General features: G+C 40.2%; 1 protein-coding gene across 1 annotated transcript; it reads left to right on the plus strand.

Moving 5' to 3' along the window:
• Positions 1–11,655: 11,655 nt before the first annotated feature.
• Positions 11,656–41,952, plus strand: meis2b (Meis homeobox 2b). The gene is made up of 13 exons (XM_051378585.1): positions 11,656–12,091; positions 12,408–12,640; positions 13,078–13,219; positions 13,443–13,493; positions 13,676–13,726; positions 13,816–13,962; positions 19,304–19,418; positions 27,530–27,669; positions 30,236–30,312; positions 32,142–32,200; positions 32,497–32,586; positions 33,611–33,707; positions 40,577–41,952. The coding sequence occupies exons 1-12, from the start codon at positions 12,080–12,082 to the stop codon at positions 33,667–33,669; spliced, it is 1,176 nt and encodes a 391-aa protein (XP_051234545.1). The 5' UTR covers positions 11,656–12,079; the 3' UTR covers positions 33,670–33,707; positions 40,577–41,952.
• Positions 41,953–72,089: the final 30,137 nt, after the last annotated feature.

Consider the following 72,089-nt stretch of genomic DNA (forward strand, 5'->3'; position numbering starts at 1 on the left):
TTTGAGTAAAATAATTAGGCCTGTCCCAAATAGAAGCCTGTTTCAAATAGTTCAGTGATTGAATTTTTATGGAATGAATATATTGATATACAAAAATAATTTCTAGGAGACAGGATTGTGTCTGGCTAGATGGTTGCATTTCCAGCAAATTTTTTGCAGTTGTATCATTTAAAAACACACTTGCTGTTACCCCTAGTGACCAGAGGTGTCGCCAAATGAACCCAGATGGAAATGTTACTTTCCAAGCAACAGGTAACATTGATAGATACTTTATTACTGCAATAAACATTAGCAGCATATCAGCCTCTCTTAAAAGACCTGTGATAGCGGGATTCATCAAAGAATGCCACACATTACTACTCTAAAGGGAGGCTCAACTACACATGTTTGTATGGAATCAGATCCGGCCATTATGCTGCCACTTCATGTAATCGGCATGCTTGTGAAGTTACTATTATTCCTTAGTTCTGTGAGTGTTTCTGTAGCTCCTGATAGGTAAGAAAGGTGAAAAGGCAGCGCTGCCTGTGATCTTTTGTTCAGGCGGCTCCGAGATCTCAGACCTCTGGCCCAGCATCAGGTGTGGTTAGTGATAGGTATCCCAGTGACTCATGGGGTTTTGTGGTCAGCGGTCCTGCTCCACCCTGTGTAAACCCTGTGGTTTTGTTGTGGTAACAGTGTTTATCCCTCCTCAGCTGATAGAGTGAAAAGGCAAACAGGCTGAGGTTTGTCCGAGTCTTTGAATGCAGTGGGTGTGTGTCTCTCTGTGTGTGTGTGTCTCTCATCCAATTTTTAGGATGTTAAATCATATTCAATTAGACAGGTCATTTTTTTCCTACCACCATGATAAGGCTTTTGAATGAATATGAGGTGATATTCTCTCTCGTCCAGTGATGCAGATTGGTTGGTGCTCCCCTGCTTTCTGAGTCTGACTGCTACAGGGTGATTAATGTGTTCATTTCCCATTATTAAAGACTAGAGCAGTGCTGCAGGCTACAGATATAGGGCCTCATCATAAATCTTAGCCAAATGAACAGTCAAATAATCGCTCATCGGAAATGAAATCTGGGCTCATTAATACTGACGCCCAGACTGGGGGAAGAGTACACACACACATGCACACGAGTCTCGGCACCTCATTCTCATGCAGCCACACACCCGCATGAATACACACACACAGAAGCACACAGAATGAGGACTTTAGGGGGCTCTGGTCTGGTCTGCCACCTTGGCGCACCACTCAACAATGACAGGCTAATCATTAGAGGAGAACATACACACACACACACACACACACACACACACACACACACAGGCTCATTGTGGGTCTTCTCTTGTGTCTTAGATCCCACACAGTGAGCAGTGACCCATAGGTGCAAGACAAAGCAATCACAGGCTCTGACTAGAGCAGTAAATAATAACCTCCGCACATGGTTTGACTTCTCACCTCTTATCACTCCCTTCACTGGTTTCAGCATGGATTCTTACTGATGGATTTATTGCTTATAATGTCCAAATAGGAGTTTATTTTTTCTGTTCACTGTCTGGTTTGAATATTAACATTGATTAATAGGTATTAATAATCACTTAATTGCATTTAAACTCATATACCATGCTAGGTGCTACAGTTTTGAAGACTGAACGTAAAAGAGATTTAAGGCGCTATACAAGTACAGGTCCATTTACCACTTACCATTTACCACTCTTCTTGGAAGGCTTTCCACAAGATTTTGGAATGTTTCTGTGGGAATTTGTGCCCATTCATTCTGTAGAGCATTTATGAGGTCAGGCACTGATGTTGGACGAGAAGGCCTGCCTTGCAATGTCCATTCCAGTTCATCGCAAAGGTGCTCGATGGGGTGGAGGTCAGGGCTCTGCGCCAGTCAAGTTCTTCTTCCACACCGAACTCATCAAACCATGTCTTTATGGACCTTGCTTTGTGCGCTTGGGCACAGTCATGTTGGAACAGAAAAGGGCATTCCTGCAAACTGTTGCCACAAAGTTGGAAGCATAACGTCCAAAATGTCTTGGTATGCTGAAGCATTAACATAGCCCTTCACTGGATGATAAGGGGCCTAGCCCAAACCCTGAAAGACAGCCCCATACCATTATCCCTCTTCCACCAAACTGCTCCACAGTCCAGTGACGGCGCGCTTTACACCCCTCCATCCGACGCTTGGCATTGGACTTAGGATGTAAGGCTTGCATGCAGCTGCTCAGCCATGGAAACCAATTCCTTGAAGCTCCCGCCGCACAGTTTTTGTGTTCACATTAATGCCAGTGGAAGTTCGGAACTCTTCAGCTATGGAATCAGCAGAGCGTTGGCGACTTTTAAGCACCATTTATACACCTGTGGCAAGGGGTCTGATTGGAAGAATTAACAGGTGTGTCCATATAGTGTAGGTTTGGTTGAAGTAAAACCAGTCTTAGTCAGCGGAGGTTGAAGGTACTGGGTGCTGTGCCCTTGTGGAGTCTGATGGTACAAACGAGCCTCCAAACCACTTTGAGGCTCGGAGCTGGGTCAGTCTGTGGCTGAGAGTGCTCCTGAGCTGCCTGAGCTCAGTGTAGAGAGGATGAGAAGGGTTGTCCATGATGGTTTTCAGCTTACCTCTCATCCTCTTCTCAGTCACAGCCTCCACACTGTCCAGCTCCATCCCCACCAACAGGTTGGCCTTCTTCACCAGCTTGCTCAGCTTGAGCTTGATGCCTCCTCCCCAGCACACTACAGCAAAGAAGATGACACTGGCCACTACACACTGGTAGAACATCCGTAGTAGCTGAGTGCACACGTTAGAGGACCTGAGCTTCCTCAGTGTCACCCCCAGGAACTTGTAGGTGTTCACCATCTCTACCTTCTCCCCCTAATAGCAACTGGGGAGGGGGACCTCTTGGTCGCTAGATGTCGCTAGATATCGCTAGATGTCGCTAGAAAAACACTACTTTATTTGACTAGCTTGCAAAATATCTTCACCATTATGTAATATGACTAATGGTGTTGATTTGAGCAAACAATAAATTATGTAACATTTACATGTATAAAGTTAAAGCTTTCTACTAGCCAAGAGCAATGCAAGGCAGGGGCATCCAACTAGCTAGGTTAACTGTAGCCTAAGCTGGGCCATCTGGCCATCTGGCTGTGTCCTGGTCGCGCTGTGTGGGTCTGGTTTTTGTTGCTTTGCGTTGGCTGACATGTAAGTGGAAAGCTAGTTGATATCATGGAGCAAATGGTAGGAACATTGCAGATAGTAACATTACTCTAAATATGACTTTTGTAATTTTTTTTCCAAGATTGCAGTGTATGTCATCTTTGGTTCCAGGATAATGCTTACTCACGCAGCAAAATGCAGTTCACTGTTGTCACTATTAACAATGGTTTTCTGAAAGTTACACATAGAACCCTTAATTGAATAAATGTACAGACAAACGTACATAGCAGGTTTATAGCTTGAAATCAAATTTTGTGTCAAAGCTTTGTTTAATGACAACAAAAACAACATAATAGACACATAGACTACACATACCTGTTAAGTTTTTAGGGGTGTAGACAGAATGTAGTCTAATGACTAATGACATACAGAGGACTGATTATCTGAAAGATTAATGGCATGTAGGGGCTGCATTAGCTGAGAGATTTATAAGTAAGCTTTGATTCATGGTTTATGGAAATGATGAAGACTACCTTTCTTCAAAGCTCAACGACTACTGCATTAAACTCTGTAAGAGGTGTGCACATGTACTGTAGGTGAAGGGTGTCAGGACCAGGGTACTGCTGCACATAGGGACCAGGGAGGACTGTCAGGTAGAGAGAGGCTACAGGGGGAGCATCAGAAAGATATGGTGCTGACTTTGATTTATCATGATCGAAGATACAGTGCCACATGTTCACAACTTTTCATGTAGATGGCAGGTTTAGTTATCCCTGTTTAGTATTAGTCATCATCCCAACTAGAGCAGAACAGACAATGGGGAAACCAATCTAACTAACCAACTTTATCCCAGTAGGATTCTCTTACATAACAGGACTGTCACCAAATGTGACAACCATGGCCAACACTACATCAGTGAAACAGCAAGGACCCTGGACAGGAGAAACAGACAACATCAGCTGTCTGTGAACACCACACCAAAACCACTCACAGAATCCACTGGGGAGAGTTCAAAGCCATCAACCAAGACTGATGTGGATGACCGGAGAAAGATCAAGGAAAACATTCACACGAAAGAAAACAGTGAACAGTAAAATTATTACCCGAACTCCCTGTCTGACTGGTCATGTTGTAAACATCTATCGCAGTTTACAGACCCACTTTCTGCCTTAACGTTATTATTAGTGACATTTCAGTTTTGCGAAGCAGCTAGGCTTACAAGATCTACTGGCAGGTACAGCATTAGCTACGGGCGTGGTGTGTGTGAAGTGACTGTTTGCTCAAAAACAACAATGGCTGCTGCCAAAGAGGTTAGTGTAGATGCTGATCAGAACTGGGGAGTATTTCTTTACTGAAAGAATAGCAATGAATGGCATTCAAGGCTTTTCTTTTGTTGCTGTTTTTATCTACAGAGGGAGTGGGTCCTCTTCTATGGAGTCCACCATGTTGAACCGTTGGCCTTTTGTGGGTTTGGTTTCACAGCCACCTTCTTCTACACACTTGGAAGGCTGAGCTGTATTTAAATGGTTGCAATCTGCAACTGCACCACTTGATGCCACTAAATTCTACACAGTGGCCCAACATTGGTTTGGCCTCAGTTGTTGGATATATTTGTTATAGTGATGTTACCATGTTCCCAGATGACTACAGTGTTGTCAGAGCTGAAGAAAATGATGACAAAAACTAGGAAAACATCCTTTATTATTGTCATTTAAAACAGTGGTGTTCAACGTCTTGGTTGTTAAAGACCCCCAAATAGATCTATACATCATGCCATGGACCCATATTTGATAAGATGTAGTTTCAGGGATCCTTGTCTTATAAGACTGAATTATTCCATAATGTCTATACTGTAGACTGGCAGATTAACAATGAAGAGTGTGAAACATATGAACAGAATAGTTATTCGTATACATTCTTTCACTGGGCTAACTTCTAGTCAATGAAATAACACTGAAATTAAAATATTCCCCATTTTTCTGGCATTTTTAGCAATGATACATTCTAGCCTTGACTTAAACATCCACGAGCTGTAGTTTGGAAATTTTACCCATACACCATTTCTGCACATTTCATCAACACAGCTCAGCTAACACAGCGGCTCCTTTCAGGCGAACACCAAGACCTGCCACATGCATACTGTTTATCATTGATCAGCCGCCCTCACCAAGCCTTCCTCTATATGCATACATCACCAGCTCGCTGCTATTGCTCTACATCTTACACACATGCACACAAACACACACACATACACACACACACACACACACACACACACACACACACACACACACACACACAGTAAAACTCACTGACATGAAAACCTACACAAGAAAACACACACATATGTGCATAAAACTCGCAGCAGCACCTGCATGTAAATACACATTTATGCATACTTGCATGCTACCACACACTCATACCCCCCTCCCATGCCCCCCACACCTCCACCCAGGTCTCTGCTGGCCTCCTTTCCGAGCCAGTTCTGACAATGCTAATGATTCTCACTGGGGCACAGGATGACGGGTGACAGAGCCAGACCAGGGCTGGCTGACGATGGAGGGGAAGGGTGTGTAGACGGGGAATTGGAGGGCGAGGAGTGTATGTCTGTGTGTGTGTGTGTGTGTGTGTGTGTGTGTGTGTGTGTCTATGTGGAGGGATGGGGGGGGGAAGAGGAGGTCAAGGATGGTGGTGCACAGACCCCTTCTCTGGTGATGTGTCGGGAGCGATGCACCGTTCCCCAGCCCGATGGTAATTTATTACATTTAAGACAGGGCCTGACACCCTGAATCAGCCTCCATTCAGATCACATTGGCTGGGCCGGGTGGTGGGAGGGTGTGCGCGGAGGAGGGGAGGGAGGTAAACACAAAGGAGGAGGGAGAGGACGAAACAGAGAGAGACTACATGGAAATGATATGCGATGAGGAGAGATGTAGCCCCGGGGCATGGTGCATGTTTTGCCTGTTTCCTTATAGTTAGTGTATTTATAATTCAAATATATGCCTTTAATAATTCACTGACGGGGCATATCAAAGGAAAGTGTGTAAGATATTTCTGATGAAAAAATGCCTGAAATATTCAACTTTTTAAGCTGATGCTTCATCAGTGTGCATAAGGAAGAATCAGAGACAGCTGATGAAGACACAGGACACAACAACTAGACTGTAATTTACATGATTACATATTTTCATTTTATTACATATTTATATTTTTTCTTTTAATTATTTTCAGTGTGTAGACAAAATACAGAAAATAATTTGACTGCATTTATTCTGGAATAGAGGACACATTTTCCCATAACATTCTGTTACATTTGTTTATGTAATGTCTGTCAGAACACAGCATGTGATTTGATTTTGATTTGTTGAACTGCACTTTGTTGTCTTTCTATAATTAGAATACTTGCAGTTAGAATATATGAAGAAGTCTGGTGTTTTTCAATATATTTTTTCTAATCTCTTGAAAAATTCTTAGGGGAAAAAGTGAACAAACTCATAGTGACTATAAATCTTTAAACTGGACTGAAGTACTGAAGTAAATCACTTGAATCAGCAGAGTGATTACCACCTCTAGTGGCTGTAATGACCACAGAATCAAAGCAGTTGAATGAATATTTGTCTAGTAGCATCAACCAGAGATGAAAATGCGATCAGTCTTAACAGAGCTGTTCACTGTTCATATCTGCACATTATTAGTGAAAGAAGCATTTAAGAGTTAAGTTGAAGAATTTGGATGGCAATCAAATCAAAAAAACTACCAAAAAGTAGAAAATCTTTTAGGTGGAAATGGGTTTGGCCTTTTCTTGTACTATTGCAATTGATTTTAATTATCACTGATGAAGCCACTTGTAAATGAAAGGGTGATGCAACATGTAAAGCTTAACTTTGGTGTTTCCCAGTATTTTCTTTCTTCTACGTCTCAAAGTTATAAAAAGCAGTGGGCAATCCTTTATTGATCCCCCAGAGTGGAAATCCAGGTGTTACAACAGCACAGATTAATAGAGAAACTAAAATAAATAATTAGAAAGTGTATAAAATAAGAAGAGAATAAAATAGAAACTACACAAAAGCAGACGGTACAATGTTAGGTATATATATACACACCATATTTTAAATATGTAGTTTTCAAACTAGGTCGCAGGGACCAACAGGGTTCCTTGAATGGGTTGAATAGGGTCTCCAGCCATTTTTTGGAAGTTGGAACAAGAAGCGAATAAATAAGGGTGGTTGTTTTGATTGATTGTAATTTATAGTGATTCCAGTTTGTTTAATGATTGACTGTGACTTTTATTCTCAAACCTAAAAACATAATAATAATACTGAGGGGATTGCTTAGGACAAATCCCCCATCTATTGTGGGGGACCTTGACATGAGAAAGTTTGGGAATCCCTTAAATGGTTTATACAAAACCAGTTTATACAAAAAGAGTTTGCCCCACCAGCCTAGTGTCACACAATAAAGAGATGCAAATAACAGGGTGAACTGTGGCACCTGCAGAGATGTTTTGAAGATATTTTATTTGTTTTTACTGAAACTATAGACGTGAAGGTTTTGGAATTCCATTGTGAAGAATTGTTTTTCAAATTTCTAAAGAAGCTCATACACAGGGTTTCCAACCTCAGTCTGTCGCTGAAGATCTTCCAACCCTGTGTTACTTTGTTTGGACATTTTAATAAGGCGAGGGCGATCCCAAACAGATGTTGTTTTATGAAGTGGAGTTTAAAGGAACACTTTGGCACAAATTAAGTGAGATGATGAAGGTGGGTGGAGAGTCTCTGAATTCATAAACAAAGAATTAAATCTGTGAGAGACAGCAGACATGTAGCCCTCTGGGATTTCACAGGTCCATGATGTCCATGCACAGAATCAATATGACCTGTTTGGCAATTCCATGGCACTCAACTGTGTGCACAAAGAAAAGAAAAGTGACCAAAATTGACAATGAATTATGAAGTCATCACAAGCGACAATTCAGTGGCATTAGAGCAACACACACCCCACCAGCTCCAGAAAATGACCTTTGACCTCTGAAATTCCTGAAGGCATAAAGACCATAGAAAAATATCAAATTATATCAAATCATTATAGTGAAAGGTGTGGTGAAAGTAATCCTGTATACAAATAAGTTTAAGCTATAAGACTGTTTATGGATTTATTCATCACATTCATGTATTCTGACAGCTCATCTGTCACCAACCGCCTCATCCAATAGGAACCAGGCTGAAAGTTCACATGGTGGAAGTTGTCTTCAAAATAAAAGCATCAAGATTGTGATTTGTGGAGAGAATTAACATTGTGATGGACAGATACACTTTTGATCATACTGGCATTTTCCTATAAATTACACATGATGGAGATCCTGTTCTGATCACATAAAGAAACTGTCTGTAACTCAATTAATTTATCAGTAATGATTTCCTGAAAACCATTTCCTATCAGGATCATCCATGTTTGCTTGTTGTATAGTCTGCTTACACTTACATCTCTGCTATTGTTTTGTTTTGTATTAATTAGGGAAGTCAGCACTGCGTTATTCATGCAACACTTAACCATAAAAGTGACATGATATTCACTGTGATAATTAGCAAGTTTCAGGTTGCTGCAAATTGATTTCCATATGTACTATAGACACTTCAAGTAAACTCAAACCACTGTAGGAATGAAAGAAAAATGTTGTGTTCATCTACAATTGTCAGCAGTAATGCAAAATGTTCTGTAAATGAGCTATTGTTTATGCTGGCATCAGACAAGGATAAATGCTGTCAAATGACGAAAAACACCAATTCCACAGAATGTAAATCCCACCTTTTGAATGCATGTTACACTGTTACGAACATACCTGGTACGTGGTAACCAAGCCGACCCTGAAACTAGAGGTTCCTGGTCTGAGCCTTGCAACTCACAGCTGCAGTAGGTAACTTTTATTGAAAGAAAAACTAATAGTTTCATTATATAATGATAGTAGTACATGAGACAGATAATCTGTGAAAAATCAGGTTCCTCTGGCTCCTCCCAGTGTTCCTAATGGCATTTGCAAGAATCTGGGCTGGACTGAAACAACCAATCAGAGCCAAAAAACATATAACAACACTTTGGGTTGGAGGCTTGATGATAGTTGATTGTTGGGGTCCCAAAGCCCTGGGAATGAGACTCAATAGTCAACTATCTTTCTTGGCTTTGACTGGTTGCTTTTGTTCAGGCCCAGTGGATTAATGCAAATTCCATTACAAGCAATAGGAGGAGTTAGATGAACCAGCTTTTTTTTTCACAGATGATCTGTCTCATGTTCTACTGTCAGGATATAGTTAAAGTTTAGCAAATACGACAAAAGGTTATTTTGAGAAAAGCTACCTACTGCAGCTTTAACCCTACATGTTTACTCATTTGACATAATGCTGAATAAGCATAATTCATAAAATCACACTGTAAATTAATTAAAGTGAACATGACATATTTATTTTATAGCTTACTTCCCCCACTATCAATCAGCTCACAGCTGGGGACTGTCACCCCCCAATCACTGCCACAACCAACCCGGTCATCACAAGAAGCCAGGTGAGACGGCAGCTCACCAGGACCCAGATAAAGAAGGCCAGAGGTCCCGACGACGTCAACCCGAGAGTCCTTAAGGTGTGCGCAGAGCAACTGGCAGGAGTGTTCCAGCATCTGTTTGACTGCTCACTAAGGTTGAAGAAGGTGCCAGAGATCTGGAATACTTCCTGCTTAGTTCCTGTTCCCAAAAAAGGAAGACCCAGCGATCTCAAAGACTTCAGGCCTGTAGCCTTAACGTCACATGTTATGAAGACCTTTAAGAGACATGGTGACGAGATGACTTTTGCACTATTTATATTTAATTTCCACTTGTACAGTTTAGTTTTAGTTTTTTAGTTTTAGTCAAGTTTAATTTTCTGCTCATAGTTTGCACTCAATGTCCTACTTGAACAATACATAGTGTATATACTTTACTTTATAGTTTTTATGTCTTCTATTATATTTTGTATTTTGTGATATTTTTATTGTGATATTCTTTGTTCTCTCTTTGGCACTACTTTGCCCTATTGCTGCTGTGTCAACCTGAATTTCTCATTAGGGGGATAAATAAAGGAATATCTTATCTTATCTTATCTTATATTTATACAGACAGTACCCATCTCATCTCAGCTCATCTTCTGAAATCATTCAAATCCTCTGCAGTCAGAAATCAGTGCTTCTTCTTGTTCCTACAGTGCGCTGTTTGAATGCCGTCTGTGCAGAGTTTGACACTAGAAGGATGTTTTCACATTCATCTGCTGAAAGTGGAAAGTTTCTCTGTGCTCACTGGAAATCAGATTTTAAGGAGCGGGGCCTACCAGCATGATTTGTAACATGACCAATAGTTTGGAAGTCAGTCCTGGTTCAGTATGTAACTTGCACAGTGTGATGTAGAAACATAAAGCAACCAGTGCACATCCACTGAGAATGGACTTTACAGTGAAGTAGGAGACATCTTGTGTCCAGCTGGAAAACTTTAGAAATCAACAACATTAGCATATTCAGAGATTCTGGAATGTTTAATGAGGTAGAAGGAGTAGATGACTTTTAAAGGATTTGTGGAAATTAAAATGTTTGTGTAAAAACAAACATGGCATTTAGTGGTGTAGTTGCAACACCTTCGCCTCACCCTCCTTGCTGTTCCTAGCATACAGGAGGCCCTATCTAGAGCCAGTTTTTGGTTAAAAAAATGCTGATTATACACTAATGAAAACATCACCCACACACCTATGAATATTATATTCCATTTCTGACAACAGATCCTCCTAAACATTACACACTGGAGCTTTAATACATGAGAGTGGGGGGGATATTTAATCTCAGTGACTGTTCAAAGAAATATGCAGTCTGCAGGGAGCCTCAAACAAGAATATAAGAATTCCAAGTGTAATTCTTTGTTTATGATTTTATTTCTTGTCCAAAGTCAAGTATTTATTGGAATCATATCATCTCCTATAGACAGGAAGACAACGCTGCATGTTCATTAAGTGTAGGAATACACTGAATTCAGACAGTGTCCTATTTAAAATGCAGTGTTAAAGTTAACTTAAAGATCAGTTTGTCTATTTATCTGCACATTTTCACATTGCACACTGCTCAAACATAAATGCACTTATCTACCTTGAATGTTAGAGGGGGTAGGGGTGTGCTTAGGGCCCCAAAACAACCCTGACACAAGCTTCCAACTGTAAAATAACAGTCTACATTATTTTGTCTCTCCTTTTTATTCTTTTTTCATATTTCACCACATTTTCTATTCTGCTATCGCCCTGTAAAATGTTTACACGTTAGATGTATAATATAATATATAGAATTTCAATTTTACGACCCCTTTTTACGGGATCAAAACAGGTTTAGTGGTCCGGGTTTATTTTGAAAGTAATGACCGGAAGACAGCGTTTAAAGACACAGCACCTTGTCAGTAGGCATGGGGTGGTCTCACCCTCCCCACTCCTCCACGTTCCGTCATCAGCGTGTCCCGCAGATCACAGATCTCCTATAAGCGGCTCCCCGGCCGACGTGCGGACAGTGAGCGTGTCGGCGCGCAGAGACATGGACAGGAGGGCACACTGAGAGCAGCAGAGGACTTAAAGCCGCGGAGCGCATTCCTGTGAAAGGAACAACTCGGAACTAACATCAAACACTCACATCTGACATATTATCACTAATCCCCTTTGCTGAAGACCCGCGGGAAGCCAGTTTGCCGGTTGCCAGTGCGCGTTTTGGCACTTTGGATACGCGAGGACAGATGCTGTTTTTGTTCACTTCGCATTGATTTTGATCATTATTGACTTGCTCCATGCCAAAGAACAGGCCAGGATTATAATTCCCTGTTGGATTTAAAAGTCATCGATTTTACATCAGCACCAAACTTCTCTTTACGCGTCTGAAGTTTGCGCACGGAGATGGCGCAAAGGGTACGTCTGATTTGACAGATCATTTTTGAATTTTCATAATTGAAATGGTTTGCACAGGATTATTCATTTTCAGCATAGATCATTTTACATCCTTAAGGCGGATTCAAGTGATTAACTTCAGGTAAATGCATGCAGGAAAATATGAGGGGGACTTGTGAGAATTCAGAAAGTGTTTCTATAGTCTTATATAAATGTCTACGCTCTTTACAGTAATGCCTGTATTACGAACACAATAAACACATTATAGGAATATAACGGTGCCGGGTAAAGTTTGTTTTTTCCCTGCCCTAAATGTCATCTCCAACTTTAACCCTAGTACGATGAGCTGGCTCATTACGGCGGCGCGATGGACGGAGTCGGAGTCCCCACCTCCATGTACGGAGACCCGCACGCCCCCCGGCCCTTGCCCCAGGTCCACCACCTGAACCACGGGCCGCCCCCGCACCCGACGCAGCACTACGGAGCCCACGCGCCGCACAACATCATGCCTACCAGCATGGGCAGCGCCGTCAACGACGCACTGAAAAGGGACAAGGACCAAATCTACGGGTGTGGATATAATAAGAATATTACTGTGCACACAAATATTTGGTTCCTATTTAATATGCACAAAGCTTATTTAAAAATGCAGATATTTCACATACAGATATGTCACATAATATATAACTAATCATATTTTCTGCTCATGAGATGTCATTTTCGATGCATTTCTGCTGCTTGAAACAAGAGAGAATTACGCACATTATTCATGAGGATTGCTACCATTCTCTGAACAAGTTGTTTGCATTGGAAACAAATGAAATAATATCACTGCAGCGGCGCATTTCCTCCATCGCATTAAAGAGGAATAAACAAATATTAGCTTTCCTTTGTTACGCACTGTTAATGTGAAATGTTATCTGCCGCTGCCGATAGTTCATACGGGCCTAAACAATGGCTGCAGAACCAACCGGGCCTCGCTCTGTGTGTGTGTGTGTGTGTTGCAGCCACCCTTTATTCCCGCTGCTGGCTCTGGTGTTCGAGAAGTGCGAGCTGGCAACCTGCACGCCCAGAGAGCCCGGGGTGGCGGGAGGGGACGTCTGCTCCTCCGACTCGTTCAATGAAGACATAGCCGTGTTTGCCAAGCAGGTAGGAGCGCACAGGGGGATGATGAATGAGAAGGAAAAGGATCTTCAGCCAGAACTCAAACGCTTAATTTTGTGGAAACAAATGAAATGAAATGACTGTTTGGGTAATAATTTAGTCAGTTTAATGAATTGTTGAAAACCGCCTAATTTACTGTCTTTATTCTATTTTTGTTTAAAAGAAATCCGCTTGCAGCTGACGCCTCTCTTTTTCTCTCCCTCTTTAGATCCGCGCAGAGAAACCTTTATTTTCTTCCAACCCGGAGCTAGATAACTTGGTGAGCACTTCCTTTCATGCTCCCAGCCTTTTTATTACATACAATGAAAGAGAAATAATATTGGTATTATGTTGGTAATTAGAAAATGCACACATGTAGCCATATTATGGCACTCTATAAAACCATGTCTTGTTCTCTTATTATTATAAATAATATCCCAATCCCCCAAAACTGTTTTTCAGATGATTCAAGCGATTCAAGTCCTTCGATTCCATCTCCTGGAATTAGAAAAGGTAACTTCTTTTCTCTGATTCACACCTTTGACGAAGTGTTTTATTATTCTGTGGGAGAATCATAATGCCAGACGCGTATTATTTCGCAGGTCCACGAGCTGTGTGACAATTTCTGCCACCGGTACATCAGCTGCCTGAAGGGGAAAATGCCCATCGACCTGGTCATAGAAGAGCGAGACGTCTGCAAGTCGGACTTCGATGACCTCTCGGGATCCTCCACCAACCTCGCGGATCATGTGAGTCTTTCTTTCATCCATTCTTTCTATTTTCAAATTCAACAAACTACTACCCCCTTATATCCCCATATCATTTTCTAAAAATAGGAAATAATAACAACACAATGCATAATAACGAATAATAATAATTAAGCAGGGTACAGTAAGGGAAGACAAATAATAGTGTGCAAAAAAAAAACAACAGTTCAATAATTATTTAATTATTTTTTTCACCAGCAGCAACTCGATCTGATCGTTTCAGGATTGTTTTTATTAAAGAACTGTGCGGGTTGCAGGGGCGGATCTAGAGAAATATTTATGTGAGAGGGTGGCATGGGGACTTAAAGGGGTGTCAGAAATATGTGAAGATTTAATCACAAACAATCACATACATCAATATTTGCTTGGAAAACGAATATATAATAATATATATTTGAGCTCAAAAACATTATTGTGGCACATTAATAAAGCATTGAATATAAATATCTAAAGGTGGCATTATAAATCAATACATTGTTTAATTACCAAATCTTCAGACTATTCTAAATATTTGTCTTTTTTCATTGAACTTCAGACTATGACTGAGTCTAAATGTGGTCATAATATAATTTTTTAACATGTTATTTTTTAATTTAGTATCAAATGTGTTAAATTTGACAGCAGTTGACACTGAATTGGAGTGGAAAGGCGATTTTAGGGGTAGCAATCACCCCATGTCATTCTTCTAGATCCGTTCCTGGTGGGTTGCTCACAGAGGCTGCTTCTAATTGTTTCTAACTGTTGTTATTCTTATTATTATTAGCATCGGGGCTAGGGCTGCACGATATGGGAAAAATGTCACATTATTTTGACAGATACTACAATTGCAATATTATTCACGATAACAGTGGGAATGATCATTTTTGTATCACAAATTAAATTTTCACTAGAAAATCGCAATGATGATTGTTGTGGTCTGTACGAATCAAACATGTTTTCTTACACCAGAAAAACAGAATTATAAACCAGGGCATCTCTGCAGAGCTACCGTACTTCATTCTAATGCTGTTTGTCACACATTTTACCTTTATTTGAATAATAATCCAATTAACTGTGCTGCCCTAATTAGAGCTGCACAGTAAATCAAAATATTATTGGCCTGCAAATCTTGTTCTCCAGATGTTAGAAAACATGTTTGTTTGGTAACATGTTTGGTTGTTTTAAGTTTAGGTTTTTTATAGTAAAAATTTGTGATGCAAATATGACCATTGCTAGTAATCACATTTCAGTTGCAATATCTGTCAAAATAATCATAATGATTTTGCAGCCCTTGTTAGCATCATTGAAAAGTGAGCATACAGCTGCTGTAGACAAGTGGTTACCAAACTGGGGGTTGGGGCTCATCCAAGGGGACACACAATAAACTAGAGGGGTCTTGAGGTGATTATAAGGAAATAAAATGCGATTTTAAAAATCTCACAGATCTCATAAAGTGGTAAGACGTTTGTTGTGTTGTGTTTTGGTGAATTGTGTTAGAGACTGACATTTTAGATCATATCTCGCCTGTAAATGAGACTGTAAAAAGTGGTCAGACATGATGATCTCCAGCTGCCGGTGTCATGTTTGCTGTTGGGCTTCGGCCCCTCACAGCCCGGTGTTGCTCGGCCAACAGGATTATTATAGCAGGAGTAGAGGGGGTCTTTGTCAGACATCCCCCCTGCTGTGTGCTTTACAGAGCCTCTTCCTATTTCTGGCACCTGTGTTCATTTAAAAATTCAGATGTGGGCGTGATTGAGAGTTACAGTAGCAGCAGCAGAGTGACTGTATGGGTTTATTGACACCCTGCTACAACTATTGATTGCTGGGCTGGCTGACTCCTCCATGGACAGCTGTATTTTTACAGTCACCTGCTCAGCAGTGTCCCATGGATGACCTCCACTTTACTTCTAGCCACGTAGGAGCTTGTGGTTATTACAGACGGGCTCAAGAAAGATTTGTGAAATAGATGAATAGATTTTGGAGACACTTTATAAAAATGCTTAACTAATGCATGAATGAATGCAGGATGTATGACAATTACGGTTTCCCACCATTAATGATAAAATAACTTTTTGTGATTAGCTCAAGTTACTTCATACTTTATTTGATATGAAACCAGAGGCGTTTCCAGAGGTAGGGCTTCAGGTGGCAATGGCCCCTCCTTAAATCTGATTGGCCACCGCATTATCTTTCAGGGGTTGTACCCAGTCCAATTTTAAAGGTATGAAACTAGATGACCTAACGCATCTATTGGTACCAACCATGTCATGATAGCATGTTGGGGTTAAATAACACTACAAAGTTAAGTTAAATTTTGGCTATGGAAAAACTGGCATGGTCACTTTCAAAGAGATTCCTTGACATCTGACCTCAAGAAAATTCCATGCAGTTTTGGGCAAAACCATGCAGTTTTTTGCATGTGGTAGAAATGTTTATTTTCACTTAGTGTATTTGAATATTTCTGCATACTGGGGTCCATAGACAGTGTTGGAATTGCATCAATTGAGAATGAATGTAAAGCTCAGACACGTACTTCGTGCCACCCCTGCAGAACGGAAATGCCCTATGCCACTAATTAGATGGATTCTTCTTAAATAAAAGTTTTATTTTTAAGGACCATGCACTTTCTTAGCCTTTCTGATTTAAAAATACCCTCATATTTTTATGAGAATATACCCAATGGTATTTCTGACTCATTTACAACATAGTGGGTGGAACATTAATTGTTTTTGAAATTATACTTAGTATCAAAGAGGCTGAGAAAATGCTGAAATAAACCTTTATGTAACAAGAATCGATTTAACTGGTTGCACACCAATTAATGCATGAAGTAACATGATGATCTATTTAGTGTAAACTAATCACAAAAAGTTATAGTGACTTTATCGTTTGTTAGTGGTGTTTAAATCATCATGAGCCATGCATTAGTTAAGCATTACTTATGATTTGTACCCTTGTTACATAGATTTGAAGTGCATTTTTATATGAATATAAAATATAGAGGATGAAAATAAACCTTAATTTTACATCTCCCTTCACTCTCTTGAAAATACAGTACAATGAATAGTGGCACAGAATATCACCTCGCTGCAGCTTCAGTGAAAAACAGTGTTGACTTCAGTGACTCCATCATTCTCTTTGTTCTTAAGAGTGCAATTCTTAATATGCCTCCTTCTGCATCAAGCAGCTAAACACAATTTCCGTGTGTGTGTGTGTGTGTGTGTGTGTGTGTGTGTGAGTGTGAGAGAGAGAGAGAGAGAGAGAGAGAGAGAGAGAGAGAGAGAGAGAGAGAGAGGCCACCAGTTGATGTGACAGGACATTCTCCTGCTGTAATGCCTTCCTCCTAACGGCTGCTGCATAATAGATGTGCAGCTCTCGTCTGGGCACAAAGACATGCACAGCTGTGTAACGTACACACACTAAGCACAGAGTGTACAGCGAACTGTTTATCATTCACATGGGTTAAAAAACAGCGTGTGAATTTACAGGTCAGGTTTGTGTGTAAAACAATCATTTGATTCTATGTTTGGTTTGTTGGACTGGTTGAGTTTCTGTAGTGATCACCACTGGGCCATAAGCTCATACTGATAGTTCAAACTGATCTTTTGTTCCCTGCAAAAATATCTTAACATTACACAAATTTAAGTAGTGGTCTATGGAGTATGGACTTTATTTTTTGAAAGTGAGTGAATACCTGACCGTACAGTTTTTCTTCATCAGATTCCAGTCCACATTGACCTATTTAAAGAATTTTATTGTCATTTTCGTCAAACCTGTGTGCAAGATAGTCACTCATTTCTAGAAAATTCCACAATCACAGGAAACTGCACAGTGAGCAAATAGGCCAACCTATCTTTATTGGCATCATTTTTGAAAATAAAAATAAATCACACCTTACAATTAGGAGATAATTTGACACCAATTTGTTTTATTTTTGACCATTTCCTGATTAAAAAACTAAATAAAAAATAATGAATTATCAGTTTTATTCTTAAAGGATGAAATAGCATTTAGACTGTCACATTTCATATACATTACAAGCATGCTTCATTGACCCATTGAGAGTGTAGATGGTTGACAGGTGATATGAGACAAAGATCTGAATCGGTTCTAAAGGTCTGGATCGAAATGGGGATGTTAAATTACACGATTAGTGCTTCAAACAAGGGGCGGGGGCCTAACAGCATGATTTGTGACATCACAAATAGTTTGGAAGTCAAACCTGGTCAAGTATGCAACTTTACAGAGCGATGTAGAATTCTCCTTAAACTGGGCCGCTCTCTGGAAAAAACCTCTGGATCAGTTCGATAAATTAGTATTCAAGCATGTGTTATCTCCTGGAAACTCAGCCTTCACTCACTCCTTCTTTGATCTATACCTTAACTCAAGCCTTGCAGTGTCCCATGAGTCTGTAACAAAACGGCTTCTTCGTTACTGGAGCACAAGTGGCAGAGTTATACATCTATAATGTTATAATGCCCAGTGTGACCTGGTTGTGCTGAACAAACATCCCTCTGTGCAAAATATTGGCGAGAAACATAAAGCTTGTGTACATTTTGATTGCTGTCTTTACCTTCTGTTTGCTGCTGCAGGTCACTTCATGTAGGAAACTATACAGTGAGTCACCTGGATATCAGTGTGAGGCAACGAGCTACTGTATAAGGCAAACACAAGTGTCAGTGTTTGGTAGAAGGACTGTCCTCCGCTTCTGTTAATTGGGTTTTAACAGATGGGGCGTTAGGAAATAAGACCTTCATTAGCTTGATAAACGTGGAAACACATGGCGCCTCTTTGAGTAGCTGTGCGCACTGAGGAGTTGTAATTATTGTGTGGCTGGATAAGAAAAGAGGGGCCATCATTGAGAGGCCTCATTCACACTGCGCCATTGTCCCACGCTTCTTGTTGTCATCTGCCGAGCTCTTCATCTGATCACCATCCGGCAAACAGCTGACGCAGAGAGTCTGAAGAGGGAGATCTGCTGTTTGCTTTGGGCTTACGGCTGTCTGAGTGGCCTGGCCAGTCAGCCCCATAAATACAGGGTCTCTCCCCAGCACTGGTCACATAAACAGCCAGGACACAGGAGGGTCCACATGCTGCAGGGTTACTCACCTATCCTCTAAACTTTTTCTGCGACTATATTTAAACCTTCCTCTTGGACAGAATGGTAATGTCTAACATTTTTGCCTTCCTATGCTAACGCAACTGCTTTGTGTCTTGCATAATGGACCTCATACTGGACCTACTGGACCTTCCTCATCTATTTTTTCTCCCCTCTCCTCTCTTCTTCCTCTCCGATTCCCTATCTCCTGTCCCCTGGTGTGCGGACCTTTCCCTGACCTCTCAGAACCCGGCATCCTGGAGAGACATGGATGACGCCCACTCGACGCCCTCTGTGGGCACCCCGGGACCATCCAGCGGGGGACACGTCTCCCAGAGTGGAGACAACACCAGTGAACTCGGTAAGAGCACCCGCAGGCCTCCTGCGTCCTCTTTCATATCAAAGCTCTGACTTTCCTGTGACCTCTCTCTGAGGCAGGGACACTGCTGCCTGGGGTTCTTTCAAGAAAGTTTGTGCACTTTGTTTATCTTATCACTTTATCTTAATTTGCATTGATTAAAACAGATAATCTATGTTTAGTGAGGAGTGCTCTTGCAGGTATTTAGCCTAACTGTAACCCTAATGTGCAGCTGAAAATTGTTTCCAGCAAGTTTTCTCATTTGCTGTTTCCATCTGTTTTTTTCTTTTTAAATGAAACTAATTTAAAGATTTCCATTTACGGTATAATGGGCTATGGGCTGAGTGCAGACATAATACGGATGTCAAAGTATTGAGAGACTGTAGCTACCATTGAGGAGTGAGTTATGTTTTTTTCCTGGCAGTTTGGGAGTTTTTGCAACCGGGGGTTGTTCTATAGTTTTAAGAAATGCACATGGTGCTTACTGAATTGGGTGATTTACATGATTTCACATATCATTTTAGAATTTCTTTCTGACAGCGTCTTTTTAAACTAAATTTAGACATTTGTGATAGTAAATTTTATCTGTAGAAGATGTCATTAGTATGTCTAACATTGTTGGTTTTGGCCTTTTATGGAGCTGATAATGTTTAATGTGGTGTTTAAAGGACAAATTCTCCGAAAATAGTACTTTAACTTCAAATAATAAAAACAGCAAGTGGGCAGTTAATGTTGATTTTCCCATGTAATTGAGGCTCCATTTACAGTCAGTGTTGGTTCTCTATTTTGGGTCAGTTAGCGCTGGTGAAGAGATCTTGTGAATTGACTCTAGTTGTCTGCTGTTATTGTCCCTCTGATGCCATCCAGCCCTGCTCCTTCTTGTGTCGCCCTGGTGTTCCTGCACTTACTGTGATTTCTGATGTGCTAATTGGAGGCTATAAGGGTTTTATGGCTTGTTTTTGTTTTTCTCCCCTTTGGGCGCAGTAAAAATAGAATGGACTTTAAAGCAACTTTCCACCCTCTGCCCATCAGGCATCAAGGAGCAGAGCACTGAGGAGAACAATAGGAGGATGCTTTGCAAGACAAGAGAAACTTAGAGGATTAAGTGACAATCAGAAACAGATCAAGACTCTCCCTTTGATTTTACACCCGCCGCTTTTCAAAAATCATCTTAGCTTCTCAACTTCACCTAAGACCTAAGAGTGTGACACGTGTGTTTTGGTAAATCTTAATTCAGTATCTAGAGGTCGTATACAGAGGCGAGCTGAGAAAGGCCGCTGTGTGAATAGCTTCTTTCCTTTAGGCTTTTTTTAAACAACAGTGGGGGGAAAACCCAAGGTCCATGCCCTTTTGACCTGAGAGAGAATGCATAGAGGATGGGGGTGCAAAAAGCCCCCCCGTAGGGATGTAAGGACAGAGCACTTTATGTATGAGGAACAAAGGAAAAGAAGAGGGCAGAATGATCAGAGCTGTGTTTGCTGCTGCAGGATCTGTTGCATGCTACCTGCTGCTTCTCCGCGGGCCTCCCTGCCTTGTTTCCAGTCTATTCTCATGCCAGGGAAGAGTCAAACACACAACCTGAAAAGATAGAAAGGACAGTTAGAGGCGTATCATGCTAATGGGGCTCATTTGGAGCAGGTAGATGGCCTCTATACATATCAGATCATAACATGTTTGGAGTTCAGTGCTCGGAAAGGTACACTGATGTGAGTGTGAATGCAGAGAAGGGGTTAGGGTTATGTTCATATGTGCAATTACTCTGCATCATCACACGCTGGTCCACTATGGCAGTGTCATGTTTCAACAAGTGCTTGGTAAAAGTTTGGTTAGGTTAAGGCAACAAAACTGCTTTGTTAGGAAAAGATTGTTAGTCGAGTATGTTACCTAACTTAACTTTACTTACGAACGTTTACTTCTGGACACAAACAGCAGTCTCATGGGGGAAAGTCCTTTGTTTGTTTGAGCCATACATCCACCTCCTCTTATGTTGTGTCTAGGGTTAGGGTTGTGCTGAATTAGGGTACCGGCACCTTTTTTGGTCCAATTCAGGCACTGATTGGTGGGTCCATGACAGGCTTTGGCGTGAGACTGAGCAAATGATGTGCCTTCATCACCAGCCTGCTAGGTTTGTGTCCCTTATCCTTCTAGCAGTCACCCTGGCATTTTTTTGTACAGATGCACTGACTCCATAATCTTGTACCTTTGCCCAGTATCAGTTCCAAATCCAGAAAGTTTCCTCCCTCCTCACTAGCAAGGTCCATATATCGAGATATATACAATGTTGAGTAGGAAGGAACTTTAAAGAGACTGAGGTGATACTTGACATAAGAATACAATTAAACATAATTGTGAGAAACATAATTGCTCCATGGATTATGCTCACTGGCAATGATTTTTTCCAATTCGGAAAATCTGACGTACTTTTATAAGTCATGGAATGGTATTCAAGGAGAATAGCTGGACATACAAAGCTCAAGACTCTGGCTCTGGAAACCAGAGTTTACATCCTGTGTCGCACACGGTATTAGGTTTAGGCAACTGGTTAAAGTAAAGGAAAGATGGTGATTTCGGTCAAATTCGTCAAGTCAGTGTGCCCCATTTCATCCTTCAAGTCAGTGTGATGTTTTTCCCTTGGAAGGAATTCTTCTGGCACAAATTATGCCAAGAGCCAATGTTCAGTGGCAGTGCTGGAAGTACTGAAGTGGAAAGTACAGGTGGTGGATGGGCATGCAGCTGTAACTTTTGTGTCAAGACCAAATCAAACAAATCTCAGCAGTAAATGTTGAGGGACACATTCCTTAAAGTAAAAAGTAAACTGTTAACTGATGCACTGCAATTATTTTGATGGATATAATGTCATCATAAATAACGAAAAGGATTTTCTCAGTTACAAAGCTGTTTAAAGAAAATATCTTAAGCCTTTGTTGGTTACAAATGTATTCATTACATTCATTAATTTATCCCAAAACAGTGTCTAAAATGGGTACTGGCACTTTTGATTTGGTCCACATGAGTACCCTTACTTCTTACTAATTGCTAAAAATAACTACTTTGTTTGATGCATGCCCCAAAACAGAGAGGACACTATTCAGAGTCATTTAGAGACACTGTGATTGAGTGCAACAACAAAACAATCTAAATTCATACTTTTTCCAAAATGAAAGGGAATCCTGAGTGTTTAAAATTTAATGACATTCCAACAGAAGACAGGAAGTGATTGTGCTGTCGTCACTGTAGTGGGATGTCATTAGTCATGCCTCCACAGTCCGACAAAACCTTTTAAAATCCACGTCTTTTGGGAACACTAAAGTGGTGGCGATGTGGCTTCCAGCCCTGGCTAACCACAGGTAGATGATCCATCCACTGTGCAGCTGGTGGTTTGGTTCCTCTGTAAGCTCCCAGGTTTTGGTTGTTGCCTTGTAAGCTGTGTGATATGCAGAGAGGGCTCACTTTGATACCTCAACCCCCAGGGTGACTGCTGTTGACCACAGCTAAAGGGGCTGAGCTCTCTCAGGAATGTTTTGGAAGGGGTCTGGGGGAGGACAAGGAAGAGGCTTGAAATGTCCATCACAAAGACACAAATAAAACAAAAGGCGGTGGGAGTGACTCAAAAACAAACCCTGCACACTTGTGTTGAGAAATGGAATGTGAGGAACAGGATGTGTTGCATCTTTTTGTCACATCCAGAGCCCGGAGTCAGGAGGAAGGAATGTGGAGGTGCTGACATGCCAATGACATCACAGCTTCACTCAGACTGCAGGCTAATGTCCCTTTGGCATCTGTGACACTGTGGATCTCAGAAATGTTTTAAAAAGGGAAGGAAAGACAGCGACGCAAAAGAGGTGGACAAAGAAAGAGAGAAATACACCATGCACAGAGAAAGGAATTCATTGGGCCTGCTCTCACAAAAATAATTACTCGAAAAAAAAGTATTCTTGAAGGTTGAGTTCAATCGTCGCACTCTTGTGCTATGTAGTTATGTAACTTCAGCTGACCCGCTGACCCACTGCATACCTCTCAAAATCTGAAACGGCCTGAATGCAGTTTGTCAATTGCGAAAGGCTCCTTTTTGATGATTAGCTCCTGGTTTGTATGACCAGCAGTTGTAATTAGCTGGTGGTCACACACACAGCACAGGGAACACACTCTTGATGTTGCCTTATGTACATCCATTTTTACGGACACTTCCCCTACAATGTTATGAGTCACGAAATTCCACAGATATCCTCTCGCTGCCATTTGGCATCCAAACTGCTTGGCTTTAACAGCTTTAAACAGTTGCGTCTCCCCATCAACAGCTTCTAATGGCCACGTTCACCTTCTCACACAGAGGATTCCCCACATCTTGGAAACCTTCCAGACTACTCCATTTAGAGCTGTGTATCATGTCTAATAAGGGGAGGGGCTGCAAGGTGTCACTGATGATGGATCAGCGCCCTGCTGAGCTCATTAGACAGGCCACGCTGGCTTTGCATCACTGATGCAGCTGGGAGTACTGCAATCAGTTCTGCTGGCTGCTCCGCACTTTGTCTTATGGACACGTCAACCACTGGCTTCTTTGGACAGCATTAACAGCCACTGAGCTACGGAGCAAATAAAATATGTGAAAATCTACAATGCAAAAAAATCTTTATCTTGCCAAGTAATTTTTGTCTGTTATTAAAATAAGACTACAAGATTATGTTGTGTTTTTTCCAATACAGACCAACTTTTTCTGACTGGTACAGTATATTGAATTTGGCTCAGTTTAAATTTAACTTAAGAAAAGAAGAGCTTTTTAGGCCTCAAAAATAGAAACAATGACTTGGTAAGATATGGATTTCTTGATTAGTTTTTTGCAATAACTTTTTCCCAGGTTGATGCACAGCAGTCTACTTCAGTGCAATACATGAATACTGGTTTATAAACTGTATACATCACACTGTAATTGCAAATTACTTTCCTTACCCAATCTCGAAACCATCTAACATAACCTCCAGTGAAGAGAAGGAAACACTTAAACACATAAACATAATGCACACCCACATGTACATGCATGCAGTTCGTATACATTAATAGATTTTAAGTAACTTAAAAAAAATTAAGCTACAATCATCAGTATTTAATAAATAGCTAAATAAATGAATATAAAATAGTACAGTAGAAATAGAGCAGACTGAACAGTCTGGCATACAACATGATCAGACCTGTGGCAAAGCTATAATTTGTCTAAGCTGTTGTCTATTACTGAGTTAGAGACACCAGAGTAGGTCAAAGCTGTCATTCTTTAACAAACTTGTAATATGGAGCGCTCACAATATCTCAATGGCTAATAAATGTTCTAAATACAGCAAGGAGTTTGAACATCCTAAATAGTGTATAGAGGTATAAATCTATAACAACACAGGATGTATGTAGGGTGAGGATTTTTGCTTTTTATTTCACCAGAATAGGTCTCATTGAGATTAAAATGTGAGTCCTGGCTAAGAAATACTGTACACTGTATAAGAGCAGCAGAGGTATATGGGGGTAGAAAGGGGAGGAAGACTTCTCTTTATATCTTACGGTGCTGTTTTTTTTGGTGTTTTTCTTCTTAGCCCTGGGGCAATACTCCAGCCATCCCTGCGGTAATGCCCATTCCCTCCATCTACAGGCCCCCCCCCACCTACTCCCTCTGGGGTCACGCGTGCAGACACTGGCAGGCAGGGTGGAGCGGGGAGGGTTGGGGGGGCATGGGTGAGGGGGGACAAGGGGGGCATGGGAGACTTGCACGGGTGTACGACTTTGAGACTGCACCGTCACACACTGGTTAGATTGGCCGAGTTGCCGGGGAACAGTCAGAAGCGATTAGTGTAGCAGAGGATCTGCCCTGCGGCTTTCCCCTCTCTGGAGCAGAAGAAAGAGGGATGAGGAGAGGAGAGGAGGTGGACCAGGGTGGGGTGTCGAGGGTGGGTGGAGGGGAAAACAGCGTGCCTTCCTTAGATATAATTAGGCCGGACGAGTCCTGTTTGTTCTTTTCTTTCTTTCTTTCTTTCTTTCTTTCTTTCTTTCTTTCTTTCTTTCTTTCTTTCTTTCGTTCTTGACAAAGATGAACTGTATAAAGTATAGTTTTATAATCTAAATATGACAGTACCACTCAAATATAAAACTCAAGTCATCATTAGCCCACTGTTTATTATTGAGGCCACTCTTTGATTTAGGCCATCATATATCAAACTGACTATCCCTTTTTCTTTTAAGAGATAGACGTGCACCAGCTTCATGAGTTAACAACAAGTAGGTCTTAGAAATGAATCAATTTAATCCAATTAATCATCCATTTTCTTTTAAATTGAACATATTCATTTAGCTAGAATACTGTAGTAGTTGCTATTTTTTCCTGTTTATTCATTCAGCTCAACATTGTGTCAATTTCTTGAAGGGAGTTGAAAGAGAGTTATTTTGTTTTGTTTTCCCTAACCCAAGAGTACAGATTGACAGTTGCTAGAAATTCAAACAGATATGTCAATTTAAGAGATGCTAAATCAAGTTTCAGTTGTTTTTGTGTACATTGATGCAACTAGCTATCTAGTTGGGTATGTAAGAAGATGACATTCCCATTCTTCGTTGGGCTGGTTGGTAATTGGCCCACCTAGGCTGCAACTATCAGTGTTTTCTAGAGCTTTCCTTAGTTAACTGTCATAGAAACCCGAACATATTCTCATTTTAGAGGCTGAAATCAGAGAAAGATTTTTCCTGAATAAAAATGACTCATGATGATGAGAATGATTCCTAAATAATCAAAATAGTTGCAGATCAATTTAATAGATGACAACTAATCGATTAATCGAGTAATTGTAGCAGCTCTGGGCCAAACCAGTTAAAAAAACAGTAAATAAAACCTCCACCTGAGGCAACCTTTGCCCATAAAAAGTAACTTAACAGACAGGCTGTAGGAGAAGTGGAGGACAAAACAAAGTAAAGACTAGAGGACAGAGGCAGTGCGAACCCTGTACCCTGTCTGTGACTCATAGCTGGACGCCATCCGTCAAAGCTCCCACAACCCCCAGAGCCCCCGACCCTAGAACAGTTCCTTTTTAATGTCAATATTCATTAGCTGAAATATTTATGCATGAATATGGCTCATATAGGCGCATTTGATTGATGCATTTCTAAAAACAAAAAGACATGCTAGGGCAAATCTTAAGAAAAGTAGGGTTCCTGTCCCGCCTCGGGGGAGGAGTCTCTCAGATGCATTATTCACATGCCCTCCAGGCAGGCTTTCAAGGCTTCTCTGCCCCGAGGGCAAGAAAAATAACCACCACTGTTAAAAGTAAATCATCTCGGCTGATGCACAATTAATGGCAGAGAGAGAGAGCGAGCGAGTTGCCCCTTGTGTTGCAAGATGGAGAGAGTTAGCTAGCAGGGGCGGAAATCTCTGCTTAAAGGAAGCCTCCTGCCTCGATCCACGCCAGCTTCCTGCTGAAATCAAACAGGGATGCTGCTAATGGCAGGATCCAGAACTCGGCATGACGCTGCGCTGCAGACAATCCGACACAGACATTGTCAGTGAGGGTGGGGGAAGGGGGGGTCAGTGATCACATGGGAACGTAAGGATGATGGCTTCACGCCCTAACGACCTACCCACCCACACCCACCTCATTCTGCCTCAGTACCCCAAATGACCGCCTCACTTCTGACTTCAAACAGCACAGCGTTTGATGTTATTGGGTTCAGACTTCATTCACAGACTTTTGTTTTTGTTTTTGTTTGTTGTTCATTTTACTTATAAGGAAATCATTAGTCTTATTTCAAACAGAGGTCACAAGTAAGAGTGCATAGTACTGAGTCCGACTGCAATCTGAACGTTCATTATTTCATGTCAGGCACACAGCTCCTGCAGTCATTACCTCATGTCAAACGCATGGCTCAGATTGAATTAATAGCTCTCGGTTTTATTGAGCTCCCACACTACAAACTCCTCTTCGTTATCCAGTGGCCGGGGAGTCAAGCAGAGGTGAGAGGAAGGATCTTGGAGAAATGTAATCTTCCTCTTGCCTGCCCTTTCTCTGCACATTTTTCGTGGAGGAGGATGAAGGCGACAGGGCCAAATTAAAGATTTCTCGTAACGTGATTCCTCTTGTCTCTGATCGCAGGAGATGGCCTCGACAACAGCCTAGCGTCACCGGGCACGGGAGATGAAGATGATCAAGACAAGAAGAGGCAGAAGAAACGAGGCATCTTCCCTAAAGTGGCCACAAATATAATGAGAGCGTGGCTCTTCCAGCACCTTACGGTAAGGGAATCTGTGGCTCAGAGGCAGAGCGGGTCGTTCCTTAATCGGAAGGTTGTAGGTTCTGTCCCCGGCTCCTGGTGCCTCATGTCAAAGTCTCCTTGAGCAAGATACTGAACCCCAAATTGCTCCCAATGCCGTGCATCGGTGTGTGAATGTGTATGAAGGTTAGTTTCTGTTCGATGGACTTTGCCATCACTGAGTGAATGTGTGTAAAAGCGCTTTGAGTGGTCGGAAGACTAGAAAGGCGCTATACAAGTACAGGTCCATTTACCATTTACCCCAGATCCTGTTAAATTTCTTCTCTATACAAGCCACATCCAGCTGTAGCTTTATATAGATTTAAAACACAACACTCCCTTTTCTCTCTAATAGCAACCCTACATTGATTTAACTTAATGCTAGAAATGAATGTTGTCCAACCCCAGCCTCTCCATCAGGCAACAGTTGTTTGAAATAATGCCTCTTTGCCCAGGAATGAGCCCAGGCTAGATTTCTCAAAGGCAAGTTCATCTTTGTTCTATTGTAAGAGACAGAGTAAAGACATACTCACGTCTAAAGGTCCTTTTTGAAATACCAGTCCTGGGTTTGAACAGAAATCAACATCAGAGGCCTTCCGTTCAAAAGCAGCAGCACTGTTTCGGTGCTCTGTGAGAGGGGGTGAGCAAGTCCCCTCGAAGAGAACTTTACCTTTTATCCAAGGTCCAAAAGATAACAGTGCTGCTGCCTCCTCTGTTTTTCTACCTCTCCCACTCTCAGATGTGTTATAACCTCGCAGTTGTTTAATTTGTAAAAGGCCCGCACAGGTCCTGTACTTGGAGTAATCCCTTCCTTTCCAAAGCCCACCTTTAGATTTTCCAGATAAAAAAAGGAGGATAATTGAATTATCCCCTCTCTGTTCACCATCCCCTTTCAGGCCTAATTTGTTAAGCACAAGTGTTTGCCATGGCAGGATGTGCCTATGAAAAGTGTGCAAGGGGACTTTGGCCTCTGAAAGGCCTATTGCAACACCCAAGCGATCAAGCATTCAGCAGTCGTTGAGAGTGTGAAAGGAGCAGGATTATGTTTTGTCAGACGTTGCAGTGTGAGGCCCGCGGTTGGTAGGCCGTTGGTGGCGGGAGGAGGGGTGGGTATTTCTGTCCACCACTAGCTGTAGCCTCCTGCTTTTGTGGTCCATTCTGAAGACCCTTAAAAGATCCCCTTCTGAGGAAGCTATAGAGAAGGCAGCTGTGAAAGGTTTCGATTCATTATATTATTCATTATCGGCCCATTAGCCTGGCCGTAACTGTTAGTTTCCATGCAACCCTGTATTTATACTGAGTTTGGGGAGCAAACCTGGAATCCACTGAAGGTCATAAGTGTCAGAGTCAACTGAAATGTGACTGTTTTCAGTTGAGGTACAAGATTAAATTCCCTGGTATGCTATGACTATGACTATAATATGTCCAAATCCGCCAGAATATAATTAGAAAAACAGACCCCTGTCTCACCCCTTCTTTTAAGTATCTTACATATTGTACTGCAATCAGCACAACTTGCAGTTTTCTGCAGAAGAAGGTCTTTAAATCTGATCAGAAATCATATGCAAAAGACACACATTGCCTCATCAGTATCAAAGTGATGTACAGTAGTGTGCATTGGTGTGGGCAACTGGGCTGGTCATGTACAAGGTATTATTTGTATCCAAATAATAATAATAATAATAATAATAATAACAAAATTGATTCATCCATTTCTGCCAATAGATCCTCCTAAATGTTACACACTAAATATTCTATTCTTTGCAGAGTTATATCAGTGCACAATCTACATAGAAAGGGTCTATCTTCATTCCAGCTCAAGTAAATTGAAGCTGTGCAGTGCATGTGCTTGCATGTGTGCATTCATTTTTGTATTTATGTGTTTGAGCTTGTGTGTGTCTGTGGTGTAACGATATATGTGTGTGTGTGTGTGTGTGTGTGTGTGTGTGTGTGTGTGTGTGTGTGTGCGTGGACTTAGCCTGAAAGGCAGTTTCAAAATGAAGTGCTTGGAAGCTCATCCTTCACTGATGGCCACAGGAGGCGGCTGCTGACAGCAGCAGAATGGGGACAGGCCCGCGACCCTGCTCTCAGTGCACGGGTCACCTCTGTCTACCATCTGCCGCCCTCCTCCCACTGTCGCTCATACACACACACATACACAGAGCTAGCAGAGGGACCGGGGCCGGAGGACAGGGGGATGAAGCAAGGCGGGGAGGGTGTAACAGGGGTCCTAGTCTTATTGGGGCCCCAAACAAAAGCCATCATTGTGCCTGTTTATATCCCACCCAATCGTTTGTCAAGCAATGTCAAATAATGTCAAATACTGTCACACAATGGCACGCGCTTTTAGCCTGAAGTGTTCAGGGGCCAAACCTTGGTCAGCCTCTGATTTTTCCAAAATGCACACTGCCAGGAATTACTGTGCATGGGCGAGACTGGCAAAGAATATGATTACACTTCCTGAGTGGGAGTTTTTCCTTGAAGTACAAGAGCCTGCACACTTAAACCGTCTCTACATCATATATGCTATATCTTTTTGTCATTCACAGCATCCATACCCCTCAGAGGAACAGAAAAAGCAGCTAGCACAAGACACAGGTCTCACCATCCTTCAAGTCAACAACTGGTAGGTCACTCTAAAAGCACATGCATCTGCCCTCATGTCTACTCACACACATGCACAATATGTGTGTTTGGTTTTTAAAATGCATTTATAAATTTGACTTGACTTTAGAGAGCTATCTTCATCTCAGTCTTGTCTACTTTATCCTTCATTTGTGCTTCCTTGCCGACAAATTTGAAATTTTTTAATGTTCAGCTGGCCTGTTGTGCACCGACATAAAGGCTACCAACTAAATATTTTGTGTATTTCCCTATAATTTGTATTAAATGACACTTTTAACTGTCCTAGAACATGTGTAGTACATATACATATAGTACAGTATGTAATAAATAATAATATTTAAAAAAGGCCTACCTTATCTTAAAAATAACAAAATATGCCATGCCTGGCTAAGTGACTATATGCCTGTGAATAAAGGTGATGACAACTGTGAGGGTTCAAGGGGTTAAAGACGAGATATCCAATCTCTTCCTCACAGCTTCATTTTACATGTATGACATGAAGGATTAAAACTGTTAGGGCCAAGCTGCCTTTGTAGGCAGTTTATAGCTAGAGACAGGTCCAATCAAACAATCAACCATTCTGCATTTAGTTTCAGACGATACAGTTCCACACGTCTTCAGTTTACTGGTAGCCTACAGAAGGTTCAAATTCGGATTAACTGAGATGACATTGCTTCTAATCCTCTGAAACCCACCAAAGAGTTTAAGTGTATCAGGTTTCCAACAGACCTAATTACACAGCCGCCCACCTCTAATCCAGGGGTAAAGACGACTAGTCAAGGCTCTATCCAATACAAATATCAAAGCATGCAAACTCACCCTGCTGTCTGTTTGCTGGATGTATCAATGGCAAAACATTGTCAAAGCAGTTAGCCTTATCACAGCCTGAGGCTACACGGCTAAACCTAAATCAATACATTTTTTAAGCTATGTGACTTTCTCCTAATGCCCCAGATTATGTCAATAGGAATAAACTAGATTATTAGTCAAATCCCTGGAGAGTCACAGTAGGACTGCAGTTCTTCAAAAGCTGCCGAATGAAATTGACAGTTTTTATAAATACTGGATATATCATTCCTTTTAAATAATTATAATGAGACTGGTGAGGGATAGGGCAGAGCAAGTTTTTTTTTCTTCTGTTTTTAGTATTTCTACTATTTTTACTAATGATGAAGATCAGTGGTTCCCAACCGTTATCAATATGATATATATATAATCTGTACAAATAACCCAAACAGTGAACACAATAACTGCAGGAAGTTTGTGTAAAACCAGAGATTTGGATCAATTTTGAGCAGTTATTATTTCCTGTTCCAGTTTTCCTGATATTTTTTAAGGAACTTTTATACAATTCTCTGAGTTTATTATGTATATTCTTATAATTATGATTATATAATTATTTGATTACAATTACTAGGCTTCCTTTTTGACAAATCCCATCTTCTCATTATTCTATAAGCTCTGGATGTTTTAACTTATGCAGGACAAGGCTTTTTAGTAGAAAGTTGAGGCTTAGTGAATATAGCTTGTGTTCAGGTCTTCAAAGTTTAGATCTAAGTTTAAATCTAAACTTTAAAAATAACACTTGAAAGCAATGCTGAGATATAGGCCAGAGCTTTTCATCATTTCTCATGGCCTTCTTTGATAAATGTAATTTGAATGTAATAGGTTCCATTCTTAGGTCACAGGATGACACCTGTAGTCCATTCACTGAAAAATCCTGTTGGATACTCAAAAAAATTCCTCAAAAGCCTGGAAAAAGCAAGAAAGTGACACTTGAGTGACTCTTTTTTCTCATCAGAGAGTTCACAATTTGTTCTTCTTCTCCAGGTTTATCAATGCAAGGAGGCGAATAGTGCAACCAATGATTGACCAGTCCAACAGAGCAGGTAAAGCTGCAGTTCATTCAGTGTTCAGTGTACTAAATACTTCATCATGGATCAGGTGAATCCAAATACAAACTGTGATGTCTTACTGATATCACTTGTCAAATCCATTGCAGCTACAAGGTGGAGGAGACGAGTTAAAGACAGTATTAAAAGTGAGACAGATTATGTGTCCTCCGTAGACCTTTGGAGAATGGATTGCATGAAGGAGGTGCAGAATTAGGATGTGTTTGGGTGCAGCATGTCTGGGTCTGATAGTAGCTCACTCTGATAGTCTCATGTCTTTTCAACTGTCACAGTAAATCAGGGTACAGCTTACAGTCCAGATGGCCAGCCAATGGGAGGCTTCGTTCTTGACGGGCAGCAGCACATGGGTCTCCGACCTGGAGGTGAGCAATCTCCCATACATTTATCAAAGCATCAAACCATCAAGGGCAAAAGTTTGCCTCCTGTTATAGACCATCCATTAATACCTTTGCTGAAACTTAACCATACTGTAGCTGTGAGAGCAAAGTAATGGATGTATAAAAAAAGCTATATAATTTGAATTATTCCAGGGTTTTGTGGAAATAATCCAATATCACCAGTCTTGGCAACAATAGGGTTGGTTCATTTGTTCAAGACATAGAACAATTGTTTTTAAAGCATTAAAGAAGAAGCACAATATTTAGAAGATTCCTCTGAAGGCAGAAATAACCACACTGGCCGAGTTCGTCTTTTGTAGGCAAGACAGAAAACCTGAGTAATAACTGACTTAAACAAAAGGCAGAAAAGAAAAATCTAATGTTAGGCAAAGAGTGTAACCTAGCCATAAGCCAGTTAGCCTAGCTTGACAGCCCAACTAATCATCAGGTAGCAATTGCAGACTAACCATGTTCTGTGCAGTAAGTGCATGGCAACAGTCATCCCTCTGTTGTGTGCAATCACTCTGAGTTATGCTTTGGCTGATGGGTTTTTGCTCAGTAGTCTTTGAGAAAAGTGGACTGAAGGTCAAAGACAAAACAGAAACCAGCTACAGTGTTTCATGTAGAGCAACTGACTTAAATTTAGCAGTGAAACTGCACATTAAATATGCTATACAAATGAGTACACATCTGATCAAGTTATTTATTTTCATTCAAGAGAGGTTGCTACTGAATGACCTACAAAGACTTTGTACCAGACTTTGTGCCACAGTTTCAAAGTTGCAAGAGTCTCTGATGATAGAGCATGTTTTATGCAGGCTAATAGGATTTTTCTGCTTTCACAGACACCATCATACATCATGCCTGTTGTCTGTATAAAACGTACATTATTTACAGATACTTCCGCTGGCCAGCAGCTGTACAGAATATTGGTCTCTTTGAAACCAGAGTGCTACCATGTTCTGAGCGTTCTGTCATTCTGTTGGTCTTGTTTTACTCCTCATTTCAGGACCAATGGGTGGCATGGGTATGAATATGGGCATGGATGGGCAGTGGCACTACATGTAAATCCACTCCACTGAGGCGAGCCTGAAGAACAGGGTGAAGTAAGTAGTGCAGTCTTTGTCTCTCTTCATAGCAAAGAACCAATTTATTTTTTCCTTCCTTGCTTTCACTCCCACTCCACTCTTCCCCTTCCTCACCAATCTTGTTAGATTGGAAACATGACTTTGCAACCAGGATGTTTGCTGGACTGATTTTCATGTTAGTATAAGAACCGATTCACGGAAATGTTTTTTTCACAATATCATTGTCTTTCTGTTTTGATTTCAAGGCAACATAGCCTGTGAGCATGCTGCTTTTTAACATTTGAAACAGCAGCAGAACCTTCACGATCTGTTTTGTGCATTTAGTCTTTTTTTGGTATCTCAGTGGAATTTACTTTGGGGGAGGGGGTGGAATTTGGGGACCTCTCTAGCGTTCTTAAACCATTGCTATGGTGCTGCTACAGTTTTATTGCAACTGATATAAATGGCGGACAAAACTAATAAAAGTAAACAATTAGTAATAAACTGTAAGTATCCTTTAAAGGACCAGTGTTTAGGATTCAACACGGTGGCCTCTGAAAAAGAGGACCTGCTCCCTCTGTACATAAAAACGGCTCATTCTACAGTAACAAAAACCCAGTTATTCCTATATCCAGGTAATCACCTAATCACATTAGTGTATAATCATACACTAATGAAAACATACCTACCTTGAAAACATACCTATGAATATTCTATCCGATTTCTGACAATTGATCCCACCTAAACGTAGTATGCGATATCAGACGATTTGTGATCTCAGCGCCTACCAATCATCTGGGGATTTCTAAATACAAAATAGTTCAAGCAAAAAAAGTAAGCTAATAAACATTACTTCAAGGACAAGCCTTACCTGAGGCAATGCTCTCACTCCATTCTTCTCCGTAGTGAAACAAACTGAATAACTTTTTATGTCCCGAGCAATGTACATAGTACGACAGTGTTAACAAGCACACAACTTCCGCATGCCGCGTGTCACTGCCCTAAAGACTTTAGATTGGGTCCATTCCAGACTAAAGACGAAACAAAACAGTGTTACTTAACGCTATACAAATAACACTGAATTGAATTGAATTTAATTTAATTGTTAGAACATTGCAGGGAAAAGTTCCGGCAGTGGGAACTGGTTGTTTGAGCTCAACTCAAGCTGGCTGATGGCGTTACGTGCAGCTCAGAGTTTGCATCATTTTATCAATAAATTGCAACTGTAGCAAGTAACTCACTACCAGTAATCTCATTTCATAATTTAGGAAACTAAAAATTATATCTGACTACAAAAAAAAGCCTGAAAAGAGTTGTTACTATGGAGACAATACACTGTCTAGTCTAGTTGCATTGAACTGGCAGGGTTTCAGAATGTTGCAGACCAGGGCAAGTAATCTTTGGTCTGAACTGGACTCTCCACCCACAAAACCTGAGATGAAGTATCTACCGAGTGAAGAATTTAAGAAACTGGCTTGTGAGTCTACCCTCAATGTTACACACTGGACCTTCAAGTCTCTGTCTGAGATAAGACACTCACTAAAGTACCACTCTAGCTTTATAGCATCACCATAGTGCTATAAACAATGTTCAGAGCAGTGAGAAAATAAATGTGTGATTTTAGCAATTTAGAATAGAGGTAAGATTATGCTACCTGCTCTGTGAAACGAGTTTACAGTCAGCTGTTAGCAACTTTGACTTTGGACAGAAAATATTAATAAATAGAATAATATAAATAAATCTTTGAAATCTGTCTGCATAAATTTGGCATTTGGGAAACACATTCCTCTCTGCCACTTTATCTCCACACCACTTCCTCTTTTCCTCTCCATCCCCCTTTTCCTCCATTTTTCTTTTCCTCCATCCTCTCGCCCCCAACAATCTGATTAAGAACCGGGGTAATACTCCCCCTCCTCCGACCCCCCCCTCCTCCGGCCTCTATCAGCTCCCACCACTGCTGACAGTTCTCAAATCAAGACGTATCGCCTGCCGGAGGCACCCGAGCACACAGAATTTTATTTAACACCCACTCTCCACTGCTCAATGAGCCACGCTGTAATGACACTTACCTTGATTAATAGAGCTCTTTATATGTAAATAGGAGCTACATTTGCTTCATTTTTTTTTCACAGGGGCCAATTTTCGCCAGCACAGCCCCCTCTCCCCTCTCCCCTGTCTGATCATTTCCCCGGTTTTGCTAATGAAGTTCAAACAACAGATAGTGACGCTTCACGTAACAAATAAAGAAATAAATACATCTAGATCTGCATAGAGACATCAGCTCTCAACCTGAATGAATGCTGCCTATATATTTTTGGAGAGTTTAACTAATTATTTATCATTGAATGATCATTTAGTTACAGTACAGTAACTGTCCAGTAATAGCTCAGTGGAGCCGGGTGTTTTTGCTTTCCCTAATTTGATCTGTGGCGAGAGCGTATGCTGACTGCGGCAGTAAATCTCCTCCCGGACTGCAGGAAGTAAGAGAGCCGTGTTTGGAGTGATGTGAGGGTTTTCCATGGACGATAAAGCCCGAGCCATAACATTTAACCATTATGGAATACATGACTAAATCTGCACTACTTTACTCTCCTCTCTGCTGCACAATACAGTCGGCTCCTCCAGATGCTCTGTGATACACTGCACATCTCAAGTTTATATGTTTGTGAGGGTATCTAGAAGAGTTCATTTCAAGTGCAATATGACGGAAGAGGGATTAGACCTAAATCAGATTAACTGTAATAGTAAAACAAATATTCTGAGATTCAATTCAATTCAGTTCAATTCAATTTTATTTGTATAGCGCCAATTCATAACAGAAGTTATCTCAGGACACTTTTTAAATAGAGCAGATCTAGACCGAATTTCTTATAACATTTACAGAGACCCAACAGTACCACCATGAGCAAGCACTGGGGTGAGAGAGAGTGTGAAAGAGAGAGAGAGAGAGAGAGAGAGAGAGAGAGAGAGAGACAGAGACAGACAGACAGACAGACAGACAGACAGAGACAGACAGGTGCACAGCAACAACAGTAGCAACAACTACACTAATAGTAGTGACTGATGATGATGAACATGACAACAGCAACGATGGGGGACAATGAGCAGTGACAACAGCAACAACAGTAACCGTAGCAATAATAATACTTATAAAAATAATAACACTAATATCAGTGATATTGGCAATGGCAGTCAAGCAGGACCATGGCAGGAGGCTCCACCAGGATCCATGAGAACCTGTGAGACGAGAAAGCACAAGAACTCTGGGGAAGAAGTGAAGTTAGTAACATGCATTAATGGGACATAAATGAGTGCAGAAAGAGAGAAGAAGAGAGGAGCTCTGCCAATGCAGAGAAGCTAGTACAGGAGAGATGTGATCTCTCTTCCTAGTTCTGATAATAAAGAGTTGCAGTAATCCAGCCTAGAAGTAACAAATGCATGGATTAGTTTTCCTGCCATCTGTCTGTGATAGGATGTGTCTAATTTTTGTAATATTACATAAATGAAAGCAGGCAGTCCTAGAGGTCTGCTTTATGTGGGAATTAAATGACAAATCCTGATCAAAGATAACTCCAAGATTCCTGACAGTGGTGCTAGAGGCCAAGGTAATGCCATCTAGAGTAACTATATCTTTAGACACTGAGTCTCTAAGGTTTTTGGGGCCAAGTAAAAGAATTTTGTTTTTTTCTGAGTTTAACATCAGAAAATTGCAGCTCATCAGGGATTTTATGTCCTTAAGACATGTTTGTAATTTAGATAATTGATTAATTTCATCGGGCTTGATTGATCAATATAACTGCGTATCATCTGCATAACAGTGGAAGTTAATGGAGTGATTCCTAATAATGTTGCCTAAAGGGAGCATATATAAAGAAAATAGTATTGGTCCAAGTACAGAACCTTGTGGAACTCCATGACTAACTTTAGTATTTATGGAGGATTCATTGTTAACGTGTACAAACTGAGAATGATCTGATAAGTATGACCTAAACCAGCTTAGGGGGGTTCCTTTAATGCCAATTTGATGCTCAGGTCTCTGTAAAAGAATATCATGGTCAATGGTGTCAAATGCAGCACTAAGATCTTATAATACAAGTACAGAGACAAGTCCATTGTCGGAAGCAATCAGAAGGTCATTATTAACTTTAACCAGAGCTGTCTCTGTGCTGTGATGAACTCTAAATCCTGACTGAAAATCCTCAAATAAACTATCGTTATGTAGAAAGTCACACAACTCTTTGGCGACTACTTTCTCCAGAATCTTAGAGAGGAAGGGGAGGTTAGAAATCGGTCTATAGTTAGCTAAAACCCCTGGGTCAAGAGTGGGCTTTTTAAGAAGGGGTTTAATTACAGCTACTTTAAAGGACTGTGGTACATATCCTGATAATAAAGAAAGGTGGATCATATCCAGTAAAGAAGTGCCAATTAAGGGTACGACTTCTTTAAGCAGCCTAGTTGGGATCGGGTCTAATAGACAGGTTGATGGCTTTGATGTAGAAATTATTGAAGTTAACTGATAAAGATCGATAGCAGAAAAACAGTCTAAATATATATCTCAGTTTACATTAGTTGAAGTTCCTGAACTTGGAGAGCCACTGATAGCTGTTGATGGCAGTTGGTGATTAATTTTCTCTCTAATAGTAATAATTGTATTATAAAAGACGCTCATGAAGTCATTGCTACTTAGGTCAATAGAGCTGTGACTCTCTGTCAGCCTGGCTACAGTGCTGAAGAGGAACCTTGGGTTATTCTTATTTTCTTCTGTTAGTGCTGAATAATAGGCTCCTCTGGCATTACGGAGGGCCTTTCTATAGGTTTTATGATTATCTTGCCAAATTGAGCGATATTCTAATAATGTCTATGTTTTAATAATTTCCTTTTTATAGGAGCAATAGAGTCTCATGTTGATCGTAGTGAGCCTGCAGCACTATTAACAAGTTTATCAATTTGGGAGGGACTACAGTTATTTTAGGACTCTGTTATATTCAGACATGGCATTGAATTAAACACTGAAGGAATCTCCTCCTTAAATTTAGCTACAGCACTGTCAGATAGACATCTGCTGTAGGAAGTTTTGCCTAATGGCTTATAATCTAATAATATGAATTCAAAAGTTATTAAATAATGGTCAGATAGAAATGTTCAATATCAATGCCATATGATAGAATGAGGTCAAGAGTGTGATTAAAACAATGAGTTGGTTTATTTACACTCTGACAGAAGCCAATTGAGTCTATTAATGATATAAATGCGTTATTAAGGCTGTCATTTTCAACATCCACATGAATATTAAAATCACCTACAATAATTACTTTATCTGATTTAAGGACTAAACTTGAGAAAAAAAAAATCAGAGTACGGTCCAGGAGCGCGGTACACTATAACAAATAGAACTGGCTGCAGTGTTTTCCAGTTTGGGTGAGAAAGACTAAGAACAAGGCTTTCAAATGAATTATAATTTAGTTTAGGTTTAGGGTCCATTACAACTCTTGAATAAGGTCATACATCAACAAACTCCTCCCACCAGAGAAGACAGTAGCTGAAAGCTCCGGAAAAAGTTTGTAAGTGAGTAAAGATTATTTTGTGAAATTGAAAACAAAGATAGTTTTAATTACATATCACCAACAAAGAGCACATAGGGACATTTTTATCAACCCCCACCTCACCCATTGAACAAAGGACAAATAATTCCATTAACATCATAAATAAATAAGACAAACAATTGCATTAAGGGTTTTATCTGCTTCCATATTTTAAATAAAGGTAAAAAGTAACCATTCCTCTAATGACCCAAATGTTCAAACCCCATTCCCCAACTACTTTAATTCTCCCAAAAAAGACAGTGGAGGACCCACACACATTTTTTACCAAAGCAAATCATTATGGCTGCAGTTCTAAACAAATAACTTTTCTGACTATAACTTTCACTATATCCTGATAGTAGTGCATGAGACAGATAATCTGTAAAAATCAGGTGCCTCTGGCTCCTCCCAGTGCTCCTAATGGTATTTGCAAGAATCCATCGGGCCTGATTGTTGCATTTCATTCCCAGGGCGTCAAATATAACACTTTGAGTTTATGGTTTGAAGATAGTTGGTTGTTAAGTCTTAACCATCTTTCTTGGCTCTGATTGGTTGTTTTTGTTTAGGCGCAGTAGATTTTTGCAAATACCATTTGCAAAGCCCACAATAGGAGAACTAGGAGGAGCCAGAGGAACTGGATGTTTTCACAGATTATCTGTCTCATGTACTACTGTCAGGATATAATGAAAGTTTCAGCAAATATGACAAAACTCCATAAAACATAAAACAAAAAGTTATTTGTATAAAAGTTACCTACTGCAGATTTAAATATTTAAAATATAAAATTAATTGATTAATTTGCTAACTAGAAAATGTTAAGTAAATGTAACTTTAAAATAATTTCCTATCTTCTCATGACGCCTCAGTCTTGCAACCCCCAGTGGCATCATGAGAAGATAGGATAGAACATTATGTTTGTAATTTTAGAATTTACTCTAATCTTTTTTCAGGTGAAGAATAGATCATTTTACCCAGGGGCAGCTGTAAAGGGTTGGATGGGAGGCAGCAACAAATGCCTGGACACCCAAGCTGCCACTCTAGTTTGGTGTCAAACACATTAATTTGGATTGATTTTGAAACGTGTTTAAAATTGTATTTATTTAACAATATATTATTATTTTAGACTCACTGATATGCTTAAGCTCAATGAAAAAAGACATATTCGGAAAAATGTCCGTTTGGAAATAAAACAATTGTGCCACAATAAAGTTTTTGAGCAAATATTGAAAGGATTGTTTTCAATTAAATCAGCATATTCTGCCAACCTCGCCCACCCAACCACTCACCCATTAACACACATAACCTGTGTCCTCTGTGTGTGTTCAGGCCTCCATGGTTGGCTCAGGGATCTTCTTCCATCTGGCTGTGGAGCTCAGTACCGGGACCTGTCTCTGCAGCCGTTACGCCAAAACCCCCACCTGAACCTTCACCATTCCCACCTCTCACCTTGGCCCGCACGGTGCAGCGCGCGCAGAAGGATCACCATGAAAACGCCTAACCTCTGCACCGGAGGCCGCCTGTAGAAAAAAAACTTTCAAACTGTGAGCTGAGGAGCGTGACGGCTGCACGCAAACGGAGACGAGCGAAAAGGGACTTCACAGTGAAGCAGTCTGACACATTCTCCTTTCCCTTTTAAATTATTTATTTATTTTTATACAACTGGCGGACCAAGGGGATGACGACTTTTTTCCTCTTTGTTCTTTTTTTTAAGTAAAGCTTTGCCCCCAAGACCCCCTAAAATCTGCCCGTCCGCTCCGAATGAAATTGTACAAAGAACACAAACATACACACACACACACACACACACACACACACACACACACACACACACACACACACTCTCTCCTTTATAGGACTGAACAAAAAACACTGTGGAATATCTTTGAGAAATATGAGGTTTTAACTGTCGTGCTGTATAGATTTGTGCTCTTTATTTGGCTGTTTCTATCCATGTTTGCGCTTGTGATCACTAGACGTTAGAGTGAGCTTTCACCACTGAAATGTTTCTTTTTTTTAACTAAAAAACAAGATTTTTAAAGAAAAAAAAATCTCTGAATACTTATTTCTGTTCTTTTCTCTTTCTTCTGTTTTACTCGTTTTTTTATTTTATTCTTTTTGGACAATGTTTGAAATAATTTTATAGCACCAAAACACAGAAAAGAGGTCTGCACTAAAAATAAAGACTTGATTGAGGGAGATGAACGCAGGCGCAGGAGAGTGTTTTAATCGTTTAGTTCTTTTCCTGCGGGCTCATTTCAGAAACTCGGAGAGGAGAAAGGTCAGTGTAGGCGTTTGGAGAAAACGCTTTAAGCAACAACATTAGTTGGTGGAGCAGGTCACGTAGAGCCCGCTCCGGTTCGATATGAGACGGGATTGCAGTTGTCTCGCGTTATTCGATTGATGGTGACAGGGATGATGGATGACCCGGCTGCGAAATTCAAGAAAACCAAGAGAGCGGAGGCTGCAGCTTTTACTAAATGTTGTTTCTATACAGCCTGTTCTGCTGAGATGCTTGGATGCGTGTAAGTGTTTGTGTGTGTGTGTGTGTGTGTGTGTGTGTGTGAGTGAGAGAGAGAGAGAGAGAGAGAGAGAGAGAGAGAGAGAGAGAGAGATGTAGAGAAATGAAAAGAAAATGTGGATAAACGGTGGTTGAGTCACATTGTTTCCTAAAAAATGAATAAATTCCTTTGTTTTCAAAGAAACTGATTTTTTTTTTTTACATTTTTAAAGTCTTTTCCAAAGTATCTTTGGTATATTTTCTACATCTGCATCACGGGAGGAAATAAATAAACACAGACACTACAAGTAATAAATAAATAACAGAAACCGAGGCGCTCATTTATCACTGTCAGCTTGTAACGATCCTCTGTGGTTGGTATTGACGAGGGGAGCGGCGGCCAGAGCGCACTGCTGGAGAGCTGGAGGAGGCCCAAATGCGCCTTCATCATTATTGATAAATATTAATTTTAATCGGCAATACACAGAAATTATCACCCACTTTAGACGTTATTTTGCTATATAAAATTTAGCAAAATAACTATATTATTATTATTATTATTATTATTATTATTATTATTATAATAATAATGTAATAAGCATTACACTTTAACAGAATATTTCAATTTGTGCGACAAAATGTACTCCCTCTCTGCACTGTCCCCAAATCAAACAACCTCTTTTTTCAGACATATTCCTTTTTATGTTCCACTTGGAGCAAAGCATGAATTTATTATTTATTAAATGTATTACTATATGGGCATAATGTGGCACCGGACCTGCTTATGTCTGACTGCCTGTCATGTTCTTTAGATCGTAAGCCTATAATAGGCTAAAAAACGGAATACTTAAAAATATATTTACTTCGGCCGTTTTCAGAGTGGAAATAAATTGGAAACGTGGAGCAATCGAACGCAACGCCATATTGAACGGAGAATACACTTTAATCTCAAGAAACAGACTATTTAGGCCTGCTGCGGGGTTATGGGATTGCACAGCAATGAGATCTGTTTCAAATGACTTTCCAGGTCATAATCAGTGTATAAAAACTGCAAAGTTCCCTCAGAATTCCCCTCTCTGTGTCCCCAAATGTGCCCGTCTAACGAACAATTTGGAAACGGCCTCTATCTCGCTCCGCACAGAGGTGGATTGGAGAGAAAGCGTGCAGCGAGAAGACAAATACAGAGTGGAATGATTTCCCTCTCTTGCAGCGCATATGAGCGCCGCTCTAACAGGCCTAATTCATTCAGCCCTGCCGACTGTGCCGCTGAAGATAAATGCGTTCTGAAGGCTGCCGGAAACAAGCGCGTATCCCTGTGAAATATGGGTCAGAGCTCCCGCAGAAAGCTGCATCTCATGATGCACAAACTCCGAATGCCCCCTCACAACAACAGAGTGCAGCCTATCATTCAGTGGAATATTACCAATACAGTCCGTTCAAATACACTATGTATAGGTTACTATGGGATATTATAGAGGTATTGTAATATGAATAAGGTCACTGTAAACTACACAAAATACGATAATGTAGAAATATTATAGTGGGAGGCTCAGCATAGCACCATGGACCACAGATACACAGATGACCGAAATTTTAAAAACATCATAAAACTGTGATACCATTGGATTAAAGAAAATGTGACTCAATCTCACTACTGAACCCCATACACCCCAATGTTTCTTATACATATACTACAAAAGGAACTACAGCCAAAGTCTGTGGTTACATTACGTTTATACTAGGGTATATTGTTTCATTGTTCATCATTTTGACATGTATATATATATATGTATATATATTAAATCACCCTTTGAATGATATATGAACAAAGTCCTCTGTAAAAACCTTCAGAATATAGAAAATAATAAAACTGAAAGATTTGGTGTATGTAAGTGCTACTATATTGGAGATTTCTGACTCAGATGGTGAGAAAAAAAATCATGTTGTTCTTCTATTCTATTCATTTTGTATGACACAAAAAAGTTCAAATAATAGATATCACCATGAAACATCCCCAGTGCATTACTTACAGTAAGACAATTTTGTTTTCTAAATTGTAATGTTTACATTTTTAAATGAGGCAGTTAATGCTTAACTTTAAATTTACAGAAAAAAAGCTACATGTAGTAAAATAAACACCTCAATGTGTATTTTTATTTCCACTTGTCCAAAAGAATACAGCAGAATAGCCCACAATCTTAAAATCTGACCATTGCATGAATATTATATAGACATAATTACAAGGACTACAGTGATGTATGATTTCAGTAGAGTTCCATTCACTCCAGGTATATGGTGACATTAGAAATGTTATACATATAGCATAAAAAGAACTACAACGATCTGTAATTATTCAGAATGACAGCAATAGGGGCGGCTGTGGCTTGTCCTCTAATCGGAATGTTGTCGGTTCGATCCCCGACTCCTGCTGCCACATGTTGAAGCATCCTTGAGCAAGATACTGAACCCCGAATTGCTCCCAATGCTGTGTATGAATGCATTAGTTTCTGTTTGATGGAATGTGTGTGAAAGGGTGAATGTGGCATGTAGCGTAAAAGCACTTTGAGTGGTCGGAATACCAGTAAACGGCATACATAATTAATCTCGCAACTATAACTGGGTAACGTCATAAGAATAATTGTGGCCTATACAATAAGGTCAAGTACCAGAAACATTAGTTTTAACAAGGATCAAATCATTATAAACTCATTATAGTCCATTCTTTATAGGAATATTACATCAGTTCTCCATGTTTTATTAAGGCTACACTGTAATCATGTATTCTCACAGAGGATCATAATCTACAATTGAATGTGATACTCAAAGTCCACGTAAAAAGCACTGGTTCATTTCAAATTATTAATTACCTTACTAATTTGTCTCTCATTTTGATCATAAAAACAGTGCACAATGCCACAAAAGTGCCCTCTTGGATGCCCCTATTGTAGATAAAACATGATAAAGTTCCCTCTTGGGCGATAACCCTCCCTGACGAAGTTGTTTCACCATCAATGCATCACAACTTTATTTCAAGCGGCAACCTCCATGGCTGCAAATAAAGCCAACACAAAAGCCTCTAACGGCCACTTGAGGCTGGCTCCAGAAGTGAGTCAATCTTCATAAGGCCCCATATTAAAATGCCAAACAGCAGAAATAAACATGTTTACAACTTGGTACAAAAAACACTTTTGATCTCTAAAGCTAATTTCCCCAGTCATAACAACTGTACTGTGAATTTTTATATAACTCAGCTGTTTAAATTATATGAAGGCTTAAAGCTATACATAATTAAGGGTGTGGCTATTTTTAGTAACAGGAGGGTGCCATCATAGGTGTCTGTTTTCAGTAACCAGGCTTCATTCAGCCCACTCAACTCCACCCACTACCCAACTCTTTGTCCATTTTGGATTAGCCGGGAGCAAGCAGAGTCAGGACTGCCAAAATAGCGTCAACCAGAGCTGACCACACTGAGCTTCACAATAGCTCTTCAGAAACGTTCCTTAATTGGAAGGTTGTGGGTTCGATCCCCAGCTCCTGGTGCCACATGTCGAAAAATCAGGATACTGAACCCCAAATTGCTCCTGACGCTATGCATCGGTGTGTGAATGTGTATGAATGTTACTTTCTGTTCGATGGGCTTTGCCATCACTGTGTGTGAAAGGGTGAATGTGGCACGTAGTGTAAAAGCACTTTGAGTGGTTTGAAGACTAGAAAGGCGCTATACAAGTACAGGTCCATTTACCATTTACCATTGTAGTAATAAACAGGAATTATTGCTTAGGTAAACACTGATTCTTAAGTGATAATCCCTCCCAGTTGTTCACAATCACTAACACACACAGAGACATACAATAATCAATCGAACAAATAAAGTACACCTGAACGTGTTTCAAGAAAGTCTTACAGATCTCCTCAGGGTCCGGTGTTTTTTTCAGTACAAGCAGAGAGACGTAACTGCAGAGTAGATGTCCTTAATGGAAGACAGAGAAGCAGAGAGTTGGTGACATTGATGGCTCAGTCCTCTCCCAGAACACTCATCTTCTCAATCATGTCTTCATCCTGTCAGCAAGCTGCAGCAGTAGAGGGAGAAGTACTCTTATCCTTTACTCATGAAACTTTTCCATTTGATTAATTAAAGGTTGAGTGTGTTACATTTAAGAAACAGAATATAATATTCATAGCTATGTTTTTATTAGTGTATAATCAAAAATATCCAGAAGGGACAAACCAAATCCAACTGGTTCTAGATAGCCTTTTACTTTTCACAAGTTTCATGACCACTGTAGTTTCACCCAGCCCCTTCTCATTCCTAATCTGCAACTTCACTGCTAGATGCCACTAAATCCTTCACACTGGTGCTTTAAATTAAGAGTTTATATTTTTTGTTTTCTGAAATTGTATGTTTAAACATTTAAAGGAGATATTATCTAATATTAACTTTGGTGAAATTGACAGGTGGAAACAGATAAAGTGTAGTGAAATAAACACCTGTATTTTGGGCGTTTTCACTACACTAGTATGGAAAAAGTAACCCAATATCTCAAAACTGAAAATCAAAAGTAAAAGTATTCACTGTGCACTATAATGAACTAATCTATGTAGTGTTGCATAGTTTAATCTATAGCACTGGATCACACTGGATGTATGGATGTTGTTGTTCCCGTAAGAAGTGTGTGCTGCTATGCAAACAACAAGCCCTGGATTACAAGTCACGTCAAGGGCCTTCTTAACCAGAAGAAGAGGGCCTTTAAAGACGGTGATCAGCAGGAGCTTAGACACGTACAGAGGGAACTCAGAGTCCAGCTCAGGGAAGCGAAGGAGCAGTACAGAGGGAAGCTGGAGTAGAAACTGCAGAACAACAGCATGAAGGAGGTGTGGGATGGGATGAAGACCATCACCGGCTGCCGCTCAAAGTGGGGGGCCCACATGGAGGCAGATGCAGAGAAAGCGAACCCGATGAACCAGTCCCTCAGCAGGTTCGACCACCCCATCCCGTTCACATCTCAGTTCACCATACCCCCTTCTGCTGCTGTCTCTCTCTCGCTCTCGCTCCCCTCAGGAGCCAAGGAGGAGCTGGTTGTCCCACCCACTATTACGGCAGCCCAGGTGTGTGGAGAGCTGAGGAGGCATCGTCCCAGCAAAGCAGCAGGTCCAGATGGAGTATCCCCTCGACTTCTGAAGGCCTGTGCGTTGGAGCTGGGACTCCCCCTACAGCACATCTTCAACCTGAGCTTGGAACAGGGGAGGGTCCCTAGACAGTGGAAGACATCCTGCATCATCCCAATCCCAAAGAGACCACATCCTGGTGAGCTAAATGACTTCAGACCGGTCACCACGCCCTTGACCCACTGCAGTTTGCATACCAGGAGAAGGTGGGAGTAGAGGATGCCATTGTGTACTTGCTGCACAGATCCCTTTCTCACCTGGATAGGGGAAACGGTGCTGTGAGTATTACATTTCTGGACTTTTCCAGCGCCTTCAATACCATCCAGCCTCAATTCAATTCAATTCAATTCAGTTCAATTTTATTTGTATAGCACCAATTCATAACAGAAGTTATTTCAGGACACTTTTCAAATAGAGCAGGTCTAGACCGAACCGTCCTGTCACATGCAAAAGTTGGCCGACGACACGGCTATCGTGGGCTGTATCAGGAGTGACCGGGAGGAGGAGTACAGGAAACCCATCCAGGACTTTGTCACATGGTGTGACTCCAACCACCTGTGCCTCAACACCAGCAAGACCAAGGAGATGGTGGTGGACCTCAGAAGGCCCAGGGCTCACCCAGAACCTGTGACCATCAACCGTGACCGTGTGGAGTTGGTACAGATAAACAAATACCTGGGAGTACACCTGGATGATAGGCTGGACTGGACTGCCAACACAGACGCCCTGTGCAGAAGAGGTCAGAGCCAATTATACTTCCTCAGAAGGCTGGCGCCTATCCGTCTGGACAAACTAGAGAGGAAGGTGGGCTCTGTGTTGGGCACAGAGCTTTATTTTATTGGTTCTTTTGCATTTTGCCTCCTGTTGTTGTTGTTATTATTGTTATTGTTATTATTATCAGTCTGTGGATACCGCTGGAAACTGAATTTCCCCTTGGGGATGAATAAAGTATCTATCTATCTATCTATCTATCTATCTATCTATCTATCTATCTATCTATCTATCTATCTATCTATCTATCTATCTATCTATCTATCTATCTACCTCCTGTCTTCTTTCTTTCTTTCTTTCTTTCTTTCTTTCTTTCTTTCCATACCTCTTCAATCATTGCCTTCAGAGCTAAAATCAATAAAAGGACTTTTTGTCACTATTTAATGACAAAAACTTTCTCTGACAGTGAAAAAAAAAACTGTGATTTGATCAGTGATTTAAATGTCCTCAGTTCCTCCAACTAATTCCCTTATACACTAATGGCAGTAAATGTTCAAGTGGAAAGTGTTGAGTTACACATGCTCCCTGATCACTTCACTATGCATTTGGTGGCAAGAATAAGGAATGGGGGTAAATGGAGGAGACGAGGCGTAACCGAACCTCTGGCTCGACTCTGTCAAACACAGTTTGAAATATGTACATCTTCCCCCTCTGAATTACCTGCTCCACTGTTTGAGCCTTCATGGATGTGGATGGACGTTTACTCCTAGGATGGATCGTGGGTCTGAATGTGCTCACTATTTAAATTTGGAATAAGAAAAATCAGGTGCAGAGAGAGGCCTTCATGTCAGATTGATTTCAGAGCAATACATGGTAAATGTACCTATACTTGTATAGCGCCTTTCTAGTCTTCCGACCACTCAAAGCGCTTTTACACTACATGGCACATACGCCCTTTCATACACATTCACTCAGTGATGGTAAAGCCCATTGAACCGAAACTAACTCATTCATACACATTCACACACCAATGCATGACATCGGGAGCAATTTGGGGTTCAGTATCTTGCTCAAGGATGCTTCGACATGTGGCACCAGGAGCCGGGGATCGAACCAACAACCTTCCGATTAGGGGACGAGTTGCTCTTCCTTTGAGCCACAGCCGCCCCTGCTGCTGTCATCACATGATTACAGATCGTTGTAGTTCTTTTTATGCTATATGTATAACATTTCTAATGTCACCATATACCTGGAGTGAATGGAACTCTACTGAGATCATACATCACTGTAGTCCTTGTAATTATGTCTATATAATATTCATGCAATGGTCAGATTTTAAGATTTTGGGCTATTCTGCTGTATTCTTTTGGACAAGTGGAAATAAAAATACACATTGAGGTGGGGGATGACCCGCTCTGCCTCTGCACCACAGCCGCCCATGCAATAGGTCAAAGGTTAGAGTTGAGAAAGTGGGCAAGAGGACATGTTTGATGTGTCAGATTCTTTCTACACTCACCCTGCTATCATCTTTAAAATGTCTCTTGGAATTGCATTACATCACTCATATCAAATGGTGACCTCATCATCTCAAGGAGACCTCTCATTTTGGGTGAACACAACATAAAAAGTATCTCGTCAGCCAGAAACTTACTTTTGGCCTGAAGATTATATACATATACAACTAATGTGTGTTAGCAAATACATTTGTAAGAAATACCATAGGATGTACCGTATATATCATTGCCTATGCAGTGTGTTTATACTGACGTTAAAGTATTGGTCTTTGTTATTTCCCTTCCATATGCTCTCATGGAAACTACAAAATAGTTTCATTTTCATGTTTATGTTCGGGATACTTAAAGCAATTACATAAAGCTGCAGTAGGTAACTTTTTTGAAAATTTTAAACTTAACTATATCCTAAGAGTAGTACATGAGACAGATCATTTGTGAAAAAATGTAGTACCTCTGGCTCATTTTAGTGCTCCTAATGGAATTTGCATCCACTGGGCCTGGATGAAATAGAAAGCATTGGGTTGGAGGCTTGAGGATAGTTTATTGTTAAGACTCATTCCCAGTACATAATGTGCAATGTTTTTTCTAATGTATAATCACAAAAAATAAGAATTGCAGGGTTCATCTGCAAACACCACGGGTCACCTTGCATGGAGTCTGCCATGTTGAACCACCATGTTTCTACAGTAGACCAGAAGGAACAAACCAAACACTGGCTGTAGATACGGGCACTCACATTTTTCGCATGTTTCGAAGGGAAGGGTGCAAGCAAGGGAGGTTTGATCGGCCACTAAATCCTACACACTGTGGCTGTAGCTCAGGACGTAGAAAGAGTGAAAAGAGTGAAAGAGTGAATGTGGCATGTAGTGCAAAAGTGCTTTGAGTGGTCGGAAACCTAGAAATACACACAAGTACAATACAAGTTCAGTCTATTTACCATTTACTTTAAGTCACATTCTTCATACATTATTTATTGTCTGTTTCAAGTGCACTTTATCATATTTTGATTTAATTGATAAACAGACGTTTCCAACTCACCAGGCGTAAAACTACATTTACATATTTAAAGATATTTTTTTATGTTCTGTGTTTCCAAAATGTGCATTATAACAACTGGCTGGAAACCCATCTACTGTCCCACTCTCTTAGTTTTACAAAGAAATCAGTATTTTCTGTCAGCCAGGCCCTTCTTCCCCTGCAGCTCTGTCCATTTGGCTCTGGATATAAGTGTTTTCCTTCAGATTAGGGGGAGACAGAGGAGGATTCAGACAGGCACGCTGGACACTGAACTTGCAGCACTGGCCTCTGCTCTGGAATCAAAGTGACACATGTCGTCCCAGGTTTTTCACCTGACATTTTTGTTGCCACTGTTGTCCAGCCTGTGTGACAGCCCCTTACACTAAAGTTAGCAGATCTCTGCCACCCCAGATGCCACTGCCCCCACCAACCAACCTGACTCTTCTCCTCCTCCTCAAGTAGCAGGAATTAATTTCTAGTTGTATTGTCTAGTCTGCAAACAAGCCAAAGAAGTCCATTAAATTCCATTCAAATGCCTTTATTCTTTCTTTATTTGACTTTTATTGATCCAGCTCCACTGAGGAGGCTGGAGAAGCAGCTTACAGACAAAACAACAATAAACATGTTGAAGTTTCTCCAGAGTGTTGTTGATGTGTTTGATGTCTTAATGTAAAGGATCATGTGTTCAAGTAAGTGTTGCACCACTGTGTTTTATACTATGGACTGCTCAGAATGGGTCATCCGCTCTGTTGAATTATACAAAAACAAGAGTGGGTGAGATGTGTCGTTGGCCTACTTTGACTATGCACCAGCCCACATCCTCCTCGAGATCCTCAATTAAGTTCTGAAGCCATAAGACAGCAGACACTAGGGAGATAACCAAGGTTTGGGTTTGGCTAGCTGGATATTTAGCTGTATCTGGAGCCTTTGGCTGAAACATTGATACGATTGCCAATGTCACTTTTCACGAACTGACCAATCACAGCCTGGCTGGGGCAGTGCATTAACAAAGGTTGACATGCTGACCTGTATATGGAAAGATGCAATGGTATACAAGTGTATGGATGTGTATGCAGATTTGTATATCATATCATTATAAAATTAAAATCTGCCAAAGGTCTAGTCTGTAATCCTCTGCATAATGTCCATATCTTTGACAAATACAGACATATCATCACCTTGGATAATACCATACTTTTGTGCATTTATTCCAGTGAAACTGTTGAACTCACTGTTATGTGTTAATGGCTTTGAGTATTGACAAGTCAGGAAGAAACTTCTAAATGGTGGTTGTTGGTGGGCAAGTCTGAGTAAAACAGTCTAGGGCCATTTTTAATTTCAAGTTCCTGACTGTGTGATGTCATTATGTCATGCCTCCTGAGGAGGAGCACCAAGATTGAAATGCGTTGCAATCCAAAAATAGCTGTCAGTTAGTTGCTTGTAACTGTGCCAAAATTTAGCAGATTAAATACTTTTGTGAATTTCTTTTTAAAAATCTACAATTAGTAGTACATAGTTGACTCTCCCTCTCTAACCAAGTTGAGATAGAAGGAGTACGGTCTAGACCTACTCTATTTGAAAAGTGACCTGAGATAACTTATCTAACTAATAGATAATGAATTGTTATGAATTGAAATAATAATAAACAAATAAAATTGAATCAAATTGAGTAATCCACTATGTTTTAAAGAAAAAGAATGACAACCAAATTATTCTATAAGCTTTAAGGGGGAATTTAATTGCTTTAAGAGATGCTGGGAGAGTGGCATATAGTAGAAGAAGAAATTACTTAGTTGATGGTTTAAAGTACAAAGTGATCAGGGTTGGTGCCACGGTATCAAAGTCCTGCCCATACACCCAGCTGACTCAATTGCAAGCAGGATTCAGCCTTTTTATAGCTTCACATAACTAACGTTTCAGTTCATTTAAACTGATCAGAAAAATGTACAATTAAACAAACATCAGTATGATAAGAACTACCTAAGATAACAAAAACCATCTCGGGAAAAATGTATGTGATGTGTACTGCAGTCAGCCACCAGGGGGGGATTAGTGATTGGCTTCACTATTGGAGAGCTGTCATGTCATCCATCTTAATTTATATTAATGGCTGAGTCTCACCGGGACTCTTTCTCTTTCTTTCTTGGCTCTGATTGGTTGTTTCAGTTCAGGCACTATGATTACAGTTTTTTCATAAAATAATTCCTGCTATAATTGTAGATTGCTACAATGGGAGAATTAAAAAGTTCTGTTTATAACCACAAAAAGCAAGCAGGTGAAGAAAGCACTGATATGTTCTGTGTGTCTGTTGATCTCCTCTGCTCAGCTTCAGTACTATGGACAGCACAGCCAGATAGTAACACGTTCAACAGCCATTTATTTATCTGTTTAAGCTATTTTTTCTTTAGATACATCATTCTTTACAGCAGTCCACTAATTGGAAGGTTGTTGGTTAAATCTCCTCCTCCCCAAATTGTGTGAATGAGTTAGTTTTTTTTTTTTCAATGGGCTTTGCCATCACTGCTATAAAAGCGCTTTGAGTGGTCGGTAGACTAGAAGGATAGTCCATTTACCAACAACAAAAATACAACTGAGGGGGCTAAGCCCCCTTTAGTTCTTTATAATGGTTCATAACTGATCTATGCATTAGTAAATCATTCATTATTCACTATCAAAGACAACAATGTGACTTGATTGGGTACAGTATTCACAAATAAAAGCTACATGGAAATGTGAATGTGCACAAACAAATTCAAAAAATGTATCAACTCAGGTTTTGAATAATATACTCAACATACTCTAGCTTGAATTGGGTTTGGAATTAGCTTCTAACATGTTACTTAATAACTCCAACATGTGGAATGCTGAGCTTCGACTTAGTGCTGACAAATTAGATATCCTATGTCAGCAAAAATTAATGAGAAATTAAAGGTCAGAGTTGAAAAGCAAACTCTCAGAACACACATGCGACTTTGATTAGTGGGCCACTGTGTTTGGCTGTATATGTCACAAACTGTCAGGCTGTCAGGCCAGTCACAGGGAGGCTGAGGGACCCGAATGTGAGGCTTGTTTAGGCACAGTGTCGCCTGCTCCATGATGAAAAGACGGAATATCTAAAGGGTTCAAGGTGGATGTGTTCTTACAACTCAGAGGCTTTTAGAATTGTTATATGAATATTTGAACACTCTTAAATTAATCACACCAACCAAGATTCTCCACATTTTACAATTTATGCCAATAGTGCCCAACGTTTTTCCTTAGGAGGGCAAAAACGGAATCTTAATGGTGGGTCATGGCCCAAAAGCAAAAACTTGTATTGCTAAGATGTAAAATGGAAGTAGGATTCCAAATTCTGATTTCCTGTGCAAAGTGTCACTCTTCCCAAGGTGCTTAGATCATGAAAAATAATTAATAATTAGGGAAGCTACATATTTAAAGGGAATTTTTACCTACAAAAATAAAACAGAATAAACAGCAATTCAAGAAAGAAACCCTTTTATCCATCCGTCTCCTGATACTTTACACTTTCATAACACTACACTAATATTACACATTCTGAAAAGGTTGAATGTACTTCACCGTCAAGGATGGAGTCAAGAAAGTTACCTCAACAACGACCATGCCAGTGTTTTGTATGTTTTAGCACACATACATTACATTAAATCTGACTGTTTTATTAAAGCATGGTGTATTCTCATTTCTGAGGCCATTTTGCATGTAATCGTTATCATGTGTTACATTATTGTTAAACGGAATAACATTTAAAAAGGGAAAACAGGTAATTTCTCACAGCCTTCCAAAATCTGGCACACTAACCAGCAGCACAACATCGTTTGTCACTATCTTACATAAAAAACAAGTCATTGGTTAAGGTTTGGGAATTGTGCTCATGAATAATGGAACAGCTCTAGGGAAGGCTGTGGCTCAGAGGCAGAGTGGGTTGTCCACTGATCAGAAGGTTGTCAGTTTGATCCCCGGTTTGATAGTGGCATAAAAGTGCTTTGAGTGGTCGGAAGACTAGAAAGGCACTATACAAGTACAGGTCCATTTACTATTAATCACAAATACAGTGTCAGTTTTGAAAATATCAGCTGTAGAGATGTTTGCCTTTTCTCCAATATAATGGAACCAGATACTCTAAGTGCCAAAGACATACATTTAAAAAACTGAACAGAAATGCCTCTTTCCAGAAATCATGATCCGGTTACTCAAGATAATCATTATTTGTGTCCTCCCTGGCTTCACTGGAACATTAGTAAGCTCACCTAACACCACTGAGACAGCTAACGTTCAGCTACAGTTGGCAGGTGTAGTTTGGTAGAAAGAAACAAGTTCATACATAAAACTGCTCACAATAAAGTCTGTGAATTATCTTGAGTAAACCGGTCATGATTTTTGGAAAGAGACATTGCTGTTCAGTTTTTTCAAATGTATTTTTTTGCCGCTTTGAGCACCACAAATCGAGTGTCATCTGGTTCCATTACATTGGAGAGAAGGCAGACATCTCTCAAAACTCAACAACTCACACCAAAACTATCTAGATAGGTAAAGAGGAAGAATGTGTATTTTTGATTTGGAGGGAACTGTCCCTTTAAAAGAGCCCAAGCGCAGAGATATTTGATCCCAGCTCAGACCCCCTCAGCACGATCCACCCTCAGGTCAAATGCCTTTGAGGGAGAGGAGAGTGAGGGACCTGACGGAGCTCATCTGGTCCATTACAGCAGCGCAGTGTAGGTCTGGTCTGACGGATGGTTGGGGCAGACAGAGGTAACATGTGCAGGGCCTCCGTTGAGATGAAGGAACAGGGGTTGAGACAGGGGACACGACTCTGAGTCGTTTGGAAACTCTCAGCCATACCTTTCCATCCTCAGATAACAGAAGTACCCTGTCGCTCGTATATGCAGCGCTGACGTCAGCAGTCCTGGGTCAGCGTGATAGCATTTGAAGTGAAGTGTTACCAAATCCTCAGCTCTTATTAGATTAGATTTTGGATGGTTCTGCAACAGTGAGTGGTGTGTGTGTGCTGTGATTTTGACATGTAGAAACCAATTTTTCCTCAGAGCTGCTCAGGCTTCAACTCACAGATTCAAGGGTGGAAAATTAGGCTCCACAACGAATCCTCTTTCGGATGGAATGAGCTTCCTCAGTGAGAATCTCTCACGGGTGGCAAATGCCTCTGCCCTTTGCCTGAAATGAGAGCTGACAGGGTCATCGCAAAGAGGAAGTGCGCCATGGCCACTCGCATCACATAAATCTTACAGGCAGGTCAGAGAAAGCCAGGACAGTGTTATCGCCTTGCCATAACAAAACAGAAATCTTTTCCAAAGGCACATTCTGCCTTTAACAGGCCTCTTTAAGTGTCTTTGTGATGGATCTGTTCACATTTGTATGCTGTGATTAACAGCTGGAGTTTTTGTGCACTTCACAGCCACTGTAGTTTCTTGCTTTTGTGCTTGGAACAGGAGGGTGAAGCGAGGGAGTTGCTGTCTGCAACTACACTGCTAGATACTACTAAATACTACACACTGGTCCCCGCTGGTTCCCTCCTGCCTCCTGAAAACCTCCTCCTACTGGCGGTCCAAAGCTCCTGTGCCACAGGTGTTAACACCAATATTGCCCTGGTTCCCAGATGAGCTCCCAGTCTGGCTAACTGAGCTAACTAGCAAACAGCAGCAAAGTCTGTAAATTACAGAGAGTTTATGCTGAGCAGCCATGAAATATGATGCAGTTTCAGTGACATAGTTGGTTGTGGTAGATGTTAAACACTTCTCACGGGAGATTACCCTCTCAACCAAAGTTTCATTGTGCAAGTGGAAATGACAGAGGCACCATTCTCCCTATTACAGGTCAATGTAGTATCAAAATGATTTTGAAGCTGTTATTTTAAGGTAAAATAGTTGGATAATGTTGCTTTAAATGTCTTTTTTTTTTCAATTAAAATATTATGCGACAAGCACACCGAACTCCTTCTGGGGTTAACCAGGTATTTAACTTGTATCTCAAAAAAGTAAAAGGATTTCTTTACAGGTAGGAAGACTGCCTGTGAGTTTATGAAGGGAACGACGTGACCTTTCCTCCACAGCTGCTGAAAGAGAAAGCAAAATAAACCAGTGGAGTTAATGGGTGTGCTCCAGAGTGCACAGGCTGTATATTTGGTCTTGTCAGGTGAGGCCATTTGATGCTGATTACATCTATCACTGTGAGCCAGTGCAATTACTCCCAAACATAAACATGTCAGCCAGTCCACTTGGCATTATTGCTTGTCAGAACATTTGATCCCGGCCATTGATATTTCATCACATAAACATCTGCTCCTATCAAAAATAACATTCATACAATGAATGAGTCTTATCTTTGTAAATGAAGAAAGAAATGGCTCTTACACAAAATTACAATTTTACAGTTCCAGCAGTAATGTGAAGGTGGGAGGACACATTTTAATTGAAACAAATCAAAAATCACAGAAACCGTTAAATTATTGAAACAGCACACAAACACCAGTCAGCAGGTGATGAATGAGTGGGCCGCGGCCGGGCTCATCCATCACCTCACCGGTGCGCCTGGCAGCACCAACGTGACAGGAACGGTCAAATAACGTTTAGCACACTGGAAACCCTGTGTTTGGGGGGAGATTATTACTGTCACAGCTTTAATGGATTAGCTTGGACCAGTGCAGGTTCAGCCAATGGGGTGTGAGGACTGTGCATTAGCATAGTTATCAGAGGTCCAGCCAGGCAGCAGCAGGTTGGTGATTGACAGATGGAGGTGGCTGCCCAGCAGACATGTAGCCAGTCTAAGGCCAAACAGCGAGGAGCCAATTATGTGGGGAGAAACAGGGTCATTCATCATTCAGTTAGACACCTGTCCAGCCACACAAAGGAGACTTGAGAGCCTCTGCCAGCATCCCTAGACAGAGATGATGCTCATTAGATTGAACTGGGAGAAATAAAGCAAACCCAGGGTTCACATTTAGAGTACACAGCACAAAGACAATACACATGATGGAAACGTGAGGAGCGTGCAGTTTGCAAGTGCAAGTAGAGAAGCAGAGCTTTTCTGTTCTTGTCCTGTGTACCTCAGGAGGCAGAGCGAGGCACTGACACTGCCAGAGGGAGGGCTCCTAATTCCCACTAGTGCTAAGGATGTATGCACTAGTGTTGTTGCAGGTTCTTTGGATAAAATGATCTAGAAGTGTTGTGTCATAGCTTTTAACACGATGTTACAGGAAGTGTTTGACAGAAACATGATTATCCAGATTCAGATTAGACCAGTGGTTCCCAACCTTTTTCCTTAAGGGACCCCTTTTCTGTCACTGAGTAAACTGAAGACCCCTATTATCCCTATTATTATTATTTTTAGCGCCTTTGATTGCGTTTTTGCCCCCCTGAACATACATGAAAAGTCAATTTTATTTGGCAAAGTTGTCAGGCCTGGCGAAAAATTTTATATTCTATGCGTCACTTTCGGGTTGGCACTAAGTGGCGCTATTATCATAAATAATGCATTTAGGCTAATAACTTATGCATAGTTTGTCACACATTCAAAAAACGTATATCCACGCGTTTGGTGAATGGAGCTGAATCTCTCCATATAGGCCCCACCCACTTCTGCCTATAATTTTTTTCCTTAGAGCGCAAAATGTCCTTAAAGTACTTTTTCGTGGTCCTCCTACACGCTATGTCCGATTCGCACAACAGTTTTCACCTAGCACCTGGGGACAGCCCTGAAAAAAAAAAAGTAATTTGAACATTTTTGAAATTTAAAAAAATGAGCACGCTATAAAATTAAGACTTCTTGTAGATTTTTTGTAAAAAAGGAAGAGGACCATTTCTCAACACTGGTATGTCCGATTGACACCAAACTTGGGTCCATAGTTCCTCATGTCTTCCTTAGGCACCGTGCACAATTTCAGACCATCACCACCAGGTGGCGCTCTTTAAAATGAAGAAGTTTATATCTCCGCATCGGCACATGTGATTTAATTGAAACTTGGTACGATGCTTGCCCATGGCTCCCTGAGGCTCAATTGAAAAAGGACAAAAAAAAACACGCCACTGGGTGGCACTTTGGTGGCAGCGTAAACTTTTTGCCTTGTATCTGAACGAACTCCTCCTAGGGAATTTCTCGGATCTACTTCAAAAATGGTCAGTACAGTCAAAAAATGGTGTTGATTAAAATTTGTGCTATTTCAGACTGTACGTTGAACAGTCTGTGGCGTGAGATCAAAGTTGGCCACTTTGAATTCTGTCGTCATACAAACTGATTGAAAAGTTGAGCTATTTGTGACTGTACATCAAACCGCGTGCCAGTGACAACTTGTCGATTTCAGCAGATTCGCCATAAAATAGTGCTCATAACTCCAGTGTGCAATGTACAATCTCCAATAAACTTAATATATTCTGAAACAGTTTTGCCCTGAACATGTCCTCATAACTTCAGCATACGTGGTCCAATCTCAATGAAACTTCAAGTGTTTGATAACAGTCTCGCCTTGAACATGTCTACATGACAACATTCAGACATAGTAATAGCGCCACCTACTGGCAACAGGAAGTAAGCGCTGCTTGGCGATTTTGAGCTGATTTTTTCTTCTGAATTCTTTGTATTCTGACCATCCATGCAGGATAACACAGGTGCACAGTCTACATACTGTACATACTGGCCATGTTCATAATTGTCATGACAGACTACTGTAAACCATTTATCGTCCAATGTGCTTTTGGCATTTTTACTGTTTCTAAGAGGACAGCAATTAAAAAAACTAAACTAAACATTGCATTGGTGAATCATCTTCTATTTCTTGTTGTCCCAGGCTAAATGTTCTCTAAAAGCAGCATGTTTTACCTTTGGGGGCCAAAACCAGGGGTGGACTGGCCATCTGTGTGATCTGGAGAGTCAAACGTTTGACCCGCCCACTGCCCAACTCATTTAATATGGTGTCCGAAGAGGGACAAGAAACCATAATGAATGTGGCGAAATGCAGGGATTTAAACACAATGAACTTAATCTTTGGTTTTACTAATTATGAAATACAATATTGACACATTTGACAAAATAACAGATTAACTACCTATCAAAACATAAAATTACCTTAATTATTCATTAAATGATGAAAAAAGTAATATATTTTAATGTGTATTTATCATAATCAAATGTAACCTGAGAAATTATCTTAATGTTATCAAAATTAAAGGGATCACTAGACTGTTTTTTTTTATTATTGAACAACAAATTATTTAACAACAAACATTAACATAAAACAAGCAGACAAACAGTAAAAATGTTAATGAAATACTAAAATGATATTAATGATGATCATAATGACTAAAATGATAATAATAATAATAATAATAATAATAATAATGACAATAATTATGATGTTGATAATGATAATAATAACAATGATGACAATAATGATGACATTAATGATGATAATGATATAATAATGATGATAATAATACTAATAACACCAATAATTATGAAAATAATAATAATAATAATAATAATAATAATAACAACATTATAATGACAATAAGAACTATAACAATCATCATAATAATAATTTTGAAATTGGGTGGACATGTACTGGTTTGGGTCTGAGGTACGGATCATATGATATCAGACTCTTAGAGGAACATGGCATTGATTTTCAAGTTTTCTTCATCTACACAAAGTTTGAAGAAAGTTTCCCATATCCGCCTTATCAGTGCCTGAGTGGGAGCCCGGTCCAAAGCACTTTCACACACTATGAACACTATGAGAGATACATTGTTTACACCAAGGCATGCAAAGAGTACAGGTTTTCTTTCAAAAGACTAAAGTGGATATGAAACTATAATGAATATTATTTCTCGACTACACCCCCCCCCTTGTTCATTTAATGAACAAATAATACAATCAAAATACAATCAATATACAATAGTCAAACATTAAAGACATAAAACGCATCAATCTGTTTTGCAGACACAAATGTGAAATTGGTTCATGTAAGTTACTCATAGTTCAGAGAAATATAGGCTGAATATATGCATAAGGAACTTTAAGTAAAACTGAAAAGAAAACATGCATAATGACTTTATTATAATACCATATTATATAAATACATGTAGAAAAATAACAAACTATGACCAGAGACTCATAAAGCATCCTATCTCTGAGTTGTATACAAGTGATTTTAAAAATCAAAAAGACAAGATATGTTCTTAATAACAAAAAAATGTCACTGTTATATTCATAGAGCATATTTACTGTACATGTTAATATAAAGTATGAACGATGAGGGCAGTGGGGGTCATATCGCGCAGCCCTTAATTACAGTGTATTCAATAACTACATTTCAAAAGTACTACCTTTGTGCCTCATTGAGGCATGGCCCTTAATGTTGTCCACTTGATATTTTGCAGATGCACTGTACTTGCAAAATGGACATGACAGGTCGCTGCTTTTTGTGGATTTGGGAAGGTCATCCCCACATATCACTGTAATGTGTCTCTATACAAAAAAAAAACAAAGTCACAAAATACTGACTATGCATTACATTTTTTTCTTGTACTCTGATTAGTCTAATTACAGTGCATATACCACCGAATGCACTCTGATATTAGTATTACGTTAGTTTAAATATAACATTAGCTCATGTGCAGCTAATTCACATAACCTAATGATACCAAAGCGGCAGTCAGAAGCATGGAAGGAGACAGGAGGAATAGACCGAACAGGAAGCATCACGGTGACGGCGGAGTCAAATGTTGGAGAGTGGGCGGGGTTAAACATTTAACTCCGCCCACATTGAGGTCTGCGGGTCTGCAGTCACTCTTGCATGGGTTAAGACCTTCGCGTATAGATAAGGTTGAAAAAAGGCGAAAGGAATGTCTCAAAATTATGTAAGCGGAAGCAGGGACGAATTTGCGTGTTGGATGATCTGCAAACGTAGATTCAACACTTCACACACGGAGCGTAGGAGTCGCAAATGAAATTTCAAGACAGATGCACATGCGCGACGTGATATATTTTTACAAATTGGTATGATTTAATTTGTAAGTTTCCAAACATTTGAATAAATCATTACACCTTTGTGCAAATACCAATTTACAAGTCACGAATTTTGACTTTGCGCTTGCAAATTATATCATACGCGTGGATTGCGTTTGCATATACAAATAATATTGAGACATATCTCTCTCCATAGCAATGCACCTTTAAGTTGGATGCCAGCTGCCCCAGCCCCCCAATTAAGGAGAAGAAGAAGAGGAAGTGGAAGAAGAAGAAGAAGTAGTAGCAGCAGCAAAGATGTTCAAGACCATAGAAACCATAGACATATATACATAGACGCCACATCGACTGTGGAGTGGCGTGCCTACAGGGTGGCCATTTTGGAACAGGGCTAGCAGAGGCAGCTATTGATTTGTTAAAAACGTCACACATGTAGCTATGATACAGAGTGCTTGGATATTTTAAAAATGCTGGTTTTACTACCCAAATACAAATTCTACTTAATGTTATCAGCAGACGAGCTTCTGACAGAAGATTTGTGAATGAAAAGATGCCGGACTTCTGTGCCGCGTATGGATGCTTTAATGAGCGGAGCATACAAACCAGATCTCGTTGGAGACAGCAGATCCTATGTCTACAACAATAATAATAATAATAATGATGATGATAGTGATCAGAGAGATGAGCTGGACAGAGAGAGACTGGTTCCACAGACAGAAACAGGGCAAGTAAGTATGGAAAATGAGAGAGGAAGAAAGAGAGTTACTTGCTAGGGCTGATGTTAGGAAATGTTATTCAGGTTGCTACATTTTTATCTATACCCAGTTTGTGTTGCTCAGTACAATGCAAAAAATTAAATGAAATAATGATTACAGAAGCTAAAACAGCTAAACTTAAACATTTTAGCTGTAAAATGCCACATGCAGTAGTAGCTAATATTAAGAAATATGTTGTGCTTTTACTTTTTAAAGTTTTGGTAACGTTACAGTTAATGCTTACAAACTTTGAAGACTTTGAATACAGAACTTACATTTGTAATGGTGTATTTTCATTAAAATGTGGTAATATTATTTGTGCGGTAAGATTAATTACTGCATAAATTAATTAAGATTATTTAGTAATAAATTCATTTTAAGATAGCATGGAATAGATTATTATTTTAATTGATTTATTTATTTTTAATATTAATATATTATTGTGACACTCATGCCAGGCGTTATTGTTGTTGTTGTTGAGTTTCCACGCGCCGATTGCTTTTGGCCAGGCCTAGTCAATTCAATTTTCAATTCAATTCAATTCAATTTTATTTGTATAGCGCCAATTCATAACAGAAGTTATCTCAGGACACTTTTCAAATAGAGCAGGTCTAGACCGAACTCTTTAACATTAATTACAGAGACCCAACAGTACCACCATGAGCAAGCACTTGGCGACAAGGGCAAGGAAAAACTGCCTGTTAAAAGGCAGAAACCTAGGACAGATCCTCCGGCTCTAGGTGGGTGGTCGTCTGTCTCGACCAGTTGGGGTGAGAGAGAGAGAGAGAGAGAGAGAGAGAGAGAGAGAGAGAGCGACAGACAGACAGACAGGTGCACAGCAACAACAGTATTGGCAATGGCAGTCAAGCAGGACCATGGCAGGAGGCTCCACCAGGATCCATAAGAACCTGCGAGACGAGAAAGCACAAGAACTCCGGGGAAGAAGTGGAGTTAGTAACATGCATTAAAGGGACATGAATGAGTGCAGAAAGAGAGAGGAAGAGAGTAGCTCAGTGCACCATGGGAAATCCCCCGATAGTCTAGGCCTATAGCAGCATAACTAAGGGATGGTTCAGGACTCACCTGATCCAGCCCTAACAATAAGCTTTATCAAAGAGGAATGTCTTAAGCCTACTCTTGAATGTGGTGAGGGTGTCTGCCTCCCGAACCACAACTGGAAGCTGGTTCCACAGGAGAGGAACTTGGTAACTGAAGGCTCTGGCTCCTGTTCTACTTTTAGAGACTATAGGAACCACAAGTAGCCCAGCATTCAGAGAACGTAGTGTTCTAGTGGGGTAATAGGGTACTATGAGCTCTTTAAGATATGAAGGGGCCTGACCATGAAGAGCTTTATAGGTGAGGAGGAGGATTTTAAATTCAATTCTACATTTTATAGGGAGCCAATGCAGAGTAGCTAGTACAGGAGAGATGTGATCTCTTTTTCTAGTTCCTGTCAGTACTCGTGCTGCAGCGTTCTGAATTAATTGGAGCGTTTTAATGGACTTATTGGGGCAACCTGATAATAAAGAGTTGCAGTAATCCAGCCTTGAAGTAACAAATGCATGGATTAGTTTTTCTGCATCTGTCTGTGATAGTATGTGTCTAATTTTTCTAATATTACGTAAATGAAAGAAGGCAGTCCTAGAGGTCTGCTTTATGTGGGAGTTAAATGACAAATCCTGATCAAAGATAACTCCAAGATTCCTGACAGTGGTGCTAGAGGCCAAGTTAATGCCATCTAGAGTGACTATATCTTTAGACAATGAGTCTCTAAGGTTTTTGGGGCCAAGAACAAGAATTTCGGTTTTTTCTGAGTTTAACATCAGAAAATTGCAGGTCATCCAGGATTTTATGTCCTTAAGACATGTTTGTAATTTAGATAATTGATTAATTTCATCGGGCTTGATTGATAGATATAACTGCGTATCATCTGCATAACAGTGAAAGTTGATGGAGTGATTCCTAATAATGTTGCCTAAAGGGAGCATATATAAAGTAAATAGTATTGGTCCAAGTACAGAACCTTGTGGAACTCCATGACTAACTTTAGTATTTATGGAGGATTCATCGTTAACATGTACAAACTGAGAACGATCTGATAAGTATGACTTAAACCAGGTTAGGGCAGTTCCTTTAATGCCAATTTGATGCTCAAGTCTCTGTAAAAGAATATCATGGTCAATGGTGTCAAATGCAGCACTAAGATCTAATAATACAAGTACAGAGACAAGTCCATTGTCAGAAGCAGTCAGAAGGTCATTATTAACTTTAACCAGAGCTGTCTCTGTGCTATGATGAACTCTAAATCCTGACTGAAAATCCTCAAATAAACTATTGTTATGTAGAAAGTCACACAACTCTTTGGCGACTACTTTCTCCAGAATCTTAGAGAGGAACGGGAGGTTAGAAATCGGTCTATAGTTGGCTAAAACCCCTGGGTCAAGAGTGGACTTTTTAAGAAGGGGTTTAATTACAGCTACTTTAAAGGACTGTGGTACATATCCTGATAATAAAGAAAGATTAATCATATCCAGTAAAGAAGTGCCAATTAAGGGAACAACTTCTTTAAGCAGCCTAGTTGGGATCGGGTCTAACAGACAGGTTGATGGCTTCGATGAAGAAATGATTGAAGTTAACTGATGAAGATCGATAGCAGAAAAACAGTCTAAATATACATCTAAGTTTACATTGACAGAAGTCCCTGAACTTGGAGAGCCACTGATAACTGTTGATGGCAGTTGGTGATTAATTTTTTCTCTAATAGTAATAATTTTATTATAGAAGAAGCTCATGAAGTCATTGCTACTTAAGTTTATGGGGATATGTGGCTCAATAGAGCTGTGACTCTCTGTCAGCCTGGCTACAGTGCTGAAGAGGAACCTAGGGTTGTTCTTATTTTCTTCTATTAGTGCTGAGTAATAGGCTCCTCTGGCATTACGGAGGGCCTTTCTATAAATCTTAAGATCATCTTGCCAATTTGAGCGATATTCTGATAATTTGGAAGAGCGCCATTTCCTTTCAGATTTCCTAGCTATTTGCTTTAACTGGCGGGTTTGGTGGTTATACCAAGGTGCTAGTCTCCTATGTTTTAATAATTTCCTTTTTATAGGAGCGATAGAGTCTAATGTTGATCGTAGTGAGCCTGTAGCACTATCGACAAGATTATCAATTTAAGAGGGACTAAAGTTGTTATAGGACTCTGTTAAATTCAGACATGGCATTGAATTAAACACTGAAGGAATCTCCTCCTTAAATTTAGCTACAGCACTGTCAGATAGACATCTGCTGTAGGAAGTTTTGCCTAATGGCTTATAATCTAATAGTATGAATTCAAAAGTTACTAAATAATGGTCAGACAGGAAAGGATTATGTGGGAAGACTATTAAATGTTCAATATCAATGCCATATGATAAAACAAGGTCAAGAGTGTGATTAAAACAATGAGTTGGTTTATTTACACTCTGACAGAAGCCAATTGAGTCTATTAATGATATAAATGCATTACTAAGGCTGTCATTGTCAACATCCACATGAATATTAAAATCACCTACAATAATTACTTTATCTGATTTAAGGACTAAGCTTGATAGAAACTCTGAAAATTCAGATATAAAATCAGACTACGGTCCAGGAGCGCGGTACACTATAACAAATAGAACTGGCTGCAGTGTTTTCCAGTTTGGGTGAGAAAGACTAAGAACAAGGCTTTCAAATGAATTATAATTTAGTTTAGGTTTAGGGTCCATTAAAACGCTCGAATCATATATAGCTGCTACTCCACCTCCTCGGCCTGTGCCTCGAGGAATGTGAGTATTAATATGACTGGGGGGGGTGGATTCATTTAGGCTAACATACTCCTCGTGGGACAACCAGGTCTCAGTAAGACAAAGTAAATCAATATCATAATCTGATATTAATTCATTCACTAAAACAGCTTTAGAGGACAGAGACCTGATATTTAACAGTCCACATTTCATTCTCTTATTTTGTGCTACTGAGGAGTTGGTTTTAATTTTTATTAGATTTTTATGTTGAACTCCTCTTGTTTTTATTTCTTTAAATAGTTTAGGTGGTCGGGGGACAGACACAGTCTCTATGGGGTTTTGGGTGGGTGACTGTTCTAAAGAAAGCGCAGAGAAGTGTGTAAGACAGCAGCTCTGCTTCCTGGTCCTAACTCTGGACTGTCAGGTTTTAGAAATAAACTTCGCCATATTTCTAGATAAGAGAGCTGTCCATCCAAAGTGGGATGGATGCCGTCTCTCCTAATCAGACCAGGTTTTCCCCAAAAAGGCTTCCAGTTATCAATGAAGCCCACATCGTTTGCTGGACACCACCTCAAAGTCCAGGGCCGTTTTTTAGTCCCAGTCCGTCCCTGGCCAAAACTGACACTTAATGGTGGGCCACGGGCCAAAAGCAAATACCACAATGTCACTCGCTCACCAGATTATAAAAATATGTATATCTACATATTTAAAAATCATTGTGAGCAGATTATTTCCTGTGAACATTACATCAGAGATGGGTTTTCCTGATAATTTTAGGAACTTTTTATAGAATCCTATGTCTGTGTTATGTATTTATAACATTTTATCATCCACGCTTAATAGGCTTCTTTTTTTTGACAAATTCTGTGTTTTCTCCTCATTGTTCTATTATCTCCTTTGTTGTTTTAACTCTAGATCTTGAAAAAATTATCTAAACTTTAAAAATAACATTTTGATTTAGTGTCTTCAGAGAAATGAACAAAATCCTGAGACCGTGTTTTCGCTTTTTTCGCAAACCTCACATGAAGCTTTGGCGAGTGGGCGGTTTAGATCCCAAGGCTGGGAACCACTGGATTAGAAGATCTTTATCATCCTCATCTTTAGTACAATGATAGGTCCTGGTTCTAGTTCAATACAACATTGTTTACTAATTTAACAAAAATGGAAACAGGAGTAAACTGAGCAAAAAAAAGGTCCAATTTACTTTTATCCAAAACTATTCTAATGTTAATACTTGTAACTGAGAGCTATTTAAAACAAAAACTAAGCAGACCTTGCATGAAAACTTTTTTTCCAAAGCTATGACCTATGTTTACATTTTCCAGAAAAGCAACCTCTAGTGACTATGTGGCAGGAGCACAAGTGAAAGGACGATGACGTTATGGAGCCACAAAGTCCACATAGTGAGGGGGTCTGGTGGATGGATGCTTCAACACCGCGTGTGACTTTAACACTGGAGACTTTCCTACCAACAGTAAAATGTGGTTTTATTTTAACCACGATTTCTCCCTAACAAACTAGTTCTCCTTTAATGGTGATGTCAATAATTCCCTAACCTTTACAGAGTGCCTTTTTTAATCCAAACAATACAATACATAGGCACTAACTAACTGATTGGAAGCCAGTTTCTTTGCCTGTTACCATGGAGAAGGTCTTTTTCACAATCACATTTCACACAGTTTGACCAGTGGTGGGCAACCTGTGGCTCTTTAGCCCCTCTCCAGTATCTCTCTGTGGCTTTGATAAAAAAATGAAATGGAAAAATGTAACTGTTTTTAATATTTTAATTTATCATTGTTGTAGTCCTACAGTGATTCTTACATTCTCCAATTGTAAAAATGCGTAGCCATTACACATTTAATTTAAAAAAAGTTCAACATTTTATCAACTAAAATGTTTGTCATACGTTACATCCTGACCTGGTCATCCTTTATATTTTGCAGAACCCCAATAGTGGTGGCTAGTAGTCTTGAGTCTCCCTAGCTAGATTAGCTATGGATTGCCTTCACCACCAACGCTGCAAGCTCAAAGGTATCTTTATCGAAAAAACTAGCATCATAAGGCTTGAATGTGTTTTGTAAAGTTTTGATAGTAAAGTTTTTCTTTTTGTTAATTTTAATGACCCAGACTGGCAACCTGTTCTCATCCCTGGACATCAAATACTGACATTTTGTCACACATGTCATGTCACACAGTATCTTATACAGATGCACAGAATATCCTTTACTGCCTGTATGAGAGGCTGCTGCAAAGCCTTCCTACCAGAAAATCTTTTTAACACGTGAAATGGTTGTCACAGTTTGTTTGTTTGGTTTAGGCACTAAAACTACTTGAATACATTCTGGAAAAGAGAAAAAGAACCCTGGTCTTCTGGATCGAAGTCCTGTTCAGGAGTCATCCTTCACCACACACCACCACCTCCATATGACCTTTTAACTCTTTACACTACATCACCCGACTTGGATGGGTTTATGTTAAAGCCCTGTGCGTCTTATACAGATGCTAAAGGGCACACTGTGTGTCTGTATGAGGCACAGGGGGGCGTGATAAAACGTCGGTATTTGATGATCTGGGAATAAGAACAGATTGGGACTAGCCATCAGGAGCAACGGGGGAATTCCTGGCCTGGCAAGCTGATTAGCCTGGAGTGTTAACAGGCCAGTGTTAAATGAAATTGGCAAATCAAACAGCTACAGTACCTCTGAACTGTAGTTCATCTGCCCCCCCCCGCATTTAACCTGATGTCAAGCACAATTGGTTGCACGCATACACATATCAACACAATGTTCAGCATGGAGTGTGTGGCTGAGCATTGTGGAAACAAAATGGACAAACTGGAGATAACAGCTGGGAGGGAGCGCACTTGAAGGACGAAGTGCCACTAACTGCTATAAAATTACAGATATCTTATGAGCAAGGGATGGGTGTGGAGTCATTTTAGTTTAAAACTCCATTAATTATTTAAGTTCCTTTAGCGTCCAGGCTGTCTAAACTGTAACACTTAAGCATGGAGATGTACCAGGCCTGGTCAAGTCCTAGTATCGTTATATAGTATTGCATTTTTAATGACCAAGGACACAGAAGTTTGCCTTTTAAAAACCAGGGTGTTTGTCAGGCCCTTCAACCCTCAACTTCCCGGTCATGCCTCATCAGCCCTCAGCCCAGCTCCCTCCAGTGATCCCAGACCATAAACCCCTGCATAACGCTGAAATTAACAAACGCTTGACATTTGCTCCACGTCCAATTACTCAATATCCAAGGCTGAGCACATGTTTAATCAACATTCATATCCCCTAGGGACGGAGAAGGAGCTCTCTGCTCCACCACCCCGGCCACATTAGGCACATTCCCCTGGGCCCTCTTGGCAGGCGTTTCTGTTTACCTTCTTCCAAACTCGGCTGGAGACGTTGTCACCCCCCCTCCTCCTCCTGTGTCCTGCAGTGCACATGGTGGTGCCAAATCAACCAGACAGGGAATGATGGCTGGGGAGCAAGAGATCGATCCACCTACCACAAAGGGGTCAAGAATACTAAGCAAACCCAGCCCACCCCACTGTCATGCCCTGATGGAGTTCAGCCAGCCCTCTGTGAGGGTCAAGAGCAGGTTGGATGTAACAGATCCAGAGCGGGTGACTGGTTGAAAGCAGTCTTTTTTCTTAAATGGACTGCACTTACATAGTGCTTTACAATTGGCCTCTCATTCACACAAACTTACACACGGATGGTGACAGAGTGCCTGTCCATCGGGAGCAGCCAGGGTTCACTTTGACGCGTGGACAGGAGCCTGGAATCGCAAACCTAGAAATAAGTGGATGACCCACTCTACTTGCTGAGCCTTAGGATTAAGGATTTCTAACAAAGATGTTGGTTGTTAAATGTATTACTGAGAAGAAGAGGAATACATAAGGGTAAGAGGAATCCAAGGATGAGTTTTGTATCATTAAAAATCCAAGCTAAGGGGCAAGCTTTCTTTTGTGTGATAGCAGCATGGAGACCTGGTTCTCCTCACAGCAGGGGAGGCGTGCAGGGCAGATGACTCCACAGCATCTGGGATGTGCTGGACACATGCATGAGAGATTTCCAAATATGATAATGAGTTCTTCATGCATGCAGCAGCAGTGTGTTCCACCCTCATCTCACATCACAATTTTGTTGGAAAAAAAAAAAATAAGTAAACTAAACTATTAAAGGGTCAGTTCACCCAAAAACAAAACAAAACAAACAAAGAACATGTAACATTACATTTAAATTACCTCTTCTAAATGTGTTTACTGGGACACTGTTTCTGGAAGAGGGTGAAATCTCAGCCACAGATATCGCAGAATCTGGACATATAAATGATAATGCTAAATAATCTGGGTTTTTTTTATTTGACAAGAGACAAGGAGGTTTATGTAACCAAATATGTTTTGAGTAACACTTTGTGTTTTTAGGAGAACTGACCCTTTAAGAGTTAAATGTGAGCAATTATCTGCACTTAATGGACTGTCTAATTTAAATGAACTACACATTCTCTGTGACAGCAGGCACATACATGTTTTTTTTTCTATTATTTGGGTGAACTAACCCTTCAACTGTAACTAAAGCTCTTTTTGGTGTAAATTCCCAGTAATGATCATAAAAAAGTGCCATTAGTAAGTAGTATGAAAAGTTGAAGTAATTATAGAAGAAACAGCATTCTATTAGTGCACTTTTAATCATTTTTAATTTCTGATGAATTGCTAGTGTTATCTAGAGTCTGTCAGTCAGTGCACAGTAGGTCAGATAACAGTAAATAAATATAAACATACAATTTAACATATATGGAGAAAAGTTTGCTACTGCTGACTTTTTCTTGGTTTTAAATTGATATACACGCTTATTTCCAATTTCCTGGGAAATGATTATGGAAAGTTGCACATGTCCAATTTCTGTTAGCGAGACAAAGTTTATACACTAAAACTAATTATATTGTTCTTGTTTTGTTTGTTTTTTTTGCAAGTCAAAGCAAAGTTTGGATTGCTTTAAAAAATGAAAAATAAATCCTATGTTTTTTTTGTGTAAATAACTTCCCTGTAACCCTTAACGGAAAAGTTTGACATCTTTTTTTAAATTACTGTACATACTGTGTGTAGGTTCGATAATGTATAATGTTCTGTGCATTGTGGTCAAATAGCCTACAGGGAACCATGTGCAAAGTAATTAAAAGTGTGATGAATGAATGCCCTGTTGTCTTATTTCACTATATTATGTGCAGTTTCAGGCTCAGTGATACTTACTTTACTGCTGAAGAGTTACTTCAGTAAATATACATCAGCAAAATTAAGTATTCAGCTCATACAGAAAATGGCCCCTGTCAGTGTGTTATTAATCTTTTTAGATTTTTTTTACCAATGCATTGCTGTTTGAACAGCGTTTTAATGTTGCCCTTGGTTAAAATAACTGATCATGTTCAGTGTGACATCGTTTTACGTAAGACGTAAGAGTTCAATGTTGCTTCTTGATATTGGATATCGGCTACTACTGCAGCCAGTTGGAATGTTACGTGGACGCTGTAGCCATCCCTTCTAACATTGTTACTTAAAGTCCTTTATTCTTTCTTCAAATTAACAATCCTGAAGACTTCAACTATGAAACATTCGACTCTAAAGCAGTAAACTTAATTAATATGAGTTGAATAACTGCTAAGGCAATGGCTGCACATGGAGATGCAACAGCTGGTAACTTATTCAATTACCTATCTAACCTACAGCCATCTGAAAAGGAAGCGTGAGGTTTGGATTAAAAACCAGAAGTCTTTGAGACGATGCACCCAGCCAGATCAGCGGGACCAGCCCACCTCTGCAGATGCTGTCACCCCAAGAGGAGAGGTAGAGAGCCGGAATAAATTTGAAGCCATGCTGGCCCAGTTTGGCCCAGGCTGCTCCTGGCTAATGTCCGGTCTGGATGAAATAGGACTCAGGCTGCCCAAACAACAGGATATCCCAGATCCTGGAGGGTTCTGAGCTGCCAGAGTGCAGGATGAGAGGAGATGGACTCTGTGTTTGTCTTTGTCTTTTTATGTGAAGATGAAACAATATTATCATCAGTATCTTGTTGCTGCTGTTTACATTCCCCCAGACGCAAATTTAAAAACTGCAATATAATTTTCTAGGTGTATATTTGTATTTATATATGCATATACATAACTGTATATATTGTGTTATTTAATATTATTCTAATATACATTTTTATATTTAAATGATTGTGTTTAAATGGTGGTTGCAGACAGAATACAGACAGATTCGGGGACAAACCGGGGTGGATCGTGCGTTTTGTAGAAATTGCTAGATTGCTGATCAAACAGAGGATTACATCTGTATGTATGTGCAGTGCAGATTTAAGTGGATGTGTCAGCGAATGATGGATGACCAGGGGAATGTGCTGCATCCCTGCAGTCTTATAC

The sequence above is a fragment of the Dicentrarchus labrax genome, unplaced genomic scaffold (genome assembly GCF_905237075.1).
Source record: "Dicentrarchus labrax unplaced genomic scaffold, dlabrax2021, whole genome shotgun sequence".
NCBI lineage: Eukaryota > Metazoa > Chordata > Actinopteri > Moronidae > Dicentrarchus > Dicentrarchus labrax.

Excerpts from the sequence above, each read along its gene's own strand:
- meis2b (XM_051378585.1), top strand. Across the intron at positions 13,963-19,303 it reads CCACCAACCTCGCGGATCAT|AACCCGGCATCCTGGAGAGA; the intron begins GTGAGTCTTTCT and ends CTGACCTCTCAG. Across the intron at positions 27,670-30,235 it reads GGCTCTTCCAGCACCTTACG|CATCCATACCCCTCAGAGGA; the intron begins GTAAGGGAATCT and ends TGTCATTCACAG.